General features: G+C 40.0%; 1 protein-coding gene and 1 long non-coding RNA gene across 2 annotated transcripts; one reads left to right on the forward strand and one right to left on the reverse strand.

Annotated features, from left to right (window-relative positions):
* Window positions 1-11494: 11494 nt before the first annotated feature.
* On the forward strand, window positions 11495-51269 carry LOC143026368 (pecanex-like protein 4). The gene is made up of 18 exons (XM_076186636.1): window positions 11495-11829; window positions 14310-14501; window positions 14721-14906; window positions 15520-15705; window positions 16404-16585; window positions 17748-17899; window positions 18542-18688; window positions 18870-19183; window positions 19400-19577; window positions 21440-21570; window positions 38327-38585; window positions 39714-39956; window positions 44559-44620; window positions 45511-46865; window positions 47610-47774; window positions 48567-48831; window positions 49824-49973; window positions 50112-51269. The coding sequence occupies exons 1-18, from the start codon at window positions 11827-11829 to the stop codon at window positions 50247-50249; spliced, it is 4308 nt and encodes a 1435-aa protein (XP_076042751.1). The 5' UTR covers window positions 11495-11826; the 3' UTR covers window positions 50250-51269.
* LOC143026369 (uncharacterized) lies at window positions 30389-37650 on the reverse strand. Its single transcript, XR_012966475.1, has 2 exons — window positions 37160-37650; window positions 30389-31521 (listed from the first exon to the last, which is right to left on the reverse strand). It is a non-coding gene; the product is annotated as an uncharacterized LOC143026369 (long non-coding RNA).
* Window positions 51270-66386: the final 15117 nt, after the last annotated feature.

Genomic DNA, 66386 nt, shown 5'->3' on the forward strand with positions numbered 1-66386 from the left:
CTATATAGGAGGAAGGAAAGAACAGCCTCTGAATTGCAGACTATTTTCTCTAACTAGAATAATAAATTATACGAAAGAATTGTGAGAGGCTGATGGACTGAATATCCAAAGGGGACTGACATTTTGACAGGCAGTCTGTTTGGACTCGGAAATGAAAGCTCATGGTTCTCATATCTGTATAGCTTTCGCTGAAGAGCTTCAGATATGCTCCAAGAGAGGAATGGATGAGTGGACTGCGTGTTTATAGAACTGAAGGAAGTTTTTTGTACAAAGTACCTCACAAACAACAGTTGTGGAAGTTGGAACATATTGGAGAACGCATAAAAGGAAGTTCCCTTTAATAAATGAGAGATTTCCTGAAAGATCAACAGATGAGAGCATTGGGACGGTATAGGTTATCGACATTATAGTTGTAGTTTAGACTTAATGGTCCACTGCAGGACCGACCTATCTCCTGAGGGACGATACGGCATCTGTATCTCACCATGGTGACTTAATCCAGCTTGGTAAGGTTGTATGTATAGTGAGAAGTGCTACATGTAAAGTTGTCGTTGGTGTGTTGGAATAGCTGTGGATGTGAATGAAGTCTGAGATCAGTGTAGTCAGCTCGATCATACTGGTTAGGTGCTAGCATATATGTATATATGCAACGGTGGTCTACGGCACCTCTGATGTTCACCGTTGTGGAGAGGGTTTGGGAGGCCATCTAAGTCCTTTGTACCTACCGGGGATCGAGCCCGTACCTTCCGAGTCATGAACGTTACCTACCGCTGCTCGCGAGTTATCAGTGCTGTAGACGGAAGTAACTATCACAGAGCCTCAAAAGTCGGTACTAGTACTCATCATGTTCTTGATTCATGTAAATAATGCGATAGAAGCAACAACAAACTATATTTGTTTACGATGCAAAGACCACAAGAATAAAAGATGAAGAGGATTACAAATTACTACATAAGAAATAGAACAAAATAGGTTGAGCCTAATGTGAAAAATCTATTTCAATTTTAATGAATTAAAGATTCAAACCGAAACTAATGTTGTGTGTGTTTACTAGTGATGTGCCAGAACCAAAATTTTTACCGATACCGATACCGATACCGATATTTTTTTTAGCATTTTACCGATACCGATACCGATACAGGAGTTTAATGGGTTACCGATACCGATACCGATACCGATATATACTTCTTAATTTTATATATCAAATTCAATTTAAAAAAAAAAATCTTTAAATTTATGATTTTAATTTGCAGGGAAGGACAGTAAAGTAGGAGCTAGGAGTAAAGTAGGGACTACTTGGATATTGGAATGGAAATTTTCCATTCCAATATCCAAGTAGTCCCTACTTTGCTAAAAAATAAAATGCTTAAAATGCTAAAAAAAAAGCTTTTCAGGAGTGCTTGTAATTTTCCTATGATGCTCCATTTATTTGCATCAATTGATGGAAGACCAGGTACATCCATGCAGTAATTGACAAGTGCTGCTTTTTGTTCATATATTCTTTTGAGCATGTGATACTTGCTGTTCCATCTTGTCACAACGTCTTGTTTTAGCTTATGTTGAGGGCAATTGTGTCTTTTTTGTAGCTCTAGTAGTTTCTGAGAAGCTTGAGGTGAATGATGGAAATGGGTTACAATAGACTTGCACATTCCAATAATATCTATTACAACACGTTGTTCAAAAACTGCATCATTGATAACAAGCTGCAATGTATGCAAGAAACAAGGTAGGCTCAGATACTGTGAATCATTGACAGCTTTTGTTACATTAGATGCATTATCATGAGATATGAAATGTATCTTATGACAGGGTATTTTGAAGTTTTCTATTACTTCATCAATCAAATCTGCAATGTTTTTGGCAGAGTGATTTTCAGGGAATGGTTTAATAGACAATGCAATGGTGTCCTTGACAAAGTCTTTGGTGAGAGTATGCCCAGTTACACTCATAAAGCAATCATTGGACAAACTGGTCCATATATCTGTCGTCAAACTGATATTTTGCGCATTGCTCACAATGCCTTGTACTTTATTGTGCACTTTTTCATAAAGCTCTGGGATAGTTGTGTTAGAGATGTATTTCCTGCTTGGGATCTTATAGTTTGGTTTTAAGTGATTAAGGAGCCTAGCAAATCCCAGATCTTCTACAATAGATATAGATTGACAATCTATTGTGATCATTTCAGCAATATATTTGTGTACCTCTTTTGCTGGAGCACTGTTGATGTCCCAAATCTTTTTGTACTGGAGAGTAGCTTCAAGAGTTGGCTGTTGAGATACCTGTTTTGCACTTGAACAGCCTGTTTGACTTTGACTAGAAGTTGAAGTTGAAATTTTTAGCTTTTTGGTAGGTGGAACATTTAAGAATGAGGCAAGTGTTGGGTTTGATTCAGCTGCTTTTTTCTGCTCCAATTCGGCATTTCCAAACTCATCAGGATGTTTATGTTGAAGATGCTTTCTAATATTTGTTGTTGTTTGGGTTTGCCTGTTTATTCCTCCTCTGCTTAATATTGTATTACAGAAATTACAGGATACTTTTGAAGAATCATCTTTGCATACTGTCACTAGATTCCATATAACACTTTGCTTTGACTTAGGCATTATTGCTAATTCTGGCAATTCTAATTGTAATTTAATAAATTTATCACAATATTGACTATCTGAAAAATGCAAGTTCAAATATTAAATATAAATAGATAATTACAATAAATAAATATTAAGAATGAGATCGAAAAGGGTAATAGGATAATAGCCATCAGCTAGCTCTCTTTTCTTCTTACATAAGACGCAAATGATTCCACAACCACATGGCGTGAAAGACACCCTTTACTTTATATATTTATATAATTATTTATTTGTTTCATGAATGAAAGTAATTTAACTTTAATTTTCTCTCAAGGTATCGGTATCGGTATCGGTATTTATTTTTCAATACCGATACCGATATACCGATACCTTCTATTTTACTGATACCGATAGCTTGAAAATAAACCGATATTTACCGATACCGATACCAATACCGAAGCTTCGGTACATCACTAGTGTTTACTTAATTGTATTTATCTAATCGTAACTTACAAGAAGAGTGTGTGTATGTAGTATAGAGAGGTAGTAAATACATACATATACCAAAAGCTTTTCCCCCTACACGGGGGGTAGCCAAAAAGAAAAAGGCATAGAAACCACCCCCACCCAGGTAGTAAATAGATACATAACTAAAGCAAACAGCTAGGTACATCTCTCTTGCACATTGTATTGATATTAACCACAATACACAGGAATCCATTTGCTGTGTTTAGCCTTCAAGTGTTGAGTTCCATCTAGTAACTTCGATATGAGGTTGGCCCAGTTCCTTGCTCCAGTTGTATTACATTTCAGATAACTGTCGGAAGAAATTGGAGAAATACACCAAAGAATACTGTCAGGGTTGCTCCATTAATTTACTGCCAATAGAAAATAGAATTGTGTTCCTGCATTTAAAGACATAATTGCGTTTTTTTTATAATCTTGTAATACTCGTATTTTTGCAGTCTACAAAAAGCAACCCACCCCACCCCTGGAACGCACAGTTGTCCAATATAAAATAGAAACAAATAAAGTAAAAATATAATACTAATGGTAATACATACATACATATACCAAGGCTTTTTTCCCCTTACAAGGGGGGTAGCCAAAAAGAAAAAGGCATAAAATCATTCCCACCCATTCCATCCCTGTATACACTCCACACCCCTCCACCCTCCCTCTTATCTTAGCACCTCCTGAAAGACGGGTCATCCCTGCACCTTGTCCACTGCCCTGGGTCAGAAGCAGTGTCGCAAGACACAGCACATCAAAGACACATCAAGACACAGCACTGCAAATTTTGACGCAGCCCGAAGGGATTTCTTCCCGTCCTCTCGTTCAATGCAATGGGGGGACGGAGAGGGGGGGTCGCCGATTTAATGAAGCGGCCTTGCTGTGGACTAATGGTAATGATAATAGTAATAAAAGTAGTACATACATATACCAAGGGTTTTTCCCATTCACAAGGGAGGTAATCAAAGTCAAAGGCATGATTCCACTCCCATCCATTTCATCCCCACATAGTCCACTTCCATTCGCCACTCCTCCCTCCATTCTCTTTTCTTGGCTCCTCCTGGATGACGGGTCACCTCTGCATCTCACCCACTGCCCTTGGTCAGAAGCAATATAGGCTATATAGCAAGACACAGCACATCCACAGCAAGGCCGCTTCATTTAATCGGCGACCCCCACCACCCTTCTGTCTCCTCATACAGAAAAAGAGAAGACGGGAGAAATCCTTTCAGGCTGCGTGAAAATATGATTCGCAATAAGTATGGGGACGACGGCACAGTTTAAAATCACTATTGGAAACAAGGCAATCTCGTCCTTGGAGCGAACTTACCAAAGGTTATATAAAAAAAAAAAAAAGAGCAATAAGATTGGCCAACTATTTTCCTGTTATATTCGTGTACTGTCGACCTGAAGGAAGCTTGAATATATATAAAAGATTATAGTAACAAATGAGTGGGTAAACAAAACAAGATAATGACAATGGAAAATGTATATTTATGATCCCTAACATCCTACCACGCTGCTTAAAGTTTATATTGGAAATCCGGCCTTGATCATCTCATCGATTTCACAATCGTTTACAATAATAAATTTATGTTTATTAATACCCGTCTGGGGTATTGGCTGCATGTTATTGTGGCAAAGTAGCATGCAGTTGATACTTTAGGGTCTATATGGGGCGCCCCTACGGACCAGAGTCACACATCATTTTGTCTATGATAGAGGAAAACTCTGTTCATAGAGAAATGATGACACTTTTATACTACGACTGTCCCTCCGTTATGCTGTCCCCCAAACCCCTTGTTGCTGTCCTGTACCATTTCTCTGAGTATTCATTTTCTGTTTTCGCCGACCCTGTGGTGGGGGAAGAGAATGCTACCACCAAGTTTTCCCACTTGAGTCGTAAAAGGCGACAAAAAAGGGACGAGGGGTGGGATTAGGAGTCCTACTACCTGTAGCCCCGAAAGGGGACATTCCTAAAAACAAAAGAAAAGGCATAAGAGGGTCTGGGAGTTTTCCAACCAGTACCCTAAGGTTTGGGTCTTTTAATGTGCGTGGATGTGGTACAGATGAGAGTAAAAGGGAAGAGATTGGCAGTATGATTGTGAGAAGAAAGATGGATGTGCTGGCTTTGAGTGAAAGTAAAATGAAAGGAAAGGGCAACTGTGAGTTTGGGAGTGTAGCTGGGAGGTACTCAGGAGTGAAGAGGGGACGAGGGAGAGAAGGGGTGGCTATACTAGTAAGTGAAGAGATAAGTAAGCGGGTAGTGGAGTGGAAGGAGGTTTCACCAAGGTTGATGTGGATGAAAGTGAAGCTGGGAAGGGAGATGTGGGTTTTTGTAAGTGCGTATGGACCTGGTAGTGAGAAGAGCGTAGAGGAAAGGGAGGCTTTTTTGGGTAGATATAAATGAGTGTATAGAGGGATTAGGGAGAAATGTCAATGTAGTGGTATTGGGAGACCTTAATACTAGGGTAGGAAATGAGCCAACAGACGGAGTGATTGGGAAGTATGGAGTTCCCGGTAACAATCGAAGTGGAGAAATAATAGTGGAGATGTGTCTTCAAAGAGAGTTGATGATAGCTAATACAGTATTTAAGAAGAAAGTCAAGCATAATTACACATGGGAGAGAGTGGTGGATGGAAGGGTGGCAGATAGAGCGTTAATGGACTATATAGTGGTGACCAGGAGTATGGTAGGAAGAGTTAAGGATGTACATGTTCTAAGGGGAGAGAGCGGGGGAATATCAGATCATTTTCTGGTGGAAGGTAAAATGAGAGTGGAGAATAGATGGAGAAAGAGGAAAAGGACAGACGGTAGGGAGGTACTTAGAGTGAACTGCTTAAATGAGGAAAAAAAGGAGAGTGAGTTTAAGAAGAAACTGAAAGAGGAGTGGGAGGGAGTAAAGGATAGAGTAGAACTAGGAGTGGAGGAGGAATGGGGATGGTTCAAAAAGGGAGTCATAAGGTGTACAAATATGGTGTGTGGAACAAGGAGGGCGGGAGGAAAAAGAAGGAAGGGTAGTGAGTGGTGGGATGAGGAAGCAAAGAAATGTGTAGAAGAAAAGAAGCAGGCATTCATAGATTGGCTGCAAATTAGGACGAGGGAATCGTATGAGAGGTACAAAGTAAAGAGAAAGGAAGCTAAGCATAAAATAAAGGAAGCAAAGAGGGGTGCAGATGTGAAATGGGGTAAGAGTATGACAGAAAATTTTAAAAGCAATAAAAAGATGTTTTGGAAGGAAATTAAAAAAGAAAGAGGAGGCGAATCAAGTAGGGAAGAAAAGGTAAAAGGTGCAGATGGAGAGATGATAATGGAAGAGAAGGCAGTGCGAGGAAGGTGGGCAGAGTATTTTAGGGTGTTGCTAGATGTGAAGGAGGATAGGGAGGGAAAGGTAGTTGCAGTGGGAAGCGCTAAGAATATGAGTGTGATGAGTGAGGAAAATGGAGGAGAAATAGGGAAGGATGAAGTGAAAGCAGCTGTTAAAATGATGAGAGCAGGTAAGGCACCTGGTCTGGATGGATGTCATGCAGAATGTCTGAAGAAAGGAGGTACAGTGATGGTGGACTGGCTGGTGAGGTTGTTTAATGTTTGCTGGAGAGAGGATAGAGTGCCGGAGGACTGGAGGAGTGCCTGTATAGTTCCGCTTTACAAGGGAAAGGGGGACAAGTGTGAGTGTAGTAGTTTCAGAGGGATCAGCTTGTTGAGTGTAGTTGGGAAGGCGTATGGGAGGGTCTTGATTGAGAGGATTAGGAGAGGAACAGAGGGAGTAATTGGTGAGGAACAGTGCGGATTTAGGACAGGTAGGGGCTGTGTAGATCAGATCTTTGTGGTAAGACAGATATGTGAGAAAGCTATAGGAAAAGGTAAGGATGTTTTTTTGTGCTTTTATAGATCTGGAAAAGGCTTATGACAGGGTAGATAGGAAGGCACTGTGGGAGGTACTGCAGATATATGGGATAGGAGGAAAGCTGTTAAGAGCAGTCAAGAGTTTTTACGAGAGTAGTAGAGCTTGTGTTAGGATTAGAAATGGAGAGAGTGAATGGTTTGAGGTAAAGGTGGGACTTTGTCAGGGATGTGTTATGTCACCCTGGCTGTTCAATCTTTACATGGATGGGGTGGTGCGAGAGGTGAATGCAAGGGTAGTGGGTCAGGGGTTGGAGATGATTAAAAAAATGGAGAAAAGTGGGAGGTGAGCCAGTTGTTGTTTGCTGACGACACTGCGCTTGTAGCAGGATCAGAGGAGGGATTGAGGAAGTTAGTGACAGAGTTTGAGAAGGTGTGTGAAAGAAGGAAGCTGAAGATAAATGTGGGTAAAAGTAAGGTGATTAGATGTACAAGGGAGAGAGTGACAGCAGGCTGGAGGTGAGCATTAAGGGTGAAAGACTGGAAGAATTAGATAGTTTTAGATATTTGGGTGCGAATGTGGCAGGAAAGGTAGGAGTGGGGGTGGAGGTAGAATGTAGATTGAGAGAAGCGAGTAAATGCCTTGGTGGATTGAAAAGTGTAATGAGAAATAGACATCTGGGAATGGATGCTAAGAGGAGGTTATATGAAGGAGTGATTGTGCCAACAGCATTGTACGGGGCAGAAACATGGAACATGAGAGAGGAAGAGGGAAGGAGTTTGAATGTGTTTGAGATGAAATGTCTGAGAAGTATGATAGGGGTTACTAGGCTAGATAGAGTAAGAAATGAGGAAGTGAGGAGGAGAACAGGGGTGGAAAGGGAGTTGGGAGATAGGGTTGATGAAAGGGTATTAGGATGGTTTGGACACATGGAAAGAATGAGTGAAGAAAGATTAGTAAAAGAAGTATGGAAGGCAGAGATGGAAGGAGTGAATATGAGGGGGCGTCCTAGGATGAGATGGATGGATGGGGTGAAAGGGGCATTACAAAAGAGAGGAATGCCTGTGGAGGAAGGACGGGAGAGGACAAAAGATATGGGTGAATGGAGAGGGGTTGTGTATAGATGATGCTATAATGCATGAGGGGGAGTGGGTGGGGGGGAGGTATGTGTGAGAAGAAAATTGACGCAGCCCATCTTCTCCTTTTCTGCATGAGGGGACGGAGAGGGGGGGTCGCCGAATTTATAAAGCGGCCTTGCTGTGGATGCGCTGTGTCTTGCGACACTGCTTCTGACCCAGGGCAGTGGACAGGATGCAGGAATGACCCGTCATCCAGGTACCAAATTAAGAGGGAGGGTGGAGGGGAGTGGAATATATCGGAAATGGAGGAAATGGAACGGGTGGGAGTGGTTTCTATGCCTTTTTCTTTGTGGCTACCCCCCATGTTGGGGGAAAAAGCCTTTGGTATATGTATGTATGTATTAATAACATTATTATTATTATTATCTTTACTATTGTTATTACATAGATTAATAAATAAATAGATTAGATATAAAGAAATATTTACCTAACTGTAGTACACAGGAAAGCAAAAAGTCCCGTCTCCTACTTGCCAATTTATCATACCCAAGGTCTATATATACCAGGTCTAACCATTTCCGACCGAATTTCGAGAGTGTTGGCGCAGCAGGCCCGTGACGTCACCTGGCTGCTCAAAGTGGGGTTCGCGCGTCCCATCGCTGTTAGTTGTAGCTGGTGCGTTGCACGGACATGTTGCTGCCTCCGCTCGCACCGCTCCACGCAATTAGTTATATTCTGACAATGAAGATCTATATATACCGGTATATATAGATCTTGACAATATGGCTTATTGTGCCATTAAGGGTTGTGGCTTAAACCAAAGAGGAATTAAGCCAAATGTTAATTTTCATCGTTTCCCTGCAAATACACACACGCACATGTGAACGTGTACACATATAAGCACACACGACGATATCTCCCCTTCCCGTGAAATACAAGTATATAAACACACACACTCACACACACATAAATGTGAACGTGTACACATACAAGCACACACGACGATATCTCCCCGTAAAATACAAGTATATAAATACACACACACCTCTACAGACATATACGACTCGGTGGCGTGATTGGTAGAGATTTAGAATTATATTGCCGAGGTATCGGCGGTACCTGGTTCGAATCCTGCCCAGGGTTGAGTTTTTTTCAGTATCGCTGCGCTTCGAGTCGTTACTCCAACTCTCGTGGGCGGGGAGTTGGAGATGTGTGTGTGTGTAAGTTCATAGATCGGATATACGAGCTCTGAGCACTCTTCCGGGAGGGAAATAGCTGTCGATCACGAGTCCAATACGTGATCCAAAAGACCAAGATGAATCACACACACACACACACACACACACACACACACATGTGAACATGTACACATATAAGCACACACGACGATATATCCCCTTCCCGTAAAATACAAGTATATAAACACACACACACACACACACACACACACACACACACACATACACACACATATATGAACGTGTACACATATAAGCACACACGACGATATCTCCCCTTCCCGTAAAATACAAGTATATAAATACACACACACACACACACACACGCACACACGCACACATGTGAACGTGTACACATATAAGCACACACGATGATATATCCCCTTCCCGTAAAATACAAGTATATAAATACACACACACACACACGCACACATGTGAACGTGTACACATATAAGCACACACGACGATATCTCCCCTTCCAGTAAAATACAAGTATATAAATACACACACACACACACACACACACATACACACACACATGTGAACGTGTACACATATAAGCACACACGACGATATTTCCCCTTCCCGTAAAATACAAGTATATAAACACACACACACACACACACACACACACACACACACACACACACGCACACACACACACACACACACACACACACACACACACTGATAATAGCAATGAGCTAGAGAGATAACGGGGGGAAAATATAATAATTCCAGTCTTCCTTAGCGTTTCACAGTTTTCTTCAGTGTTTCACAAAGAGAAAACGGAAGCAGCCAGATGACGTCAGAAGCTGCGCAGAACGGCTCAAACGGTTAGACCTGGTGTATATAGATCTTGATCATACCTAGCCTCAAATTAGCGTGTGTGTATGTGAATGTCTTGTGTAAATGCGCTTCGGGAAAGACGTTTATAGATATGGGAAATCTTTGTTGTCAACAAACAGAATAGTGGCTGGTATGGGCGTCCGGGGAGGCAAAGAAAGAGGGGCGTCTGTTGCCCCCCCCCCCACCACCCTATCCCAGGGTATGTTTGATAATTTTGACCGTTGTCCCGCATAATTTCGTTTAATCCTTACGATATAGAATGTCAGTGTACAACTGATGAAAATAGAAATGTAACTCATGTAATGTAAATAAATATATGCATATACGGCCAATATGAAGTGTGTATCTTTATATAACCCGATATCATAAATGTAAAACATGTCTGCCCCAACACACACACACACACACACACACACGACTCGACGTCGCAGTGGTAGCGTTTGCAACTGCTACTACAGCGGTCCAAGTTCGAATTCCGCCTAGGGCTGAAATAATTTCAGTATCGCTGCGCTGCGAGTCGTTACTCCAACTCTCGTGGGCGGGGAGTTGGTGTGTGTGCGTGTAAGGTCATAGCATTACCATTAGATCAGTCATATACGAGCTATGAGCTATCTTACGGAAGGGAAATAGCTGTCGATCATGACTCCAACACGTGATACAAGACCATGGTGAATCTCATACAATTTCCCTCTGACCCCCGTGGTGGCTGGCAGAAGAAATAGTAAGCACCCATGGCTTGATTTTTTCAGATATGAATAAGAAAAGCGTTGACATGCAACCAACAGATTTATAAGTCAAAATGACAACAATGTTGCAATTATACAAACGTATTTACGCAACACACGCGCGGTCGACAAAGACTGTAATGTAACCCGAACAATAACAGAAATCCTATTCGATGATATAGGATCGACCTCGAGATCGAAGAGGATAGAATCCTTCATTTATAGAAAATTCGTGGAGAGATGATGATAATGATAGACAGGCCGCCGACGACCGTTGGTAGAACTGTGTTTTTCCAGAACAAGGAACCTTGTCACGCGACACATCAACTATGGAGAACCTCTGAGTTCGAGGATATTCAGTCAGTTCGATTTTCTTTTATGATAAAGAGGAAGGTTTTGGGTTTCATTCGAAAGCCAGCTTGACCTGACCTGCGAGTCCCGTGCGAACGCACGCACGCGCACATTCGGTTCTAACAGTTGAAATGCTCTTAATATACATAAATTACATAATTACATAACTAAGTAAAATGCTTTTGATGAAATAACAAAAGACCCTTTGTCATAAGCTGGTGTAGCCGACTCAATTTTACCAAACCCATTGTTTTTCGTTTAGTATACCCGACAAAAAATCGTCAAATATTGCATTCGAACGAAGTGTTTTTGTTTTAGGAGTTTAAAATAGGATACAATAATAAACAATGGCCAGATTTCGAACATGAGAAATAAGTTATATGTCTGCGTAAACAACAAAAAAGAAAATTTGTCTTATTTATCTGCCCTGTGTGACTATAAAGGAATTATATGTGCCATTTGATAACGCGTACGGACAATCGGAATTGTCTGAAAGGCGGTCTCGTAAATCGAGCTGCAAGTGACAAAAATACAGTTTTTGCAAGAATTACACCGATATAGTAGTTGACATTCTATTGCTAATGCAAGGATTCATGAGAAAACTTCACCCATACTCAGAAATAATTAGTGATTAGGAGGATTTCCATAAATAATATTCAGATATGGTAAATTTACGTGCTAACTTCACTTAGCCTACAACTTCATGTCTCGCCAGACAATAATCTGGCCCACAACGATTTGGGATTTAATCATAAGCTGCTAATAAATGGCAAACCACGTTGGTGACTCCTACGTTCACAATCATTGTTATTTTGTGTTCTGCCTAAATTAATTAAACAGTTGTTTAGACCAATTCAGATCTTCACTGGAGTGTATGACATTTGTCACATTTACAAAGGATATGGGTATTACACTGTATGGATGAAAATTACTACTGTATTTTCCCAAATTTGTCTAAGAATAACTTCATTGCTCTACACATGTGTAATATAAAAGTCTCTTTCAAATATAAAGTTGTAGCTTGTGTATGTCATGCCCATGGTGTCAAGGTACTTTACAGCAGGTCTCACTAATTGCCGATCAAACTGACCAAAATCAAACAATGACGGTTTTAGCTCAAAAGCACAATTGTACATAAAAATAAGCATATGGTTGTATCATTTGACCTATTTTCTTTAAAATGTGTGATTTCCATGTAATTTGATCTAAGAGAAGTTACCTTTTTATCCTCTGCAAAATTACCGACCACAGCTACGAATACAGTCTGACTCACTAATAACTGACCAATGCCGACTAAACCCGAACAAGGACGGTTTTTGTTGAAATGCACAATTTTATATATTATTTTATATATTATTTCAACTATTTTCTTTAAAATGTGTGATTTTCATGTAATTTGATCAAAGAGAAGTTATGTTTTAGCCACAGCTACGAATACCGTAACAAATTAGCATATGGTTGCATTATTTGAACTATTGTGTTTCAAATGTGTGATTTTCATATAATTTGATCAAAGAGAAGTTACGTTTTTATCCTCTGCAAAATTACCGACCAAAGCTACGATTCGTCCTGTCCACCATCTATAATCACTGGTGGTATGGATCAAACTACACTCTATTAAGTTTCTTACTATTATGTTATTAGTGTAATAGATTGCATATAGTTGAATTATTCGAACCATTTTAATTAAAATGTGTGTTTTCATGTAATTTGATCAGAGAACTTATGTTTTAGCCTCTGCAAAATGAACCACAGCTACGAATACCGTAAAAAATTAGCATATGATTGCATTATTTGAACTATTTTCTTTAAAATGTGTGATTTTCAGGTGATTTGATCAAAGAGAAGTTACGTTTTTATCCTCTGCAAAATTACCGACCACAGCTACGAATACCGTCACATTACATGAAAATCACACATTTTAAAGAAAATAGTTGAAATAATTCAATTATATGCAATCTATTACACTAATAACACAATAGTAAGAAACTTAATAGAGTGTAGTTTGATCCATACCACCAGTGATCATGGATGGCAGAATGGACGAATCGTAGCTGTGGTCGGTAATTTTGCAGAGGATAAAAACGTAACTTCTCTTTGATCAAATTACATGAAAATCACACGTTTTAAGGAAAATAGGTCAAATAATTCAACTATATACAGTCTATTACACTAATAACACAATAGTAAGAAACTTAATAGAGTGAAGTTTGATCCATACCACCAGTGATCATAAATGGCAGGCCGGACAGTTTGGTCAGCAATTAGTGAGACCCCTTTGCAGCTGCCATAAAGATAAACTAAGTAAGTTTGAAATCCATGACATTAAATCTCTTTCAGTGCATGGTACTTGACACAAGCTGAACTAATGTGTGACCAGAGCCGTGCGTGAAAAATATATTTTGGTGCCAAAAAATACAAAGCGCTGGAAATTGGCAGTTATAAAAGAGTGGTTTATTGAGTAGTAATGATAATTATTACCACTCAAGTTTCACTGAATAATGAGAATTGAAACGGTTACAAAGGTGAATGAGGATCTAGGACATTGGACGGGTGTAGGAACAATGTTACAATTGTGATATTAAGAGTGGGGGAGCACAAAATAGGAGGGTGAGGTTCACTGTTAGCCCCAAAGAAAATTGCTGAAAAATGACTAGTATCAGAGACATTTTAAGCCTATATCCACTGGGTATTAGAACATATTCTATGTTCTCTGGTTAAGTATAGTACAGTATATTTCGATAAGATTTTTGCTTCAAAGAGTCTTGGATTTGAACTGAAATTTGATGATAATGGCAAGGACCAGAGAAAAACAGTATTACAAAACTTTCAAATGAAGAAATTTATTTATAGATATGTATCATACAAGTTACTGTCATCTAGGTCACAGTAAGAAATTAAGCACTGTGACATTGTAGTTTTTGTGCAAAAGTATTGAGTGGGCTCAAGCATACATTCCCCCACCCCCACAATATTATTCGGTGTCAGTTTGAGTTTGTAAGACAGCCTAAGAGAGGGAATAATCCAATATAAAACCATAAGTGCATTCAAGGGCAAGTTTATCAATGGTATTGTTTTATTTGCAGATGAACTTTTGTATTTCTCATTGAGTTTATTAACGAGACCATATTTTCATTATTTTCAGAGTGGCGATGAAGTACAAGCCTCCCTGAATGTTCAGCGGGCCTCTTTCTCCCGGTGGCAGGCCAGCATGGAATCTCCCCTTGTAAATGACTACAAGAAGCCCTTTATTTATCGCAGAATCCTTGAAACATTTCTTGGAGGTCTGCGTCTTATTCTCGGAGATGATGTTCCTTTTTATGTATTTCTTTTCCAGGTAAGTCAACATAAGTAAGATGCACATACTTTTAAATAATTTACATGTATGACCTTGTTGTTATGAGGTAGGATTATTAGAATAATTTATATCCTATGAGTCACAATTTTGCTAATGATTCATTTGCCTGTACAATACATGTTATTATACATTATGGTGTAAATGTGTGATATAGTATTGTTAGTCTTTTGTAAACTGTTCACATATAATTTTTTCCAGGTTTTGTTCTTTATTGTACCTCCTGTCATGATATCTACCTTCATCTCTCTCCACATACGAAATGCTCTGTCATTCTCAGCAAGTATATTTAGTTGTGGAGCAACAATATTCATTTATGCCATGATTCTACAACTACTATCACTATACTTACGATCACAGAAATCAAAAGTTGGAGAAATTGAGCAGGTATGATTCTATGTGTGTTATTCTTCCTCAGAAAGAATAAATCTTAGTATTGATTTATCTGAGATTGCTTCTTCACATTATAAATGAGGACAAGTAATCACTCATTTAGGTTTGCACTGGTTGATATTCTGTTAAGTAGTTATTACTAACTGGTTGTGTTGAAGATATGTACAGAAATTATGAAGATACATGATATAGTAAAATGATAATGATTATTGGTTGAGTTTTATTGACTGGAAACCTGTAGCACTACAGTGGCTGACAATAGTCTTCAAGTCTTCCTATAGATCTGTACAGGAAGGAATGTTGAACTGTTGTCTGTGTTGTATTAGTGTGGGATTTCCTTTGTAACCTGCTTATAGCAGTAGGAGGAAGTAGTTGTCAGCTTTCCTTGTGTGAAATGTCTGGGCCAAGTGTGGAGACTGTCAACTCCTTAAGGGTGTACTTCCATATAGAGATGAAGGTGTTGGCAGCTTTTGAAGATGGTCTGTAGGGAGATGATTATCTCTGATATCCATCTTGCAGGACCATCACTGCATGATATAGAAGTACATCTAAATATATTTTCCTTCTCTGTTGAAGTATAAAGTTGTTCTTTTTCTTTAATTTGCAGGTACATATTGCAATAGATGAAGAAGTTTTGCAGTTTGACTCGCTGTTTGGCCCAAAGACGTGGTCATTTATTATACCAAAAAAGAAGTTTAAGTTATTTTTTGTTATTCATCCCATATTGTGTGGAATTTTGTCAGCAGCTAGTGTTTTCTACCTCTCACCTTTGGAGACCCAATATTTAAAAGTGGTATGTATGCCATGCCATGTTTTTATCAATTTTCACCATAATTACACATTTCTTGCAGTACAAATATATTCCCTCCAAAACATATTTTTATTAGTCTCAAAATTCTCTGTCAAACTCCTACCCAACTTTACATATTTCCTCTTTGCTCCTCTCACATTGTATTTTGCATCTCCTATCTTCTTTCTGTCCCTCTCATATGCTTCCCTATCAACTTTACAACTAATTCTCAAAAGTTCACTTTTCTTTTCTTCTACAACCAATTACCACCACCTCTTCATCCCACCATTTGTTGCCTCTCTCATTCCATCCCATCCTCCTCATCCCACATACCATCTTCGCACACTTTATCATTTCCTCCTTGAAGGAGGCCTATTCTTCTTCTATTCCTGTTTCTCTCTGCCCCTCACCACCTCCCATATTTCTCTTGGCTTCTCCTGATAGAGAGGAACCTCTCTAATGTTTAATTTGCAAAACCACCACTTGCAGATATCACTCATCAATCCCACAAGGGTAGATAGAATTGTAAATCCTGTCAATTTCCTTTTAGATTCTTGATTGTAGTTATAAACAGGTAATTATTAAGAATAGGAAACACAAATTGTCAATCCTACAGTATTTCTCTTATGATATAAGAAATATAAAAAAATCTTGAAGTAATTATTGTACATACTGTTCTTATTGCCTATTTCTGCTTTCAGGAGTGGGGCTGGTGTATAGCCTTTACAGGTGTTGGTGTTGCTACTTACGCCGTTGCAATTTGGCCCATGATTGGTGGGCCACCAGCTGAACCAGCCACCTTCCATCCTCTTTCGTTGGACTTCCTAGCACTTTCAAGGTGCTCACACATTCTTACATGTGTATTAGTGCATTATTTAGCAAGGTAAGAACCCTGAAGTAGATCAAGAGTTTTTTCAGTATTTTTTCTTTGTGACATATACCATATAATTATTAAAGTTTAGTTAGTAATGTTTGTAGAGCCAGAAATGGATAAGGAGTAGGTCACCATATAATGAATCAGTGGGAGTAAATTAGTTCCAGTTGTTGGGTCCTGCTGTGGAGGTGCTGTGTCTTGCTAGATTGCTTCTGAACTGAAAAGTGTGGCAGGGGACAGGGGTGATTCTTCATTTATGAAGTGCTAATTTGTGAGGGACAACAAATAGGTTTTTGGATGAGTGTGTGATGGATATAGAATGAATGTATACTTGGACTTGGCCACCCACCATATAAGGGGGGAAATGGCCTTTAAATATACAAGTATATATATATATATATGTATATATATATATATATATATGTATATATATATATATGTATATATATGTATATATGTATATGTACATGCATATGTATATATATACATATATATGAATATATATATATATATATATGTATAATATATATATATATGTATAATATATATACATACACATATATATGAGGCCCCGCATGGAGAAGTGTCCCATGCGACACAATGGCCGGTTTTGAGTTATGCACATATAACACTATTTTGTGCTGGCCGAGTGAGCGTGAGGTTTTACCACTTTGTTTTAGGAGCGTTTCGACCATATTGCAGGTCACGTTTTGTCCTGTCCGACATGCTCGGATTGAAGTAGAAGGGCCAAAATAGTGTTATATGTGCATAACTCAAAACCAGCCATTGTGTCGCATGGGACACTTCTCCATGCGGGGCCTCATATATATGTATATGATTGATTCACCTAGAATAGTTGATTCATTTTAATATCATGAAATCATCCTCTCAGTGAGGGCTAGGACAGTGGCTCATTGTGGAGGAATTTTTTTTAAACAGTGAATTTAATGTAATATACACTGCTTCCAGGCAGAACTCAAACCCTTTCCACTCCTATCCTCCACCAAAGTAGCAATACTCTAAACATATAAGGGGGAAGAAGTTTATGGTATATAGATAGATATACATTGGGGAAGAACAGTGTGGGTTTAGAAAAGGAAGGTGATGCACAGAAGTAGGAAGTATTTGTGAGATATGTATGGTTGTTCCCACGAAACTACCTTCATTGCAGGACCTACTCCGCAGTGTATTGGTTGTATCTTCTTGACTGTACATGTCATGTACTGTTTACTGGATTTACTCTGCTGTGGGTCTTTGGTATTTTGCCACCGATTGATGCCTATTTATTTTGGATTCTTGAACAGTGGCAGGTAATTGCTCTAGGTAAGTAAATGATTGATTTTTTTTTTTTTCTGTAAAGAATGTGTAGTCTGCTGTTACTCACAGTAAATTTAAATACCATAGAAACTTTGGGAATTGGCTAAACCAGCTTACAACCCAAGGTGGAATTTTGACCAAAGACATATGGGCAAAATTTATGGACCCATACATCAACTAGAGGCAGTTCCCAAAACAAGTCACTAAAGTATTGGCTGCATGTTACCATACACTCTCCCACCACAGGGTTACAATGGATTATGAAAGAAGAGCATATCAGCAGGAGACCTTTTAGTTTTAGACTAAATATTTGTGTGCATATTCCCCATAGATCTAAAAGTATTTTATGCACCCATTTATTTTATGGAAAATCAAAATAGACTTAATATGCTGTACTTCACTAACCTGCTCTTTCTTATCTTTATACCAAAACTGTTCTTTCCCCTAATAAGGGACATAGCCAGCCAAGGCACCCACTCATGTCTCTTACTTCATGAACCATTGCAGATTGTTCATATCGTTGAATTTTCATGACAGTTTTTGTGCATTGTATGATGCTTATATGTTTGTTGTCTTAACATAAATGGAGATTATTATTAGTAGACGAGTCTCACCTTTTTTTATTACCATTCGTAATATCCCCAACAGGAGGGTCTCCGTGTGCCACTGACCGCAGGCTGGTGTTGCAATGTTTCTTTGGGACAATGACATTGTTCGCAGTTGCAGTAATGCCGACCTATTTGGCCATGGTAGTTGTGGGATCAATTAGAGGATATCTCTTGAGCATTGATATACGTATGTAGCATGATCATATGGTCATTCAGTTGTTTGATATTGCCTTATGTTAGTCAATATTGGTTGAGGATATTTGTTAGGGTCAGATGTGTATTGTATTGATGCAGTAGTTTAATATCTGGTTCCACTATTCATTATTACCAAATTCTTTTCTACATTTTTTTTTTCTTTTTTTTTTCAGCTTGGCTCATATCCTCCATTTTTTCACACAAAGTGAAAATTATAACTGGAATATCTGGTAAATATGAAGAGAATCGTCCCATTGATGGCAAAACTTCCCTTCGGAGGATGACCTGCAGTCGAGAATTGGTCCTTTATTTTTGCATGTTTATTTTGATGTTAATTTTAACTTTAGGAATCAACCTTCCCCATCAGCAGTGGTATGAGAATGTACAAAATTACACAAAACATAAACTAGAAAATAATGGAAACAAAGGAAGAGCTTGGGCCAATGTTGAGATCAATTATTTATTCGCCACGCCAAGTCTCTTTAAGGTACAGTACTTGATGATGTAAATGACACTTTTTTTTTTTTTTTCATAGCTGTTACATGATACTGTGTATTTCAGTGAAACAATTCAAATTAATTGAATGGATCAGACCCATTTAAGTGTGATTGGGTGACGTATGGCATTCTTCATATTGGATGTATTTTATTCATAAAATGGAAGTTGAACTTATTACAATAGATTTTCTGAATTTATTTTCCAGCATTCAACAATGAATATTGTTGGCGGAGGAGTGATACTTATTGCTGCTGTAATGCTTGCAGTCAATGAAATTCAGAAAGTCTACATCTTCGGTATTTTACGCAACCCCGTTTTTATATACCATAAGGAGATACAGCAAAGCACCATTGTATACATCTTCTCACAGTTTTTACTGATTGGTAAGATTTTATTTTTTCCATTTTTCTTCTTTTGTATGATTGTATTTACCTAATCTATCTACTGATACTTGCAATAGTTTTTCTTCTGAAGATGATTAATTGCCCTTTTATAATGGTGGAGGGGGGTTTGTCGATTAAATGCAGCAGCCTTGCTGTAGATGTGCTGTGTTTTGCAACACTGCTTCTGACCCAGGGCAGTGGGTGAGATGCAGGGATGACCTGTTATCCAGGAGGATCCAAGATAAGAGGGAGGGCCCCCCGGGGGGTGAATGGGAGTTGAGTATGTGGGAATGGATTTTATGCCATTGTTTTTTGGCTATCTCCTTTATAAGGGGGAAGAAGACTTTGATATATGCATGTGTAATGGTGGAGCTTGAGAAGTTAAGAAGTGGCTCTCTCTGAAGTGAGAGTCGAGGGAGTGATGAGACCAATAGAACAGATTACACCCATTACTGGTCAGGCCACAGCCATAGGGCCCACCTCAGGGGATGTAGCCATAAGCATATCTACCTGACTGCCGTTCATTAGATGAGTTACTCATGCTTATGAATGTATGATATTGGTGAGATTGAAGCACACTGTAGGATTCATTTCTCTTATTTAAGTTTAGGTTCCTTCAAAGACATATGACCTAGAAGAGGTGTTCTATGCCAAGCTTGACTATTGTCAAACTGTGCCCACCATAGGAATTAATTGTTATTTTGGATGATTTCAATGCAGTTAGTAGCATAGAGCTGATTATGAAGTATGTTTTGGTCTCCATGGAATCAGGAATGTAAATAGTTCTCTCATCCTGATTTTTGTAAAGTACAGAAAGTTGAGGATTGCTGGTCTCTGGTCTCAGAGATGAGAGCTACATGAATGAACTTGGTATAGCAGTGCCCAAAGTGTGACAAAGGAGATCAGTCACAGACATCATGGTACTTGTTGGAGGATCCTTCAGAGCTGTCGGGTTTTCTGGCGACCTGACTTCTCTGAGACTGATTGTAGAATTGGGGTTGCAGCTCTCTCTCATTTCTCTTTTCTTTTTCTCCTTTCTCTTCTCTTTTTCTCCTTTCTCTTCTCTTTTTCTCCTTTCTCCTCTCTTTTTCTCCTTTCTCTATTGTTTTTCTCCTTTCTCTATTGTTTTTCTCCTTTCTCTTCACTTTTTCTCCTTTCTCTTCACTTTTTCTCCTTTCTCTTCACTTTTTCTCCTTTCTCTTCACTTTTTCTCCTTTCTCTTCTATTTTTCTCCTTCCTCTTCTTTTTCTCCTTTCTCTTCTCTCTTTTCTCCTTTCTCTTTTCTCCTTTCTCTTTTCTCCTTTCTCTTCTCTCTTCTCTCCTTTCTCTTCTCTCTTCTCTCCTTTCTCTTCTCTCCTTTCTCTTCTCTTTTCTCTCTCTTCTCTCCTCTCACTCTTCCTCTCTTCTCTCTGCTCTCTCTCTTCTCTCTGCTCTCTCTCTTCTCTCCTCTCTCTCTTCCTCTCTTCTCTCTCTTCCTCTCTTCTCTCTCTTCCTCTCTGCTCTCTGCTCTCTCTCTCTGCTCTCTCTCTCTCTCTCTCTCTCTCTCTCTCTCTCTCTCTCTCTCTCTCTCTCTCTCAAATACTAGACTCTTCCCCTCCATCTCCCTCTCTTCTGTTTTCCTCCACCCATCCCTACCCTCACTCCATCACCCCCCTGTCCTTTTTTGTCCTCATCTTCCCCCTGACCAGCCAATGGCCCTTTTTATCCTCACCTCCTCCTCCTCCACTCCTGCTTTACTCATCCTTCCCTTCTACTTTATAAAGACAATTTTTTTCCTTCTTCTTCTTTAGTCTAATAATGCTCAATATTAATGCAATGTTCATGGTCTTTAATTATCATACCACACCTTCTTTTAAAATTAGGTGCACCGTACCTGTGTTTCTTGCTGGTGAACCTGTCCATCACTGCCAACATGAACACGTTGGTCGACGAAGAAAAAAACACATTGATGCTTCTCCTAAAAGTCATCCCCTTTGCCAGAGCTGTGAGATATGTAAGTGTTCTTATGAATGGAATTTCCACATTTCTACATATGTAAACATGCAAATATTTATGTATTTTAAATACATACTGTATATACATTATGTATGCACACACACACACTTTCAACGAACGGACGGCTTGACGAACGCTCTGAAGAAAAGTGCAGATTGTGGATACCAACGCAAAGAGAAGTGCCTTTTTGTATTTGCAGGGGGGGGGGAAATTGCTCGTGAGGTAGTGGGAAAGTAAGGAAAGAGGAGAGGGGGAGGGATTGCTGGGGAAATGGAAGGAAATGAGGCTGTGGAGGACTTGGCCCAGGCAGACGGGCGTAAGGTCAACATGAAACGACCACCGGACCAGCTCAGTGATGACGAAATGGCAAATAAAAATGTAAAGATTAGAAGTATAGAGAGGAGCAATACAGAAGAAAGTGACGAGAATATGTTCCAGGGATTTAAAGAGGGTGGGGGGGACACAAGCCCCCCCCCCCCCCCCCCCCCCCCCCGACTGATAAGACTAGAGGAGAGAGTTGATAAGGTGATCGAGGACTTGGAGCGTAAGTTAGGTAACGTAGACTCCATTTTCCAAAGAATTGAAAGGTTGGAACAACTAGAGAAGGCTAACAGAAACTTAACTGAAGAAATAGAGGACCTAAAAAGACAGTTAGGAAATGTAAAGGAGGAGAATGAGAAATTGAAGAAGAATAGTAATGAAAACAGAGAGAAAATAGCTACAGAAGCTAAAAATTGGAGAATAACTCAAGAAGGGAATAAGGTTTCATTCACTGACATAGTCAAACAGCAATTGAAAGAACATAATGAAGACTCAGTTATTAAAGTGATGAGACAGAAGGAGAATATAGTAAGAGAATTAGCTGACAAAAAGAAATGTATAATTATATTAGGAATGGAAGAGAAACATAACCCAGATAGAACCGCAAGAATCAAGGAGGAAAATGAAAGAGTAAGCAGTTTATTAAAATTAGTCCAGGAAGATGAACCAGAAATTATAAAGGAAATTGAGGAAAAATTCAGACTCGGAAAATATAGTACAGATAAGACCAGACCAATTAAGATTAAATTCAGGTCACAAACAACAGCAGAGAAAATTCTATCCAAGACAGGGAAACTAGCAACAAATGATCAATATAAAAAGGTATGGATAAAAAGAGAAATGAATAAGGAGGAAAGAGAGGCAGAAAAGCAGAAAAGAATTGAAGCTAAGGCAAAAAACGAGGAAAGAACGGAGTCAGAGAAAGAGAGATTCTATTGGAGAGTAGTGAACATGAAAATAAAGCAGTTCGACATACTAAAGAAAAACATAAGGGAAACAGAGAATACAATGGAAGTGGCAGAAAACTAAGAGTGTCTTACACAAATATAGATGGATTGATAACAGGATTGAATGAACTGAATGATTATTTGAAAGAAAAAGAACCGGACATAATGGGAATTGTAGAAACAAAATTAAAAGGCCCACTACCACCCAACAGTGTAGGACATGATACATACAATTATTGGATTAGAAACAGAGAGAAAAAACAAGGGGGTGGAGTTATGTTCCTGACTAAGAAGGATATAAACGTGAAAGGTGTCATATATGGAAAGAATACAGTAGAGATGATTATGATAGAAGTGGAAGACCGAGATAAGAAGAGCAGAAAATTTGTGATCAATTATGTGCCTCCGAAAACAGCCTCATGGGAGGAGAGTGAACATAAAAGTATGTTAGAGGACACAAAGATAGCATTAACTAAAATAATGGAAGACGGAGGAAGAATAGTTATGATGGGCGACTTTAATTGCAAAGAAATCTGCTGGGAAGAAATGACAGTAAAGAGTGGTGATGACTCATGGGGAAATGCTCTACTTGAGATGATTACTGACCATTCAATGACACAATGGATACAAGAGAACACTAGGTATAGAAATGAAGAAGAACCATCGAGGCTAGACTTAATAATTACATCTGAACCTAGAATAGTAGACAAGATTGAATATAAAACACCAATAGGTAAAAGTGACCACATATTGATTGAACTGGAACTTAATGAAGAAAAATATATGAAAAGAAATGAACAATATAGAAAAGGAAGAATGATGTATGAAAAAACAAACTTTGATAAAATAAGAGAATTCTTCCAACAAGAAAACTGGGAAGAAATATACAAAGAAGAAACAACAGTGGAAGAGAAATGGAATATTTTGACAAAAATTTACAAAAAAGGAGTGGAAAAGTATGTCCCAAGACAAAAACAAGAAAAAGAATATGTAAAATGCTGGTACAACAAAAGTTGTAGGGAGTTAAAGGACAAAAGAGACAAAGCCTGGAACAGATGGAAAAAAGACAGAAGACCTGAAAAATGGAAAATATATACTGGTTATAGAAATGAATATGTACAAAAGTGCAGAGAGGAAAAAAGAAAATATGAAAAAGATGTTATAGAAAAGTGTAAAGATCAACCAAAACTATTCTACAGATTTGTAAACAATAAACTGAAAAACAAACAAGACTTAGAGAAATTAAGACAAGGAGGAGTTGAATACACTGAGGAAATGGAAATGGCAGAAATTATGAACAAACATTTTAAATCAGTGTTTACAAGGGAAAATATACAACCTGAAGAGATTGAGTGGAAGGAAAAAGTCCCCCCTATGGAAGAAATAGAAGTAACAAAGAATGAAATATTGACACACTTGGGTAATTTTGATGTCAGAAAATCGCATGGGCCAGATGAAATAGCAAACTGGATTCTGAAAGAATGCAGGAATGAACTGGCAGACAAAATACATAGCATAATAAGCAGTTCCTTAAAAGAAGGAAAAGTTCCAGAAGATTGGAAAAAAGCAAATATAGTACCTATATATAAAGGAGGAAATAAAGAAGAACCTACCAACTATAGACCAGTCTCTCTAACAAGTACAATAGCAAAAATATGTGAAAGAATTATCAAAAGTAGATGGGTAAAATACTTGGAAAAAAACAACATACTAAATCCAAGGCAATTTGGATTCAGACAAGGACGATCATGCGTCACCAATTTAATATGTTTCTATTCAAGGCTAATAGATATAATACAAGAAAGAGATGGATGGGCTGATTGTGCATTTCTAGACCTAAAAAAAGCTTTTGACAAAGTACCACATAAGAAGTTGCTTAAGAAATTAGAATATGAAGGAGGAATACAAGGTAAATTGCTAAATTGGATGGAAGACTTTTTGCAAGAAAGAAAAATGAGAGTAGTGATAAGAGATCAGCACTCAAAATGGAATGAAGTAATAAGCGGTGTCCCGCAGGGAACAGTTCTGGCCCCAATAATGTTTGCTATATATATTAATGATATGGATGAAGGAATTGAAAGCTATATGAGCTTCTTTGCAGATGATGCAAAATTACTGAAAAGAGTGAAAACTGAAGAAGATTGTGAATCACTACAGAGAGATCTAAATAAAGTACAAGAATGGAGTAGGAAGTGGGAGATGGAGTTCAATACAAAAAAGTGTAGTATAATGGAATTTGGAAAAAGCAAAAAACAGAATAACAGGATCATATAATTTGGGAGAAGAAGGAATAAAAAAAGTAGAAAATGAGAAGGACCTGGGAGTCATTGTTATGAATAATATGTCACCTGAGAAACATATAAATAAGATTTTTGGAGAAACTTATAATTTAATAAGAACAATCAAAGTGGCATTTACATACCTGGATGAAGAAATGGTGAGGAAAATCCTAATCACCCTGATAAGACCAAGATTGGAATATGCAGCAACGATATGGTCACCAAGTACAAAAAAATGTATAAAAAAACTTGAAAGAATACAAAGAGCAATTACAAAACTGGCACCAACACTCTCAAAACTATCATATGAAGAGAGACTACAAAAACTTAAACTACAGACACTAGAGCAAAGAAGAGAGAGAGGAGATTTGATAGCTATTTACAGAATCATGAAAGGCATAGAAATTACTGATAGAGAGAATCTGATAAAATGGGATGACAGAAATACAAGAGGACACGGAAAGAAAATAAAAAAAGACAGCTATAGAAGAGATTTTAAAAAGAACAGCTTTCCTCACAGAGCAATAGACAGTTGGAACAAGTTAGATGAGAAAGTGGTGTGTGCAAAATCAATACATGAATTTAAAAATAGTTTAGATAAAATGAGATATGAAGACGGGACCCCACGAGCATAGCTCCCCTTCCCGTAAAATACAACTAGGTAAATACAACTAGGTAAATACACACTTCAACGAACGGACGGCTTAGAAGACGTTCTGAAGAAAATTGAAGTTTTGTGGATCCCAACGCAAAGAGAAGTGCCTATTGTATTAACAGGGTGGGGGGGAAATTGCTCGTGGGGTAGTAGGAAAGTAGGGAAAGAGGAGAAGGGGAGGGATTACTGAGGGAAATGGAAGGAAATGAGGAAGGAGTAGACTTGGCCCAGGCAGACAGGCGGAAGGTAAACAAACGACCCCCCGATCAGCTGAGCGACGATGAAATGTCTAATAAAAATGTAAAGATTAGAAGTATAGATAAGAGCAATACAGTAGAAAGTGATGAGAATATTTTCCAGGGATTTAAAGAGGGTGGGGGGGACACAAACCCCCCCCGACTGACAAGACTAGAAGAGAAGGTCGATAAGATGATCGAGGACTTGGAGCGTAGGTTCGGTCATGTTAACAACATTCTACAAAGAGTTGAAAAATTGGAAGAACTAGAGAAGGCGAACAAAAAATTAACTGATGAAATAGAAAACCTGAAAAGACAGTTAAAAGAAGTAAAGGTGGAGAATGAGGAATTGAAGAGGAATAGTAAAGAAAACAGAGAGGGATGGAAGTCGATAAAAGAAAACAGTAAAGTTGCATTTACTGATATAATTAAACAGCAAATGAGAGAACAAACTGAAGACTCAGTTATTAAAGTGATGAGACAGAAGGAGAATATAGTAAGAGACTTAGCTGACAAAAAGAAATGTATAATTATATTAGGAATGGAAGAGAAACATAACCCAGATAGAACCTCAAGAACCAATGAGGAAAATGAAAAAATAAGCAGTTTACTAAAATTAGTTCAGGAAGATGAACCAGAAATTATGAAGGAAATTGAGGAAAAATTCAGGCTCGGAAAGTATAGTACAGATAAGACCAGACCAATTAAGATTAAATTCAGGTCACAAACGACGGCAGAGAATATCTTATCCAAAACAGGGAAACTAGCAACAAGTGAACAATATAAAAAGGTATGGATAAAAAGGGAAATGAATAAAGAGGAAAGAGAGGAAGAAAAGCAGAAAAGACTTGAAGCTAAGAAAAAAAACGAGAGCAGAACGGAGTCAGAGAAAGAGAGATTCTATTGGAGAGTAGTGAAAATGAAACTAAGGCAGTTCGACATACAAGAGAAAAACAAAAGGGAAACAGAGAACACAATGGAAGTGACAGAAAACTAAGAGTGTCTTACACAAATATAGATGGATTAATAACAGGATTGAATGAGCTGAATGATTATTTGAAAGAAAAAGAACCGGACATAATGGGAATTGTAGAAACAAAATTAAAAGGCCCACTACCACCCAACAGTGTAGGACATGATGCATATAATTATTGGATTAAAAACAGAGAGAAAAAGCAAGGGGGTGGAGTTATGTTCCTGACTAAGAAGGATATAAACGTGAAGGGTGTCATATATGGAAAGAATACAGTAGAGATGATTATGATAGAAGTGGAAGACAGAGATAAGAAGAGCAGAAAATTTGTGATAAATTATGTGCCTCCGAAAACAGCCTCATGGGAGGAGAGTGAACATAAAAGTATGTTAGAGGACACAAAGATAACATTAAATAAAATAATGGAAGATGGAGGAAGAATAGTTATAATGGGCAACTTTAATTGCAAAGAAATCTGCTGGGAAGAAATGACAGTAAAAGGTGGAGACGGCTCATGGGGAAACGCTCTACTTGAGATGATTACTGACCATACAATGACACAATGGATACAGGAGAACACCAGGTATAGAAATGAAGAAGAACCATCGAGACTAGACTTAATAATTACATCTGAACCTAGAATAGTGGACAAGATTGAATATAAAACACCAATAAGTAAAAGTGACCACATATTGATTGAACTGGAACTTAATGAAGAAAAATATATGAAAAGAAATGAGCAATATAGAAAAGGAAGAATGATGTATGAAAAAACAAACTTTGATAAAATAAGAGAATTCTTTCAACAAGAAAACTGGGAAGAAATATACAAAGAAGAAACAACAGTGGAAGAGAAATGGAATATTTTGACAAAAATTTACAAAAAAGGAGTGGAAAAGTATGTCCCAAGACAAAAACAAGAAAAAGAATATGTAAAATGCTGGTACAACAAAAGTTGTAAGGAGTTAAAAGACAAAAGAGACAAAGCCTGGACCAGATGGAAAAAAGACAGAAGACCTGAAAAATGGAAAATATATACCGGTTATAGAAATGAATATGTACAAACGTGCAGAGAGGAAAAGGGAAAATATGAAAAAGATGTCATAGAAAAGTGTAAAGATCAACCAAAACTATTCTACAGATTTGTAAACAATAAACTGAAAAACAAACAAGACTTGGAGAAATTAAGACAAGAGGGAGTTGAATACACTGTGGAAATGGAAATGGCGGAAATTATGAACAAACATTTTAAATCAGTGTTTACAAGGGAGAACATACAACCTGAAGAGATTGAATGGAAAGAGAAAGTCCCCCCTATGGAAGAAATAGAAGTAACAAAGAATGAAATATTGACACACTTGAGTAATCTTGATGTCAGAAAATCGCATGGACCAGACGATATAGCAAACTGGATTCTGAAAGAATGCAGGAATGAACTGGCAGACAAAATACATAGCATACTAAACAGTTCCTTGAAAGAAGGAAAAGTTCCAGAAGATTGGAAAAAAGCAAATATAGTACCTATATATAAAGGAGGAAATAAAGAAGAACCTACAAACTATAGACCAGTCTCTCTAACAAGTACAATAGCAAAAATTTGTGAAAGAATTATCAAAAGTAGATGGGTAAAATATTAAGAAAAAAACAAAGTGTTAAATCCAAGGCAATTTGGATTCAGACAAGGACGATCATGCGTCACCAATTTAATATGTTTCTATTCAAGGCTAATAGATATAATACAAGAAAGAGATGGATGGGCGGACTGTGCATTTCTAGACCTAAAGAAAGCTTTTGACAAAGTACCACATAAGAAATTGCTTAAGAAATTAGAAACTGAAGGAGAATACAGGGAAAACTACTAAATTGGATGGAAGACTTTTTGCAAGAAAGAAAAAAGAGAGTAGTGATAAGAAACCAGCACTCAAAATGGGATGAAGTAATAAGCGGTGTTCCGCAGGGAACAGTTCTGGCCCCAATAATGTTTGCTATATATATTAATGATATGGATGAAGGAATTGAAAGCTATATGAGCTTCTTTGCAGATGATGCAAAACTACTGAAAAGAGTGAAAACTGAAGAAGATTGTGAATCACTACAGAGAGATCTAAATATAGTACAGGAATGGAGTAGGAAGTGGGAGATGGAGTTCAATACAAAAAAGTGTAGTATAATGGAATTTGGAAAAAGCAAAAACTGAATAACAGGAACATATAAATTGGGAGAAGAAGGAATAAAAAAAGTAGAAAATGAGAAGGACCTGGTAGTCATTGTTATGAATATGTCACCTGAGAAACATATAAATAAGATTTTTGGAGAAACTTATAATTTAATAAGAACAATCAAAGTGGCATTTACATACCTGGATGAAGAAATGGTGAAGAAAATCCTAATCACCCTGATAAGACCAAGATTGGAATATGCAGCAACGATATGGTCACCAAGTACAAAAAAATGTATAAAAAAACTTGAAAGAATACAAAGAGCAATTACAAAATTGGCACCAACACTCTCAAAACTATCATATGAAGAGAGACTAGAAAAACTTGAACTACAGACACTAGAGCAAAGAAGAGAGAGAGGAGATTTGATAGCTATTTACAGAATCAGGAAAGGAATAGAAATTACTGATAGAGAGAATCTGATAAAATGGGATGACAGAAATACAAGAGGACACGGAAAGAAAATAAAAAAAGACAGCTATAGAAGAGACTTAAAAAAGAACAGCTTTCCTCACAGAGTAATAAACAGTTGGAACAAGTTAGATGAGAAAGTGGTGTGTGCAAAAACAATACATGAATTTAAAAATAGTTTAGATAAAATGAGATATGAAGACGGGACCCCACGAGCATAGCTCCCCTTCCTGTAAAATACAACTAGGTAAATACAACTCGATGGCGCAGTTGGTAGAGGTCCCGGCCATCACTATGGCAGTCCGGGTTTGAATCCCACCCAGAGCTGAAATAATTTCATTATTGCTGCGCTGCAAGTCGTTACTCCAACTCTTGTGGGTGGGAGTTGGGGGTATGTGTGCATGTAACGCCACAGCATTACCCATAGATCAGTCATATATGAGCTCTGAGCTCTCTTCTGGGAGGGAAATAGATGTCGATCACAAGTCCAACACATGATCCAAGACCATGGTGAACACACACATATACATACATACATCCACATACACACCACACACAAGGGAAAACAAGTGATAATTGGATGATTGTATGTAAATATGTATTTATATACATATTTAGTTTAGCAAAAATTAAATCAGGGCCTGTAACTTTAGAAAAATCAGGATTTTAGACATCTCCACAGATTATTCATAAATATATATATGTATATGTGGTAATGCTTCAACATCACCCACTTGGACAGGACTGGCACAGAGCTGGGCAATATAAACACAGGTGGGTTGGCTCTCTTTATTGTCAAGTCTAGTGTTCGGAGTCTAACTAAGGGGCACCGGACTGTGGCAAGTACTTACTTTTGCGCGTGACCTACACGTGGCGAGTGGACTGCTTTGTCGTCGTCAGCTGGCACTGCGTCGTGTCTTCTCGCAAGGACATCGGCGTATAACCGCCTTGAGTGCTTGGGGTGCTTCTTATAAAGATGCCCAGCGTCCAGATGCTATGCGTGGTCCAATTGACTTCCAGGCTGCCCAAAGGTGCCATGCGTCGTCCAATCAACTTCTAGGCCTACCCCACGCGGTCTACGGTGGGCGGAGCCAACTCGGACAAGGGTGCTTTCATTGTCCGCGTGGGTACTCCGCGTGGCACTGACCAGCACTCCACGCGGGTGCTGACTGCGTGGGCGATGACCGCGTGGGCGCTGACCAAACCACGCTTCTCTTGGCGCCAAACTAAGTCCAAAGGCACGCTACCCTTTGGCGCCAAAACAGGCCCAAAGGCACGCTACCCTTTGGCGCCAAAACAGGCCGCCCACGTCACTATACGCGCCAAAACCAACTTGCCACATTCCTCCCCCCGCCAAAAAGTCAACGACTACCGAAACAACAAAAAACAATCTACACTGGCGTGAGGGAAAAATCGATGCGTACGTGTCAGGAGGTAATACACCAAAGTGCGTTCCCTAAAGACAGCAATCACATCGATGAAAAAACCCTTCGCGACAACCGTGCCAACTAAAAAATATAATGGGAATCCAGAAAGGGATGAAAAATATATATATAGGAAGAAGAAACGGAGCAGATGTGTTGGTCGTGCGTGGGCGTGAGGTCCTTCTAACAACGTGTTGGGAACTCTGCGCTGATGTTCATAATTGCTGCCGGCTGCAATTTGTGCTTCGCATATCTGTAAAAAATATCAGCGGCAGAAACTTTTGCACAGGATGGGTATATGCGTGGATCATAACCACAATGGATATGTACAGAATACAGTATTATCAAGAGTCATTATTATCAAGAAAATTGCTAACAGTGGGAGAATAATGTACTACGCCTTGCCTGTGATCTCAGAAAGCTGATGCACGTTCCTCGTTCTCGCCTGTGATGCTGCGACGTGCTGGTCTCTGGTGGTCCTCCGCTGGCAGAAAAATTGCTGTTCCAACTCGTGGTGATTGGGAAATATGTGGGGAGGTACAAAAAGAGACGGCAGGAACATTGTTTCCAGGGATGGCGTGTGCGCCGACATATACAGAAAAAATAATCAAAAATTGTGTCAATTATTATTATTATTAATAATATTATTATTATTATTATTATTATTATTATTATTATTATAATTTTTTTTTTTTTTTTTTTTTTTTTTTTTTTTTTTTTTTTTTTTTTTTTTTTTTTTTTTTTGGGTTGTAAACCAAATATGGACAAAAGAAGAAGAAGACCTGAGAATAAGAAAAACATAGTTCTGATGATCATCTCACGTGCTATGTGACACACGGAGCAGTTATAAGATCTTTGAATCGGCGTGCTAATGTGAGCCGCCATTGTCCTCCTGGAGGTCCAGGGGTTCCTTCTCGTGTGTGGGGAACGCTCTCCTTACGTTTTTGTTCTCACACACAGAGAGATTTCCTTCCTGCCTGATTCTGTCCGTGTGGACAGAGAACTCACGTCCGGATTTTATATTTTTAATTGTGTATATTACATCACTCACCCTTTTGGTGATCCTATATGGGCCCTGGAACAGCGGTTGGAGCTTCTTACTTACCCCCTGTTTAGGTCTTGTTGTGACATAAACTCTGTCACCAAGGGCAAGCTGTTTTATGCGTGTCCTCGGCCGTTTGGTATGTCTCTCAACAGTGGCCGCTTCGATGAACTGTTGACACCTGTCAAAACATGAGTTTGCTACGGCCATTGTTTCGGCCGATAACTTGTCCACATTGTACCATGGGGCATTTGGCCTTGTGAACTCCGATATAGGGAGGACAGGATCTCTGTGAAACAGGAGGAAATACGGGGAATCCCGTAGGACTCTATGATATGCAGAATTATAAGCTAAGACCGCTAAAGGGAGCATTTGATCCCAGCCTGTTTGATTTTCCTGCACAAGGGACCGTAGGATTTTTATAATGGTCCCATTCACCCTCTCAACGATCCCGTTGCTCGAGGGATGGCAAGGAGTGATCTTGTGATGCTTGATGTTCGCCATCGCCATCACCTCTTTGAACGTGTCGTTTATGAATTCTCCTCCCCCATCAGAGATCACCTGTCTCGGAGCACCATGTATTGCCAGGACGTGGTCCAGGAAGGCTTTGGCTACAATCCGCGCTTCTTTAGAGTTAATTGGTACAGCAACCAAGAAGCGGGTCAGAACATCGACAACTGTCAAGATGTATTTCGCACCATGTAAGGTGGTGGTTAATGGGCCAATAAGGTCAACATGGACCCTTTCAAATGGAGTGTTTACGTCAGGGAACTGTCTAAGTGGAGCTGGGAGGTCATAGGAAGGTTTACACATGATGCAGATTTTGCATTTCTTTAAGAATTCCTTCACATCCTCTGACATTCTCGGCCAAAATGCAAATTTTTGTAGCCGTTCCAGAGTAACTTGGACTCCACCATGGCCCGCCATAGGAAGGGAATGGGCAATACGCAAGGCTGCTGCCTTTGCTCCGTCCGGGCATACCAGTCGAAGCTCCTCTAACTGGTACGCATTTCTACGCGCATGATATAGGAGTCCGTCGGGTAGGAGTCGAAACTCCCCGATCGGAACTCGTAAGCGCGGAATCTTAGGAACTCCCGACGTGGCCCCTCGGAGGTACTCTTTAATCCGACCCCAATCAGGGTGGGCATCTTGCTCCTTGCAGATGCTTACCTGGTCCCACGTGATGGTATCCTCCACAGAAGTTGGCTCGGAGTTACCCCGTCCACTCGTGGATATGTGGGAAACTATGAAATCATCTATAGGATGGTCAGCCCCCCGTATCCGAGAGAGGGCGTCCGCGACAACATTCAGTCTCCCTGGGATATATGTGACTTCAATATCGAAGTCAGCGATCGCCATTTGCCACCGGAGGATCCGAGTGTTCGTGCCCTTAGCAGTGAAGAGCCAGACCAACGGTCTGTGATCGCTCAAAAGTCTTACCGGGTATCCCATAATCAGCGGGCGATTGATCCTGAGACCGTACACTGCCGCTAACGCCTCCCTCTCGACTACGCTGTACCGACGCTCGTGTTCGTTCAGAGTGCGACTGAAATAGGAGAGTGGTCGTCTCCTACCTTCGTCATCCTCTTGCTGAAGCACGCCTCCAATCGCCGAATCACTGGCGTCAGTGGTAAGCAAGAATTTCCTATCAAATTTTGGATAAGGAAGGACCACTGTGGATGACAAATGGGACTTGAGGGACTCAAATGCATCTAACTGAGGAGGTGTCCAAGGACCAAGCTCAGGATTCTTGTGCTTTCCTGCTACGACACCCTTCGTCATATCTACCAAAGGCAACGAAATCTCAGCAAAATTAGGAATAAATTTCCTATAATACCCCGCCAAACCGAGGAATGAAAGTAGCTCTTTCATACGCACCGGCCGGGGAAAAGTCTTGATGGCTTGGACTTTATCATTCTGAGGCTTTATCCCCTCCTGGGATATAACATGACCTAGGTAAGCGACCTCCTTCTGGAAGAAATGACATTTCTCCAACCTCAAAGAGAGGCCTGCCTCTTGCAATCTTCGAAGGACATCCTCAAGATTCTTGAGGTGGTCGACCCAAGACGTTCCCAGAACAATAATATCGTCCATGTACACCATCGCACTAACCCCTAACAGGCCCGAGAGCACCTGGTTCATCACTCTCTGAAAGCACGATGGAGCGTCTTTAAGCCCAAAAGGGAGAGACGTAAACTCGTAATGCCCTTCAGGCGTCGAGAACGCCGTTTTCTCACAACTACCTTCCGCCAATGGGATTTGAAGGTACCCTTGCTTCAGGTCAAGGAGTGAGAAAATAACGCTGGAGCCGAGATTGCGTAACATGGAGTCAATGTGCGGCAGAGGGAACCTATCATCAAGGACGTGTCTGTTAAGAGCACGGAAATCAAGACAGAGACGAAGGCTTTTATCCTTCTTAACAACAGGAACAACAGGAGCATTGTAAGGAGAACGAGATGGGCGAATGATTCCCTTAGTGAGCATATCACTAATCTGTTCCCTTATCTCCGCTCTATACTTCTCAGGAATGGGATAAGATTTGCGGTAGACTGGCGGTCCAATGGTCCGGATCTCGTGTAGGAAGTGAGGTGTCACAGTAAGTGGATCCCCTGGCAAGGCGAAAACATCGCCATATTTGACCACTAACTCGGTCAAAGCAACGTATTCCTTGGTATGCCTATTGGGAAAAAATTTCCCAACTTCAGCCCGTAACGTATCACCACGCGAGCTATCCACTACGTTCGATGCCTGCACCGTTCCCACTGAGACGTTAGATCGACCGTCTACTAGCGCAGTCTCTCCTAAGAGGGTTAGGTGGCCAACCACGTGGTCTTTGTGAAACTCACGGGTATCTGGGCTTAAATTCAGGAATGGAACTCTGCACCACGCCTTTCCATTTTCCATCCTTAGCAGCTCTACTACTCCCTGACCGAGCAAGCTGGCCCCCTCGACATATGGGCATGCTGTAAACAGCGCCGAGACGGCCTGACCTGCGGGAGCAAGCTTGTCTGCTTTCTCAAAAACCAAAGTTATGGTGCCTCCTGAAAAACCCGAAACCCAGTGAGCCTCACCGGTCTTGACCGGGAATGTGGCTTCCTCACTTAACCCCTGAAAACTATCTCGCTCTTCGCACACGGCGATGAACGGTGTTGAGGACTGGACCGTTCTCGTGAGGATAACAGGGACATCCCTGTCGTTCACTTTGAACGTGAGAGGACTAAAGGTCAACGACACCTTATGAGCCGCGAGGAAATCGAACCCAAGGATGAGTTTTGACGGAAGACCTTCAGCAGGGATGATAAAGAAGGAATGGCAGAATGGAAACCCAGCGAGATGAAAATGAACGTCGACCTTGCCAAGATTTGGCATCTCTGAGCCGTCGGCTACCACTATCCTAGTGGTACCGACCTGGGAGCCTTCTACGGTGGCAGGCAAAATGCTCTTATGAATAAGAGATACTGCCGCTCCCGTATCCAAGAGAGCAGAAACCGACTTCGGAGCATGGGGCACCAACAATGTGACATCGACCATGGCTAAGCCGCCACCAGTGGTGTGGGAGCTGGCCAAATCGACGTGAATAACTTCCACGTGCGGCCGTCGCTCGACCATTACCTCTGGGTATATTTCCCTTTGCGCTGGCCGTTTTTTGACGAGCCACTCTCTGCGAGACTTCTCTGAGCCTCGTGGTCAACACTCGTATGAGCGGTTTCGCTCTTCCAAATCCGCCCCGCACCCTTGCATGATTGGCAATCTGAGCACTCGCGACCGCGTTGCTTATAGTAACAAGCATCGGTCTCGTGGCCCACCTTTTTACAGTGGGTGCAAAATGGACGCTTCTGACCACCACGGCCTCGGTTACGCTTCCACGTGTATTTGTTTCCCCCCCCTCTGCGAGGAGAGCACGTGAGGTCCCTACGAGGCCGTGCCTCGGCGTCACGTCCAGGACGAGGACGCGCCTCCAATCCTCTCAAATTTTGAGGATAAGTATGATATGCCTCCTTGTCCCGCGAAGTGCGAGGTGAGGAGAAGTCTTTGATTGTGTGTACTGTGGAAACTGAATGTGATTGTGAAGGTGGAGTGGAACTAGCGCCCGGGGCCGGGTACTGGTGGGAAACAGCGGCCGTTGCAGGATATAAAGCCATCGGGGAATCAGCCCCGCCCGCGTAGACGGTCTTCACATCGCAGCTATGCCTCTGGGCATAGTCGATGGCTGCATGGAGGACAGCAACAATGGAAGACTGTTGTTCACTAGTAAGAGAAGTCGCAAACTGCTGCGGCATGACCTTTTTTATACGCGTCACTGCCGTAAATGTTGCCCAAGGTACCCGTTCCGGATGGAACACGGTATACGAGGAAACCATATCCGCCAATCGGAGGGCAAAGGAAGTGAGTGTCTCTGAAGGCAGCATGACTGCCTCATCGAGACTATTTGCCAATGCATCTGCTGATGCAGGTGCATAAAAGAAATTCTTGAAGGCGAGTTTGAAAGCTTCCCAATCATTGGGATGCTGACCCTTTGCTAGGCGAGCAGCGATTGCAGCGTCGCCAGCTGATTTTTGCTGAGTGACCGCGATTTTATCGCCGTCGGAGACCTCTGGAGACCACCTTTCCTCTAATAAGGAAAGCCACGAGGTCGCGTCAATACAAGCCGGGAGACCACTCAAAGGATGGTGGTTTATGCCGGAAGACAGAAAAAATGGAACGTCGGCCGTGGCCTGAAAAGCCTTAGCCTGTTGGCTCACAGCACCGACCACGTGGGTCACGTTGGCCCGACGAGACATGATAACGTTAAAAACAACAAGAAGCCCTAGCTCAAATAAGTACTCCTTTTGTGTTCACTGAGTAGTCCTATCAATGTGAAATGGTACGTGGAGAATGCGTTCACTGAGTAGAAGGTGTGAGTATGTGGAAATATCACCAAGCACCGCTGCCACCACTGTGGTAATGCTTCAACATCACCCACTTGGACAGGACTGGCACAGAGCTGGGCAATATAAACACAGGTGGGTTGGCTCTCTTTATTGTCAAGTCTAGTGTTCGGAGTCTAACTAAGGGGCACCGGACTGTGGCAAGTACTTACTTTTGCGCGTGACCTACACGTGGCGAGTGGACTGCTTTGTCGTCGTCAGCTGGCACTGCGTCGTGTCTTCTCGCAAGGACATCGGCGTATAACCGCCTTGAGTGCTTGGGGTGCTTCTTATAAAGATGCCCAGCGTCCAGATGCTATGCGTGGTCCAATTGACTTCCAGGCTGCCCAAAGGTGCCATGCGTCGTCCAATCAACTTCTAGGCCTACCCCACGCGGTCTACGGTGGGCGGAGCCAACTCGGACAAGGGTGCTTTCATTGTCCGCGTGGGTACTCCGCGTGGCACTGACCAGCACTCCACGCGGGTGCTGACTGCGTGGGCGATGACCGCGTGGGCGCTGACCAAACCACGCTTCTCTTGGCGCCAAACTAAGTCCAAAGGCACGCTACCCTTTGGCGCCAAAACAGGCCCAAAGGCACGCTACCCTTTGGCGCCAAAACAGGCCGCCCACGTCACTATACGCGCCAAAACCAACTTGCCACATATATACATATAGATATATATATATATATATATATATATTTCAGTTCATATGGTTATTCACTTTTTCATGCGCAGTTTGATTGTAAGGTCAATCTGTTGCCCCTGATCTCTCTTGCAAAAGACCAGTGGCCTTCAGGTAACTGGCAACAGCCTCCAGCTGGGACCCTAAATCACCCGGGGAAATTTATTTTAAGAACAATCACTCCATTACCCTTGGTCTCTTTTGCAGATGACCTGAGTTTAAGGAAATAGAAAAAGATGAATCAATCAGTTTATCTGTATTGAAATACTAATCATGAAGAACCCACAGTCGGAATAAAAGGAAACTTTAGAAGAAAGTGTAACTTCTATATTTCGGCTAATAGCTATAGCCCTCTTCAGGAAAGTGCAGATTACAAGAATTTGCAGAGACATAAGTACAGTAATCTGTACTTTCCTGAAGAGGGCTATAGCTATTAGCCAAAATATAGAAGTTACACATTCTTCTAAAGTTTCCTTTTATTCTGACTGTGGGTTCTTCATGATTATTATTTACAAATGTGCTACAACATTTTGTCTAAGTGAAGTATTGAAATAATTTTATCTCATAATTGGATGGATATATTTGAACACATCATGTTGAGGCTGTTTATTTGTTTACTTATTTATGTATTTCATCTTTTGTGTCTCCTCTTTAGGTATGGCAGTTTCCTCATGGATCCCTAATTCAGCTCTCAATTTTCTACATAATTGAAATCATCATACGTCAGAAGCCCATAAATAACATCCCAGTATTATCAGCATTAGCTTATGTGCCAGCTACTCGGATATTTCTGGTCAGCATTGCCTACCTTTGGATGACCAGGTTCTTACAGAGGATTTGGTCAGTGATGCTCTTTATGATCACAGCCATGACGGATCCTAAACAAAGAAAAATCATAAGTTTGTTTCTTGTTGGTAAGTTTATGTTCTATCATTTGGTGTTTTTTGAAAAGGGAACTTAAATTTTATCTGTATTAAGCACTAGAATATGATGAAACCTCTAGGCATCATGAGGTATGGGTGGGTATACAAGGATGCCGGCATTACCATCGGCATCCTGATTATATTTATTTTGTAGTAGCTTAGAGACCACCATATTCTGTGAACAGGCTTCATTGCATTTTCTGTGGTTATAAACATTCTAGGTGAAAGAGAACAGCTGTAACTTTATATTTTATAACATGCATGTCGTGAAGCATCATTGTACATCAGGCAGCCTTGTCCACACAAGTATTTGACTCATATTGAAGAGGTTAAAATCTAGACATTATGGTTCATATATTCCTTTAATTGCTTCCACCAACATTCTTTTATTCTGCCATACTACTCAGGGCACCTCCTACCTTTTCCTCCTCCCACATTCTTGTAGTCACTTTTCCTCCAGTCTCCCAGTTTTATGTAGCTATGTTAGAATCCAAATATCTATTTCACTTATATTAGTTTCCAGATATATATAACTTGCTACCTGTTCCTTTTTCTCCCCTATGCAGCTATCAAGCCTATACCCCCCATTGTTGGACACAACCATTACCTAACACTTTGATACATTAACTTTCATTAGCATAATATTTTTAATTTTTCATCCAGGAGGAGCCAAGATAAGAGGGAGGAAGGGGGGTGAATGGGAGTGGAATAGGTGGGAGTGGATTTTATGTTACTGTTTTTTGGCTGTGTCTTGTGACACTGCTTCTGACCCAGGGCAGTGGGCAAGTTGCAGGGATGACCCATCATCCAGTAGGTGCCAAGATAAAATGGAGGGAAGAGGGTAGAGGGGAGTGGAGTGGAGTGTGATAGGGATGGAATGGGTGGGAGTGGTTTTTATGCCTTTGTTTTTTGGCTACCTCACTTATAAGGGGAAAAATGCCTTTGGTATATGTATGCATGTTTTTTGGCTACCTCCCTTGTAAGGGGGGAAAAGCCTTTGGTATATGCATGCATGTGTAAATTCTAATTCAGTAAACCTGTAAGATACTTTAAACAATTAGCGATATGTTTTTATTTCAGTATGCTGTACTGTATATTGATACATGCTTTCTTTTCCAGGTTTCAACATTGGAATTTTACCTTTCCTCATTGTCTTCCTTGCATTTTCTGCTGCTGTAGCTGCACCCCTCCTGCCTCTCTTTACATTACCACTCTTCCTACTTGGATATCCACGCCCACTTCGATCATGGTCATATCCCATTGGACGATCAGCAAACTCGTGTGAAGATTCTGTTTACTATGAGCAGCTTACACCTCATATTGCTTTTGCTGTTCATAGTGTGGTCCAGTCTGGTAGTCTAGGTATGTACACTGACATTTTATGTTTGATCAATCAATCAGTCTGTTGCCACTGGTGTCTCTCGCAGAAGACCCATTTGATGTGAGCATACATGAAAAAGACAAGACTTACAAGAGTATGTAAAAAAGAGTCAGATGTTGAAAGTGTAAGTGTGACAGAAATGAGGATGTGGGATAACCTCATAGGTGTTCAACATATACAATGAGGGAATTATGAAGGAAAGGAAAGGCCAACATAGTACATACATACATACACCAAGGCTTTTTCCCCCTTACAAGGGAGATAGCCAAAAAGGAAAAGGCATGAAATCATTTCCACCCATTCCATCCCTGAATACACTCCACATCCCTCCACCCTCCCTCTCATCTTAGCACCTCCCGAATGACGGGTCATCCCTGCACCTTGTCCACTGCCCTGGGTCAGAAGCAGTGTCGCAAGACACAGCACATCCACAGCAAGGCCGCATCATTAAATCGGCGACCCCCCCCCCTCTCCGTCCCCCCATGCATAAAAGGAGAAGACGGGGAGAAATCCCTTCGGGCTGCGTCAAATTTTGCTCACACATACTACCTCACCCCCCATCCGCCCATTCCACCTCATGCATCACAACATCATCCATATACAACCATTCTCCATTCACCCCAGTCTTCTGTCCTCTCCCATCCTTCCTCAACCGACATTCCCCTCTTCCCCAAAGCCCCCTTCACCCCATCCATCCACCTCATCCTAGGACGTCCCCTCATGTTCACTCCCTCCACATCTGCCTTCCATACCTCTTTTACTAGTCTTTCTTCACTCATTCTTTCCATGTGTCCAAACCATCCTAATACTCTTTCATCAACCCTATCTCCCAACTCCCTTTCCACCCCTGTTCTCCTCCTCACCTCCTCATTTCTCACTCTATATAGCCTAGTAACCCCCAACATACTTCTCAGACACCTCATCTCAAACACATTCAAACTCTTTCTCTCTTCCTCTCTTATGTTCCATGTTTCTGCCCCATACAGTGCTGTTGGCACAATCAGTCCTTCATACAGTCTCCTCTTAGCATCCATTCCCAAATGTCTATTCCTCATTACACTTTTTAATCCATCAAGGCATTTACTCGCTTCTCTCAATCTACATTCTACCTCCACCTCCACTCTGCCTTTTCCTGCCACATTCACACCCAAGTATCTAAAACTATCCACTTCCTCCAGTTGCTCTACCTTAATGCTCACTTCCAGTCTGCTGCCACTTTCACCCCTTGTACATCTCATCACCTTACTTTTAAATATATACATATACCAAGGCTTTTTCCCCTTTACAAGGGAGGTAGCCAAAAAGGAAAAGGCATAAAATCATTCCCACCCATTCCTTCCGTGAATACACTCCACACCCCTCCACCCTCCCCCTTATCTTAGCACCCCCTGGATGACGGGTCATCCCTGCACCTTGTCCACTGCCCTGGGTCAGAAGCAGTTTTGCAAGACACAGTGCATCCACAGCAAGGCTGCTTCATTAAATCGGCGACCCCCCCTCTCCGTCCCCCCACTGCATAAAAGGAGAAGACGGGGAGAAATCCCTTTGGGCTGCGTCAAATTTTGCTCACACATACTACCTCATCCCCCATCCCCCCTCCCATTCCACCTCATGCATCACAGCATCATCCATATACAACCATTCTCCATTCACCCCTGTCTTCTGTCCTCTCCCGTCCTTCCTCAACAGACATTCCCCTCTTCCCCAAAGCCCCCTTCACCCCATCCATCCTCCTCATCCTAGGACATCCCTTCATGTTTACTCCCTCCACATCTGCTCTCCATACCTCCTTTACTAGTCTTTCTTCACTCATTCTTTCCATGTGTCCAGACCATCCTAATACTCTTTCATCAACCCTATCTGCCAACTCCCTTTCCCCCCCTGTTCTCCTCCTCACCTCCTCATTTCTCACTCTATCTAGCCTAGTAACCCCCATCATACTTCTCAAACACATTCAAACTCCTTCTCTCTTCCTCTCTTATGTTCCATGTTTCTGCCCCATACAGTGCTGTTGGCACAATCAGTCCTTCATACAGTCTCCTCTTAGCATCCATTCCCAAATGTCTATTCCTCATTACACTTTTTAATCCACCAAGGCATTTACTCGCTTCTCTCAATCTACATTCTACCTGCACCTTCACTCCACCTTTTCCTGCCACATTCACACCCAAGTATCTAAAACTATCCACTTTCTCCAGTCGCTCTCCCTTAATGCTCACTTCCAGTCTACTGCCACTTTCACCCCTTGTACATCTCATCACCTTACTTTTACTCACATTTATCTTCAGCTTTCTTCTATCACACACTCTCCCAAACTCTGTCACCAACTTCCTCAATCCCTCCTCCGATCCTGCCACAAGCGCAGTGTCGTCCGCAAACAACAGCTGGCTCACCTCCCACTTTTCTCCATTTTCTTTAACCATCTCCAATCCCTGACCCACCACCCTTGCATTTACCTCTCGCACTACTCCATCCATGTACAAGTTGAACAGCCAGGGCGACATAATGCATCCCTGACGAAGTCCCACCTTTACCTCGAACCACTCACTCTCTCCATTTCTAATCCTGCCACAAGCTCTACTACATACATACATATACCAAGGCATTTTCCCCCTTACAAGGGGGGTAGCCAAAAAGGAAAAGGCATAAAATCACTCCCACCCATTCCATCCCTGAATACACTCCACACCCCTATACCCTCCCTCTCATCTTTGCACCTCCCGGATGATGGGTCACTCCCTGCACCTTGTCCACTGCCCTGGGTCAGAAGCAGTGTCGCAAGACACAGTACATCCACAGCAAGGCCGCTTCATTAAATCGGCGACCCCCCCTCTCCGTCCCCGCATACATAAAGGAGAAGACGGGGAGAAATCCCTTCGGGCTGCACCAAAATTTGCTCACACATACTACTTCACCCCCCATTCCCCTGCCTATTCCACCTCATGCATCACAACATCATCCATATACAACCATTCTCCATTCACACCTGTCTTCTGTCCTCTCCCGTCCTTCCTGAACAGACATTCCCCTCTTCCCCAAAGCCCCCTTCACCCCATCCATCCACCTCATAAAAACTCTTGACAGCTCCTAGGAGCTTTCCTCCTATCCCGTATATCTGCAAAACCTCCCACAGTGCCTTTTCCAGATCAATAAATGCCCAAAAACATCCTTCCCCTTTCCTTTAGTTTTCTCACATATCTGTCTTACCGCAAAAATCTGATCTACACAACCTCTACCCGTCCTAAATCCACACTGTTCCTCACCAATTACTCCCTCTGTTTCTCTCCTAATCCTCTCAATCAAGATCCTCCCATAAGCCTTCCCAACTACACTTAACAAGCTAATCCCTCTGAAACTACTACATTCACACTTGTCCCCTTTTCCCTATACAGGCACTCCTCCAGTCCTCCGGCACTCTACCGTCCCTCCAGCAAACATTAAATAACCTCACCAACCAGTCCACCATCACTGTACCTCCTTTTTTAGACACTCTGCATGGCATCCATCCAGACCAGGTGCCTTACCTGCTTTCATCATCTTAACAACTGCCTTCACTTCATCCTTCCTTATTTCTCCTCCATTAGTAATGGATTTAAATTGGACAGACTTAAGTTTAAGAAATAGGCAAGAACTAGTTTTCCAACAGAGTGGTTAACAAATGGAATAGACTCAGTAACCTTGTAGTGAGTGCTGAAACTATTGGTTGTTTTAAGAGAAGATTTGATAACTTTATGGGTAGGGATGAAAAGTGGTAAGGGACATGGAACTGCCTAGTGTAGGCCTGATGGTCTCTTGTAGTCTCCTCCATTCTTATGTTCTTATGAAAATAGGAATATTGCACAGGTTCAGCCCTGACACCCAAGATCTGTATGAGTCAACTTCAGCTATATTTTTTTCACCATTCTGCATATGGAAATGTAAGAACTGGCAACTGCTCTCCATGTCTTACTACTTTTAGCCACCATTTTAGTTGGTAGCTTGATATTTAGCATGGGCCTTCAGTGTAAGTTTTTCTACTTCAGGATCTCAATGTGAGATAAAAAAAATTCTTCATATTTATTGGAGAAGGGTGGAGGTACTTTCTGTTTTATTTATTTATTTTTTCCCCTTTTCTGGAGCTGTGGGTTTTAAGTTTGTTTTGGTGAAGGATCATCCATCCAGCATCCAGGAGCAGCCAAAAAAAGAGGGAGGGAGGGGTGGTGAATGGGAGTGGAGTATGTGGAGATGAAATGGGTGGAAGTGGATTGCATTTTACTTTGGCTACCTCCCTTGTAAGGGGGAAAAAGCCCTTAGTATATGTAAGTATGTAGTGCACTGTTGCTTTAGTGATAGTATTCTTTTCTGTGTGGAGGCAAATCTTCATGTTTACAAACCAACAAGTGAGTACCTGAATAGCAATCTGTATCAGAGGAGTTAATGTGAGAGTGGGGATGCGTTTTGTATGGAGCCTTATCTCGATTTTTAAATTTAGGGGAGAACTGAGTGTGTCTCCCAACCTATGCTATGAAATATGACAAAAATTAGAATTAAAATGTTACATGCATTTTGTAATTGCTTAGATTTGTTCCCTTTTTTCCCCATAGGTCATGTAGAGCCTGGTGAGCACTTCTTGTTGAGATGGGAGGACAGACTACTTTGGATTCAGGTATGAAGAAACTCAAAGATTAAGAAAACTTCTTTGTTTGGTATTAATCTTTTAAGCATTTATGATAATTATTGTGAAAGGGGTATTGAGCAAGGAAGGGAGAAGGCAGTAGATAAGGTTGAGTGGAGGGAGGGGATTGAGGATTAGGGAGTAGTTATGTGTGAATGGTATTTTGACACTGCCTGAAGGGATTTCTCCCCATCTTCTGAGTCACTGATTAAGTGAAGCAGCCTTGCTGTGGATGTGTTGTGTCTTGCTGCATTGCTTCTGACCCAGGGCAGTGGGCAGGATACAGGGATGACCTGTCATCCATGAAGAGCTAAGATGAGAGAGGAAGAAATGGTGGTGGAAGTTGAATAGGTGGGAGTGGTTATGTGCCTCTGACTTTGGCTACCTCCCCAGTAAGGGGGAAAAGCCCTTGGTATATAGATAGATAGATAGATTTTACACTGTACCTCTGTATTAAGATCAATCAACCAATCTCTGTCCAAAATTAGTCAACCAGTCTGTTGCCCCAGTTCTCTCTTGCAAGAATTATGCAGCCCCTTGGGATCCAGGCATGGCCACCAGTTCAGACTAAAAGTCACTCAGTGAGAAGTATTTGTGTTACTCACTGGAAGGAGTGAGTGTAAGATAGTGAGTATGAGAGTATGAGGTGCTCTGTTTCTGTTGTGACTGCATCTGGGACAATTGGAATCTGTAGAGAGGCTAGCTCTCCATTGGTACTTCTTTAACATGGGATGGCATCCTGAATGCAGATGTGCCGGTGTAATTCTTACTTTGGAGTGATTTCTCTATTGGGTTGATTAATCTAGATATAGATATATGAATTGATTAGGTAACTGTTTAGATTTACTGTCTGAATCAATCAACCTATTTGTTGTTCACAGATAGTTGAGTGTGGTCTGACTCACTGCTACTATAGCATCAAAGGCCTGGAATTACAAGAGACAAGTTGCCATACTGCCGAGGCTTCCCGAGTAGACAATATATTTAGTCATGCCTTTGATGTACCTCATAGTACACACATTTCTGGAGGCCCAAGCAGAACCTTCAACCAAGATTACCTCCACACTCTGACTCCGTTGACGAAGATTTCTGTAATAGGTTACTCGGATATCAGAAATGTGCTTACAGGTGTTATTGATTCTCTAGATACACTCAAGAAAGTGGAGGATTACTTTTATAAAAGTTTGTTATGGTTACTTCTTGACGATGCTGTGCAGAGGTCATACACGACAGTTAACGAACATTCTTCAGAAAATCTCCATCGTAAACTCGTTTATAGTGCACATTCTCGAAACCAGGATGGCATCAAGAGTTTACCAGAAGTAGACAAAAAAGCAGAAGTTCATTTTGAAGTTGCCATACCCAAAGTAACACAGGGATCAGCTATTAATCAAGATAAAATATCATCAGATGGTAGTCGTGTTTCCAGGACTTCCCAAAGTGGACGGAGCAGTAGGATGGCATGGGTTGATGGTCATAGCATTGCACAAAGAAATATCATCCCAGAAGAACATGTCAGTCATAAGGGAACATCCTTGACTGAAGTGTCTCCTCCAGCCACCATAGCAAGTTGGGATGACGATGAAGATCCGCTTTATGTTGAGAAAAGGGGAAAAGAAAATGGAAATATGTTCATTGGCTTAGTTGATGAGGCAAAGAATTATCCAGGGTCAGAGAAAAAGGAGAATTCAGTGTTTCCACCAATTTTATCCAAAGCACATAGTGAGGAAGGTATAGAGGATGCAAATGACAATAAGAATCAGACATCATTTCTTCCTGGAATTCTTAACGACTCCTCAGATGATGAGGAAAACCTCAGTGTACACAGTATAAACACAAAAAAAAGTAGTCTAAGGAAACACCACAAGAACAAGGATTCCAGGTCAGCCCAGGTCAACTTAAGGGTCATTTCACGTGCAGATGTTTATAGTCCCGTGTACAATTCTCCGCTTAGTGCGGGCATGGCTCCTTTGACTGCATGGTATATTGACATACCGTACGACAGTGAAACACTTGAGAGTGCACAGGACAGGTTTCCTCAGTCATGGTACCAATTTATTTTACGATTCTTCTCGTCTAAATATGTGAAAGCATATACTAGAGCTAAAAGTGCTAGGAATAAAAAAAGTGATAACACTGATGCTGATTCTCAAGCATCTACCTCTAGACAAGGACAAGATGAAAAGGATCAGGTGGAAAAAGTTTTGCAGGATGAAGCATTGGAAGATACATTCAGGTAGGATGATTTATCTTTTTTATGTATTTGTGAAATATATAAAGGCTCCCTTCCTTATAAAGGGGGAGAAACTTTTGGTATATAGAATGATGATGAAATATAGAGGTATTTCTAGTAGTCTTAAATCATGATTTTGTGTATGTGTATATTATTAAACACCTAGTTTAATAATATACACATACACAAAATTATGATTTAAGACTACTAGAGGGGGGGTTGCCAATTTAATGAAGCGGCCTTGCTGTAGATGTGCTGTGTCTTGTGACACTGCTTCTGACCCAGGGCAGTGGACAAGATACAGGGATGACCTGTCATCCAGGAGGTGCCAAGATAAGAAGGAGGGTAGAGGGTGGAGGGAAGTGGAGTGTATTGGGGATGGAAAGGGTGGGAATGGTTTTTATGCCTTTGTTTTTTGGCTACCTCCCTTGTAAGGGGGAAAAAGCCTTTGGTATATGTATGTACTGTATATTATTCTTTACAAAATGTCATAAGATATATGTACGAAGTTTCTCATAAAGGAATTAACACATGCTCTTTGACTGTCATATGTAGTTTATGTTGTATGTGGTATGTTGGGATTTGCTCTTGCTAAGTGAATGCGAAGGCTGGATTGATTCTTTGTGGCTGGTTATAACTCCGTTACCCCTCTAAAAGGGGAAAGAGGAATTTGGCGTATACATACAATTAGGGTTGTTGGTAGTGAAGTGGTATTGCATGACTGAATCATCTCTCTGACTTACACAGATTAGTTGTTGCAACATGCAACTTGATTATCCATGGCTCCGATGGTCTAGCACCAACTCCGCCTCAAGTGTACAAAACATACAACGGGGAAATTCCTTGGTCGATGGCACTGGACTGGCTTACAAACAGGACAGCTCTGTACCAATTAGTAATGAAAGCATACAGGTATTTATTATTATTTATCTTATTATTATTATTATTTTTATTTATTTATTTATATACATATATATTTTTTTTTCATCCAACCTAGTTATGGACCAAGAGGTCTCCTAGTGGCATTCTCCTCCTTTGTAATCCTTTGCAACTTAAATTGTTAATTTTATGTGTATACAGTGTATATGTATATATGTACATGAAGGGGGGGAAGTGAGGAATGGTTGTATGTGGATGATATTTTGATGCAGCCAAAAGGGATTTTTCCCCATCTTTTCTATCTTCTTCATGATGGGACAGATAGGTGGGGTCATTGAATAAGTGAAGTGGCTTTGCTGTGGCGGTACTGTTTTGCTACATTGTTTCTGACCTAGGCAGTGGGCAGGATACAGGGATGACCCTTCATCCGTGAGGGGCTAAGATGAGAGGGAAACAAGGTTGATGGATGGAAAAGAAATGGATGGGAGTGGGTGCATGCCTTTGATTTGGCTACCTCCCTTATAAGGAGGAAGAAGCCCTTGGTATATAGATAGATAGAATAGACTATAAAGAATTTTATTAATATTTAGAAATTGGATATCAAAAATATAAATTGGAAAGCCTCAAACAGATTTTGATCTGTAGTTAAGTTTCAGTTTTTAATTCATATGAATTCTAATAAATAATTAGCGAGCAGTAATATGCATTAAATAATATTGCTTCATAAAAAAATGTCAGACATTTTAATTTGATAATTTTCAAGCATTAAAGTGGGAAGTAGGTTGGGAATAAATTTTGTGAGTGAACAAAATTTTAATTTTACAGGTTTAGTGTGAAACTTGCGTTGGACCACTTCCTCGTTGGACCACCTGGAAGTTGGCTGGAGCTGCACGAGGCAATGAATGACTATGCCTGTCACTGGTTCATGGGTCCAGATTCCAAAACAGCAGATACAGCATCTCCTCGGCATCAGTTGGCATATGCAAATTCTGCCGTTTCTCTACGTCATATAGCATCGCCAGTCACGTGGTCAGAAGCTGTTATTGAAGAAGTTCCCAACCTCTTTTCAATTGGCTACAATCCAATCAAGGTAAAAGAGAATAATGATTGTTACTATATTTGTCCCTTTAGTGAGGTATTGTCTGCATACATACATAGACCAAAAGGCCCTTTCCTCCATGTAAGTGGGGTGAGATGGCCCAGCTAAGGCATATTTCTACTCTTCACCCATTCCACAGCTATCCATCATCCATTTGTTGCCCCTTTTATTTTGGTTCCAATTAAAGTCCACACTAAAAAGTCCTCTGTGAGGGTCACCATCCTAGCCTTCTGATAGGGGGTAGTTTGTGACATTAAACCATATCATCATCCTCACCATGTGGATGAAAAATCATACCTATTCCCCACCCACTGTTCAGGTCAGAAGCAGTGCAGCAAGACACAGCACCTCCACAGCAGAGCCCAAGGGCCAAAGTTGGTTTACCCCCACTGCTTCATTACAAGGGAACCCTCCCCCCTCATTTGCTTGAGAGTTTACAGAGCAGTCAAGAAGAAACCCCTTTGGGCCGTATCAATTTATCATCCCTTTACAGTCATTCACACCTGTCTTTTGTCCTGTCATTTCCCTGCTTAGCAGATATACTAATTGAAGATTCAACCTCCTGGGTTGGCTCTGAGTACACAAAATAGGCCTAGGATCTTGATTTAAGAAATCTGTAAGTCCAACTGGTGACTATGGATAGCCTTCTAGGTACTGCAGGATTTCTTTAAAAGGGACCCAAGACTAAAAAGTAATTATAATGATAATGAAACGGCTGTGCTGTGTCCTGCTACATTGCTTCTGACCCAGGGCAGTGAGCAAGATGCAGGGATAACCCATCATCCAGGAGGAGCCAAGGAAAGAGGGAGGGAGGGGTGTGGTGTATGGGAGTGGAGTATGTGGGGATGAAATGGGTGGGAGTGGATTTATGCCTTTGACTTTGACTACCTCCCTTGCAAAGGGGGAAAAAGCTGTTGATATATTTATTTATGATGATAATTGTTATTGAATATGTATTACTATGTGGAATTCTTACATTTCAGGGTGTTTACACATCTCACATGTTGACCCTGGGGGAAGCAGAGGTCAATATTGGCAGACTTAGTGGCGAAACAGTCCGAGCACTTTGGGCTTCATTGTCTGCAGAATTACTTTATCTTACTAATGATGATGATGAAAGGTACTCTATTCAGGTATGGTTAAACTAACTTACCATTAAGTTTAAGCTAACATGAAAGACACCTTTTTCAGTTATATTTTGTAACTTTTATGAAGCGTAAATATATATATATATGTATATATATATATATATTTTTTTATTTTTTCTCCAGGCTCATCCAGTTTTACTGAGGAACTTGACTATTCAGGCAGCTGACCCTCCCCTCGGGTATCCTATCTACTCAAGTCCTCCTCTGCGCTTCGCTGTACCTTGGCTCAACGCCACTTTTCAAACGATGAAGAAACAGTGACTGTAAATTTTTCATCCTGTGTATGGTAACCAATTTTGAAGGCATTTTAGATGTCACCTCTATAAAGTTTATACCAAAAGATATTACTTATAGAATGACATGATAATGTAAATATTATGAGTCGTATGTTGTACATTTGCAATGAAAATGGAGTCCATGAAAATTATTTGTTATATCACAATCAAGAAATGGAATTGTGTAGTGAAATATGTTGTTGTTACAGCTCACCATATAATTCTATATGTATCATCTGAGGATATATAGTGCTTATTTTTGTATCCATTTTTAAAATTGAACATATATCTTATATGTGGAATTAAATTCTCAACATTTATGTCATATTCTAGAATAATTTTTAACAATTTCTTCATCATTTACCACACATTTTTTAAACATTTGTAAAATACTCTTAATTAATTCATGCCATGATATCTTAGATGTTGAATTAAGTTCATCATTACTGGCATATTTTATAATTATTTCTTAGTGGTGAATAATTTCTTAAGGTTCATCATTTACCTCACATTCTCATAAGCATTTGTAAAATAACCTTGTTTAAGTCATGTCATAAGTTAATCACTTGCAATATGTCTTAGAATTATTTCTTCACAGTTTCTTCATTGTTATCTCACATATTCATAAACATTTGTAAATTATTCATATTTAATTCATGCCATGTCACCACCATTACACTTGATAGTGTAGAGTGATTGATCAGTGGGGGAGGGAGAGAGGGAGGGGTGGTGAATGGGAGTGGAGTATGTGGTGATGAAATGGGTGGGAGTAGATTTATGCCTTTGACTTTTGGCTACCTCCCTTGTAAGAGGCCCTGAAAAGCCCTTGGTATATGTATGTATGTTTTTATTTTATTTATTTATTTATTTTGTTTTATTTATTTATTTATCTTTATTTTTCTCCATGCAGTGTCAGTTGTGGTTTCTGAAATTTTAACCATGTAACCCCTTGGCTTAAATCTTTCATGGTTTGAGTTACTCATGGAATATCACATTCGAAATAAATTACCTTATCTACAGCAGAAACTGCATTAACCTCTTTACTGCTGGAATGATTTCTCGATTTTAGTTCCTAGTAACTTTTTCTTTTTACATCCAATCAGCTGTTACCCACAGAGTAAGCTGGATAAGCATAAGAAAGGAAGACCCTTGGCCCTTTGTGCTTACCTCATGTTTACAAGATTACATATCATTACCCCCATTCCTCAGTTGAACTGACAAAAGGGAACGAATGAGAATATCCAGTGAATATGATAAAATTATTATTTGATATCAGACTTACCAAGGATTATTATGTATATATACACACACTCATACATGCATATATACCAAAAGGCTGTACCCTTTATAAAGGGGGGAGAGGAACTGAGTCAAAGCATACTCCTACCCTTCATCCATCTAAAAACCCATTCACCATTCCTCATGGACGAAAGTAAGAATGGCAAAGTGTTCAGCAGTGAAGGAAAACCAACAACTATTGACTACTCCTTAGCACTTACTATAGTATAAGCCAATGACATAAAAACTGACCCACATAAATACAAGACAGACATCACTCCAACATTTCTTCCCAGGAAGATCTATGGAGCTTGAGGACTTCATCCAGCCAATTGTGTGCTGTCAGTCATCAGACAGTAAAACTTGAAGCATCCATTATTATTTTTATTTTGTAAATCTATCTATGTAACAAGGGCTTATTCCTCCATATACGGGAGGTAGCCAAGTCAAAGACACGCACCCATTTTGTAAATATTTGTATATATTCATTACATCATCACTTGAAACCATTTATTCCATCTCCCAACTTCATCACTTGTAAGTAAACTAGCACAACCTTATAGAATTGGTGTAATATATTGTGTAATTATCATATAGCAATCTGAAATTGTTTTTGAAGCTACTGTTGAACAGTACAATATTACTTTTTGTGTAGATTAACATAACTGTGTTGATATACAACTCTTTCCTGCTTTATTATTTAGATAAAAACTATGGTACAAAAATTAGAATTACTCTTTGTGATATCAACTCATATTGTAACAAGCACAGTTACTCTGAGATGACTTGATGCTTTTCAGTTCAGATGAAATGTTGAATTACTTTTGAATCTTGGCATGAAGAGTTTTGAATATACACTTCACTACACTGTGTAAATACTTACACAAAATTAAATTAGAAAATAAGTCATAATGATTAATGGCAATACATTCATACAGTTAAATATGGTTGTAAAATTATTATCTGTCCACCTTTGTGGACAGAAATTCTTTGTGACAGAAATTCTTAGACCCCTTGGGCATGTTGAGTTAAAATTAATAATGTTTTATGTTAAAAGTCTCAGTAGAATAGGGTATGAACTGAATTACTAAACACCAAAGTAATGATTAATGATAGTCAAAGATATGGCTTTAAGTCTAGTAATAATATGTATTATATTGTATTTATAATTTTTACCATGTTTTTTACCTTGTTTCATGAACATATGTGCATTGGTTATCACATTGTAGATAGCTAGACTGGAGCTATGCCCCAGGTAAGACTATATTCACTCTCAGTTAATGAATGTGTAGCCTTGGTTGTCTTAAAGGATACCTGTGGCCTTGAAATCTCCAGCCATAGCCACCAGGGTAACCCATGAATCACTCAGAAACAAAACAGATTTTGTGTTGCCTTCATTGTATTACTTTGGGTGTAAGATGATGTTCTTTATTTATGTTATTGTAATATGCAGGAAGGGAGCTACATTAATTGAGTCTTGTGTCATGTTCTTAATCAAACTTAGCTTTAAATTTGTTTATGCTTTGTGTTCTCAGTGTAGTGACAGTATCTGGGATGTTGGTGTATGTTACTCAATACTGGGATGATGGTTGCATGTTTACATGCAGGAATTGTTTTGGAACACCCCTACAGACCAGAGTCACACATTGTTTGTCTTTGTTAGGGAAAAATCTCAATTCATAAAGGAGTGATGAGATGCCTTTTTACTATTGCTGCCCTCTTTCTGCTTCCTCTTGAATTTTATCTTTTTACCATTTGTAAGTCTCCACCTCTTTCTTGTCCAGTCCTCCCATAGTGAAGGGGGAGAAGAATGTTGCCACTGTGTTCTTATATGTGTCATAGAAGGTAACTAAATGGGATAGAGTTAGGAGACTGGGATCTTCTTTCTTTTGTTTTTCTTTTTTGAAGAGTCCAGGCATAAGAGGGTCTGAGGGGCATACTCCAACCATAACCCTAGTAATTTGGTCATTGAATGTGCATAGTTGTGGAACAGATGAGAGCAACAGGAAAGAGATTGGTAGTATTTGAAGAGAAAGGTGGGTGTATTAGTACTGAGTGAAATGAATCTTTATGGGAAAGATATGATGGAGTTTGGGAGCATAGAGGAGTGGCAAGAGATTGAGAGAGCACTGGTATATGTACCTAGTTGTTGTATATGGGATTGGAGTATTGTTTGTCGTATCCTTTATCTTTGTCTTCACTCGTCATACATTCATGTATGTTGTCTAAAATTATATTTTCATCCAATATGTCTTTACATCCGAGTGGAAGCTATTCTTCCAGACATATTTCAGAGAAGATTACTTTTTCAACTATTTACACCAACCTCTCATTGATCTTTATTCTTGTTGTTCTGTGGGTTTTAGTTTACTTTAAGGCTATAGTAAAAGAGGAGATACAAGTTGTATTAAAGCAGATGAAAGCTGGAGAGGCACCTGGGTTGGATGGATGGCATGTGGAATACCTGACAAAGGTTAGAGTAATTTAAAGTGGAATGTTGGCAAGATCATTTAATGTATGTCCAAGGAAAGAAAGTGTACCACTAGATTGGAGGAGTGAATGTATAGTTCTACTACCATTACATATGTAGCTTCCCTGTTAGTTCACAGAAAAGACAAATTCATACCATTTAAAAGACACTACAGGATATTTGATCTCTGGATGATTTTATGTATAAAATTATCCAGTTATAAATACCCAGTACTAGTTAAGTGTTTGGACTTTATATATGGCATTGTAGGAAGTAAAAAATAATGACATACCTGTTTGATATGATAAATATCCATTTCACATAAGATGGGGTAAAAGGGCATTGAGAAAGGGGAATGTTTGTTTAGGAATGAAGGGAGAAGACAAGATAGGGGTGAGTAGAGAATGGTTGTGTATGAATGATGCTATGACACATGGAAGGAAGTGGGTGGGGGATGTGGGGGAGTATGTGTAAATGATATTTTGAAGCAGCCCGAAGGGAGTTCTCCCTGTCTTCTCTTTTTCTGCATGAGGAGATGGAGAGGGGAGGTTGCCGATTAAATGAAGCAGCCTTGCTGTGGATATGCTGTGTCTTGCTGCATTACTTCTGACCCAGGGCAGTGGGCAAGATGCAGGGATGACCTGTCATCCAGGAGGAGCCAAGAAAAGGAGGAGGGAGGGGAGTGGGGTATGTGGGGATGAAATGGGTGGGAGTGGATTTATGCCTTTGACTTTGGCTACTTCCCTTGTAAGGGAGAAAAAGCCCTTGATATATATACATACATACATATACCAAAGGCTTTATCCCCCCTTACACAGGGGGTAGCCAAAAAGAAAAAGGCATAGAAACCACTCCCACCCATTCCATTTTCTACATATTCCACTCCCCTCCACCCTCCTCCCTCCCTCTTATCGTGGCACCTCCTGGATGATGGGTCATCCCTGCATCCTGTCCACTGCCCTGGGTCAGAAGCAGTGTCGCAAGATACAGCACATCCACAGCAAGGCTGCTTCATAAATTCGGCGACCCCCCCTCTCTGTCCCCTCATGCAGAAAAGGAGAAGACGGGGAGAAATCAATTCGGGCCACGTCAAATTTTTTCTCATACATACTTCCTCATCCCCCACCCACTCCCCCTCATGCATCACAGCATCATCCATACACAACCCTTCTCCATTCACCCCTATCTTCTGTCCTCTCCTGTCCTTCCTCCACAGACATTCCTCTCTTTTGTAATGCCCCTTTCACCCCATCCATCCATCTCATCCTAGGACGCCCCCTCATATTCACTTCTTCCACTTCTGCCTTCCACACCTCTTTTACTAGTCTTTCTTCACTCATTCTTTCCATGTGTCCAAACCATCCCAATACTCTTTCATCAACCCTATCTCCCATTCCACCCCTGTTCTCCTCCTTACTTCATCATATATATATATATGTATACATATTTAGCTTAGTTTTGCACACATCTGTCAATGAGTATATACCAAGGGCTTTTTTTCCCCTTACAAGAGAGGTAGCCAAGTCAAAAGGCAAATACCCATTCCCATCCATTCCACTCCCATCCACCACCCTTTCTTCACCCTCATTTTAGCTCCTCATGGATGATGGGTCGTCCCTGTCCACTGCCCTGGGTCAGAAGCAACACAGCATGACCACAGCAAAGCTACTTCATTTAATCGGTGATCCCTGCTCTCCGGCCCCTCATGCAGAAAAAGGGAAGACGGGGAGAAAATGGTTAAAAAAATACATAGGTTTTGTAAATATTATATGAACTGATTTCCCATCAAAACATTTAGCATGAGTTATTACTGTATAAACATACTGTAGGTGACATAGAACCATTTTGGAATAGAAATTACACATGCAAGTCTTCATAGACGAGTAATCCTGTTTATATAGTTATCTGAATGTAGACACAATACCTGACATTATAGGAATAGAATGTTGTGTACTTCAGGTACTATCAAAACAGAATATTATTCTTTTAGCTCTGCTCAATGTTTTATTGTATATTGATCTCTTGATGGAACTGCTGTGTCCATGGAAGTCCGTGACATCCGCTGCACTAGCTGTGATATTTTTTAATGAGAAACCTAGTTGCAAGAAAGTACTCTTATATGTATGTATCTGTTGTCACAATGAATCCTCATTGTTTGCCAAAAATGTGTACTAGGATTTCAAATGTCAATAAATAACAAGATGTACAGTAACTGAATAGTTTTTCTTGTCATGCAGTAGTTCAAAGTACAAGTCAAATTTTGATAAAAGGAAACAAATTCAAACACACTATCTATTCTATATACCAAGAGATTTTTCGCTCTTATAAGGGAGGTAGCCAAGTCAAAGGCATGTATCTACTCCCACCCATTCCACTTCCTTCCACCACACTTGCTCCCGACTTATCTTAGCTCCTCATGGATGATGGGCCATCCCTGTATCCTGCCCACTGCCCTGGGTTAGAAACAATGTAGCAAGACATAGTACATCCACAGCAAGACCATTTCTCTTAATCGGCGACCCCTCCCCCGTGATTTCTGTCCCCTCATGCAGAAAAAGAGAAGACAGGGACAAATCCCCCCCATGCTGCGTCAAAATATCATTCACACATAAGCACCCCCTTCCCCTGCCCTTCCTTTGCATAACTGTATTATCTATACACACTCACCACTCATCCCCATCTCCTGCCTTCTCCCTTCCTTGCTCAACAGACATTCCCCTCTTTCTCAACATCCCCTTTACCCCATTCATCTCATCCTCAGTCGTCCCCTCAAGTTCCCTCCCCCACCTTTATATTTCCACACCTCTTTTACTAATCTTTCATCACTCATTTTTCCCATGTGTCCAAACTATCCCAATAACCTTACATCAGCCCACAACAAACACACTATTGATATTAAATATAAGCACAAAAGAAAATCCCATGTATATGGATATCTAATAGAATAAAATAACAAGAAATATGCAAAATTAATGGTCTCAAAGAAATGAAATTAAAAGCAAAGTATATACAAAGTAGTTAAAGAAATAAAAAAAAAGGAAAATGAGTTTCCAAGGAGCAATGCATATTCACACACAACCTTCCCACCCAAAAGCACTCACATATGTGCAAAGACAACAGTGTAAGGCGTATCCTGGCCCCATCCCACAACCCTTCATCCCCAATTCCCCCAAGGGAATCGCTCATGGGGCCAGCCATGTGACCCTCACAAAACCTCTTTGAAGAAACACACGTGCAGTTCACCAGCCTAGGAGTTCGGACTTCAATGATTGACCTAACACTTTGGCCAGCCACGTGGAGACACAAAAGGGACTCTTTGAGGAACTCTGGTGGAATGCCAGCATCGGTCCCAATGATGACTCAACTAGTGCCTCACCTGGCCATGTGAGGCACAAAGTTTCTTTGAGGAATCCACGTGCAGTACCAGACCCCCATACCCTCTGTCTTTGTGAATCATCGATATGGGAACATTTTGCGTCTTACTTCCCAGGCCCTGACTTTGACCTAGTGCCATTAAAAACATGGGTCATGACCTAATCTGTGTATATAAGACAGATGAAACAGACAAAGAACCAGATTGCCTTGGGACACAACCTGAAACTCACAAGTCATCACCTCCTTTGCTGTTTTGTCCATTCCCCTTTTTCTCGCCCTTAGAACAGGCCATATTACATTGGTGCCCAAATTCATTGCTTAATAAAAACAACACTCCATCAGAGTTTGCCTTCAGCCAGCCTAACAAACAGTAATACATAAGATGTCATCTATGGTAGCACCTGTATTATTCATTATGTACATTAATTACATGATGGAATGTACACCAAGTTTCATTAATATGTTTGCAGATGATGCTGGGAGAAGATCCAGGGTGATCACCCCTCTGGGCATATGACAAAAGGTAAGGCATAAGCATGTCTGCAAAGGCTGAGCCACATGTGCTTGAGCAGTTAAAAAAAAAATAATAATAAATAAATAAAAAAAATAACCTGGGCCAATTGATTCCAAAATTTCTTTTCTAAATCTTTTGGACAAAATTCTGTCCCCAGCATAGAGAACAAATGCCAGACTATAGTGCCACACCCAAAGATCGGGTGTCAGGTGATGGTGGGGTGGTTGAGTATTCTGCTTCACTGTGCCTCAGTCATAGTAGCACACTACAGGATGCCCTAAGCCTAATGCTTGCTGTGGTGATTTTTGCAAATGTTCTTCTGGATTGCACCAACAGATTTCATTCCTTTGGTCAGGATGCATTGCCATCTTGGGTAAGTCCTTTGGTATGGGATGCTGTCATTCATAGGCTTTGTTGTAGGTAATATAAGATGATTTTATTCAGTTGAATGGGCATCAACACTGTGAAAAGGTACAAACACTTAGTCTAACTCAGTGGTCCTCAACCTGGGGGCCATAGGGAGCCATGAGAAAATTTTATGGGGCCATGGCTTGCTGTTACAAATAATATATTTCTGTATAATGTGAGGAGTATGAACATAAAAATGTATCCAATAAAAGATACTTATGATTGTCATCTTTGTAATAAATCAAATGTTTTCTCTTCATCAAAATTTTATTATTATTATTATTATTATTATTATTATTATTATTATTATTATTATATATATATATATATATATATATATATATATATATATATATATATATATATATATATATATTTTTTTTTCTTCTTTTTTTTTTTTTTTTTTTTTTTCTTTCTTTTTGGTGGGATGGGATGTGGGGGGAAAATAAAGGCCACACGAACGATGAGAATCCATAAAGGGGGCAATGGAGTGAAAAAAGAAAAGCTTGAGAAGCATTTCCCTAACCTAATGTAATTATATGAAGAATTCCCCCCTCTGAGCGTGAATATTCTTTGCTTGGCAACACCGGGAGGAGGGGGGTCATTTTTCATATAATCCGGGATCAGTCGATTACGAGTTCAACACGTGATCTGAGACCTTGGCGAATCTCTCTATTTATCTATGTTACACACACATGAATTCAAAACTAAATAGGAAAATTGGATATCAAGTATACAGAAAGTTGAAGCTGTACGTACAAGAATTGGCTAGGTATGACAAATTGAGAGTAGGAGACGAGACGAGTGTTGCTTGTTTACTGCGCATTATAATTATGCAAATGCAATTAAGTAAATACAGGAGAAATATTGAGGTACAGATAGCATACTTCAAATCTGAAGTAGATATTATCAAGTAACAAATGTCTGGGGGATACTTCCTTTGAATAATATTGCGGATCTAATTCAATATCACTCATATTGTTAACATTATTATTATTATTATTATTATTATTATTATTATTATTATTATTATTATTATTATTATTATTATTATTATTATTATTATTATTATTATTATTGTTGTTATTATTATTATTATTATTATTATTATTATTATTATTATTATTGTTATTATTATTATTATTGTTATTATTATTGTTGTTATTATTATTATTATTATTGTTATTATTATTATTGTTGTTATTATTATTATTATTATTATTATTATTATTATTATTATTATTATTATTATTATTATTATTATCATTATTATTATTATTATTATTATTATTACTATTATTATTATTATCATTATTATTATTACTATCATCATTATTATTATTATCATTAATATCTTCATTTGAAAGTCTTTATATTAAATGGTTACGTTAGGTTAAGCAGGCCCGTAGCCAGTACTTATAACTTTGGGGTGGGGGCTTCCTGCATACTTGGGGGGGGGGGGGACTGAACGTAATAAAAATAATTAATATTGTGTAGCACTTCGGACACAGTAACACAGCAGTATTGTGACACTTGGTGAGCCATCGGACACTAACTGACGATGATCATCAGTCAGTGCCAACAGTGCATTAGACATCATTTATGGGTCATGCACTGGTACAAACACGTGCAGGTGGTGCTAAGCTGTAAGATGATAAATTAAGGACATGTTTGCAGCAAAGAATTTCTCGAAACCCATTAGCTTGCACCGAACTGCAAACTAACTTCCAGTTTTGTTCTGACAATGTCTATGAAAAATTATTTTGAAAAATGCAAATATATGAGCTTGAGTGTTTAGGCAGGGCTACTATTTTTTCTTTTAGGGGGGGGGTTAAGCCCCTCCATAGCCCCGTCGTGGTTACGAGCCTAAGGTTAGGAGTTATTGGACAATATAAAGTTTAATGTTAAATATCCATGTTTGCATGATTCTGGAAATTTACAAAAAAATAAAAAAATAAAAAATCGACTGGCGGGAACCATAAGCTTATATAAAAACTATTCCTGCCGTTAACGGCTAAAAAGATAAGATGAACAAGGAGAGAGGGTAGGGAGGTCGAGGAAGGAGGAAAGAGTGCGAAGATGAGCCGGTAGCTGAAGCAGTCAGGTGGGTTGGGTTAGGTTGGATAGTTATCTACAAGCAATGAATTCTTCATCCTCCTTGTGCATACCTGGCCAGTCCTACCCTTCAACAACACCCACTGCCTTCCCCAAACTACCTACTGCTTATTTGTCTCTCCCTTTTTCCTTGTTTTCTATATTATCTGGTACTTGTTTTATCTTTCGGTTCTATTCTAGTATCACATATACACATTTAATTTTTTTTTATCTAAAAGATCTATTGTTTTTCTGTGGAATTGTTACGTTAGGGTAGGTTAAATTAGGCTATGCAAGGCTAGGCTATGTTAAATTAGGTTAAGATCTATTGGACAACGTAAGCTTCATGTTAACCACCCGTCTTGCGTGATTCCGGAATTTTACCATCCCTTTTTTCCACTTCATTATCCGTGTTTTTCCTTATATCACTTTCCCCTTTTCCACCACCCATTTTGTACCTAATAACTCTTTTTTACACTATCACTCCACTTCCTTCTTAATGTCTCTTTCCCTCTCTTCTTCTTTTTATTTCGTGAATGTCTTGTCTCCCCATCCTCGGTGTAACGACAGTAGAGAGACGTCGCCACATTTCGGCGCATGGCGGTTCCAACCAAGGTCCATAATATATGGACCTTGGTTCCAACCTAGTTACAGGCCAGTGTTGAGGTGCAATTAAGTTATGGTGAGGCTAGATTGGGTTGAATTAGGTTAGGTTTGGTTAATTTAGGTTAGGTTGAGTTAGGTTAAGTTGGGCTAGGATAGGTTTGGTAAGGTTATTTTACGTTAGGGCAGGTGAAGCTAATTTTGGTTGAGTTAGACTGGGTTAGGCTAGTTTAGGTTAACGTTATGTTTGGTTAGATTAGATCAAGCTAGATTTGGTTAATCCAAGTTAGTTCAGGTTGGATTAAGCATTTTACATCTATTTGTTTTGTCGTGTCGCCTTTAGCCCTTCCGCCATATTATCGTACTTCCACTAATCTTTTCCTGTTCTTGGATTTTACACTTTTGATTTTGTTTGGTTTATTCCACTGTTATATAATTCTACAAGCAATTGAAGCCACTACTAATACAAATTAAGTAACCAACAGATGTAAATAAAATAGGCTTAATCATAAGTAAGAATATCATAATCATATATCCCTGATTCCAATTTCAACCCACAACTCTCCTCTCTTCCTTACTTTCTTCTCGTTTCCCCGTTACCATTCCTTGTTCAAATTTCTACACAAATTACTGGAGGTCCAAAATTCGAAAATTTCCGATATTTAGAACGAAAGTTGGGAAATGTAGATAATCACGTATACTAGAATTACTTTTTCTATATTCAGATACATTTTTAGAAAGTGATCTCTGTTCTGAATGCTAGAGATATTTATCGTTCTCGAAATTAAGAGAATTCTAATTTAAATAACTATCTGCACATACTGAAGGCAGCTACTGTTAAGGTGACGGCACACTAGGCTAGCATGCTACTTGCTTTTGCTACTTCGTCTGAATAGAAACGACTTCGGTTACAATATTCTTGACATCCGTGAGACCATCTCAACAATGTGTCTAACATTCCTATAGATTTAACTTATATTAGTTCGTCATTCTGCTTCTCACTATATTATGGGGAAAGAGTAATTTGACGTTTCGAAATTTAAAAAAAATATATCGTAACCGAAGTCGTTTCTATTCAAACGAAGTAGCAAAAGCAAGTAGCATGCTAGCGAGAAATGCCTATGTTATAGTGTGCCACCACATTAACTATCATTACTACCCTTACTATTGTTTATTACTTCTAACAATGGAAATATTAATGAAATATTAACAATGGAATAATAATGGAAATATTAATGGAAATATGCATCCAATACATACTCCGATCCAGTCCTTTATCATGTCATCGCGCTACAAGGGAATCTTACAAAGGACACGAAAGGAAGATGACACCAAGGGCAGACCATGTGGTGGTCCACATCGAGGTCAGCCGCTTCCTCAGCACATGAGGGTATGTTGCTTTCCACTGTCCTTCGTAGTTGAATTGTTTTTGGGGCCTCTCGTTGGCTCGGTATGCTAATATGCTCTCTCTCTCTCTCTCTCTCTCTCTCTCTCTCTCTCTCTCTCTCTCTCTCTCTCTCTCTCTCTCTCTCTCTCTCTCTCTCTCTCTCTCTCTCTCTCTCTCTCTCTCTCTCTCTCTCTCTCTCTCTCTCTCTCTCTCTCTCTCCCCCTCTCTCTCTCTCTCTCTCTCTCTCTCTCTCTCTCTCTCTCTCTCTCTCTCTCTCTCTCTCTCTCTCTCTCTCTCTCTCTCTCTCTCTCTCTCTCTCTCTCTCTCTCTCTCTCTCTCTCTCTCCCCTTTCTCTCCCTCTCTTTCTACCTTTCTCCCCCCCGCTCTCTCTCTCTCTCTCTCTCTCTCTCTCTCTCTCTCTCTCTCTCTCTCTCTCTCTCTCTCTCTCTCTCTCTCTCTCTCTCTCTCTCTCTCCCCCTGTCTCTCTTTAACTTTGTTGGCCTGCTATACCCCTGCATAACGTCCTATACAATCAGGCCCTCACTATTTTCTACCTAGTTTATTCTCTTAAATCTTAGATATTCATTTACTTCTTACTTACCTCTTACTTCAGCTCCCAGTAGTAGGCGTTATGCCTGTCAATGGTCCCAGCATGTTCCTCCATCTGGCTCTATCATGGAAGGCCCCTTCCTCCCTCAGAGTTTCGATGTTGGGCAAGTCATGTCTGCTGAGGGCTTCTTCAACATTTTCTTTCCATCTCTTTCTCGGTCTTCCTCTTGGCCTTCTTCCATCCGGCTTCCACTCCCAGCATCCCCTTGCAATTCTTTCTTCATCCATTCTTTCTAAATGTCCTAACCATCTTAACTGGGCAGCATCTATTTTGCTTAGCATGGAACAGACGCCAATGCTTTTCCTTATGTCTTCATTTTTTAATTTATCTCTCCTCGTCTTTCCAACTATGGCTCTTAATGGTCTCATTTCTGCTGCCTGAATCCTGCTTATGTCTACTTTTGTCATTACCCAACTTTCTGAGCCGTATGTTAGGGTAGGAGACAAGACAGTATTGAAAATAATTCTTTTCACTTCTAAAGGTACATGTTTTTCTTTTATTATTGGCCAGAGAGCTCTAACATTTGCACTAAATTTATTTATTCTTTCTGAAATATCGCTCTTATTTCCACCCTCCTTAGTGACTACACTTCCAAGATATTTGAAGATGTTTGTATTTTTTACCATCTTATTTCCTATGGTGATGCTAAACTCGTGTTCCTCTCTTCTGCTAACGGTCAGTATCTTTGTCTTTTCTACATTCATTTTCATGCCTTTCCTTATAAAGCACTCATTCCACCTTTTTATGTCTTCTTCGATCTCTTCCCTATCTGTGCTCCATTCAGCTATATCATCTGCATAAGCCATTATTCTGTTCTTATAATTTTCTTCTTTACCTTCTTTAAAATCCTCTATTACAGTTTCCATATATGCTATAAAAAGCAGAGGGGATAACACACTTCCTTGTTTAACCCCTGTTTCTACAGGGAACCACTTTTCTGTCCCCTTTGATGTTCTAACACTGCATACACAGGGGTAATACAAACTTTTTATAGCTTTCTTTAGATGTCCCTTGATACCATACCTCTCCTCTATACATCTCCATACCTTTTCGCGAGGTATTGAATCAAAAGCTTTCTGTAAATCAATGAAAGCGATGTATAGGCTTTGGTTATATTCCCATGCCTTCTCTATTACCATCCTTAGTCCAAAAGTTAAGTCCGTTACTGATCTATTACTTCTATAACCATGCTGCTCTTCTAATGAAGGTTCTACTAGGTCTCTTACTCTTCTCTCAATTATTCTCTCGTATAGCTTTGTGATGTGGGGTATTAGGGAAATCCCTCTATAGTTGTTACAATTTCCAGCATCACCCTTACCTTTGAAAATTGGGACTATTAGGGTTTTACCCCACTCCTCTGGTATTCTTCCTTCTCTATAGATCTTATTTATGAGCTTCAATATATTTTGCTGTACTACATTTCCTCCTTCCTTTATTAGCTCTATTGATATTTCATCTACTCCTGGTGTTTTGGAATTCTTCATTTCTCTCAATGCCCATTCAATTTCTTTTTGTGTGATTTCACCATGTTCTCCATCTAAATCTTCCTCCGCCTCTTGCCATTGTTCCTCATTTCCTGCATTTAGGAGCTCCTGGAAGTATTCTGTCCATCTGTTGTCTATCTCATCCTGATCTGTAAGAACATTCCCCTCTAGGTCTTTAATGTTATATTGTTTTGCCTTGCTTTTTCTATATGACTTTGCTATACCATATAGTAACTTTTTCCCTTTCTGCAAATCCTCTGTCAATCTCTCTCCCAGTTCTTTCCATGTCTCTGTCTTTGCTCGATATTTTGCAAGATTTGTTTCTTTCCTTGCCAGTACATATTCTGCTCGGCTTTCCGGTGTTCGTCTTCTTAGCCACTTTCTTAGCTTTAAAGTTTTGTTTTTTACTGCCTGTTTGACCTCCTCATTCCACCAAGGTGTGTGTCTTCTCCTATTTCCTCCGATCCATTCTATTCATTTAACTTTGCCGAAATCCTTTTGCGTTTAAACATTACTTAGTTGTAGAAGAACGAGAGTTAGTTAAGATGACTTAGTTCAGTGTCTCGTTGGTATGCGTGTAATAGGTTTCCAGTGAGGAGGTGGGACACAAAAGAACATAAAAATGAAGGAGTCTACAAGAGACCATAAGGCCTACACAAAGCAGCTCCATATCCATCACCACCTGTCATCCCCATCCATAAAGTTGTCTACCCGTTTCTTAAAACAACTGATAGTTTCAGCACTCACTAAATGGTTACTAAGTTTATTCCATTCGTTGACCACCTTTTTAGTAAACCAATTCTTGCCTATTTCCTTCTTAAATCTAAATTTGTCCCGTTTAAATCCATTACTGCGAGTCCTGCCCTGTTGTTTTAACATAATGACCTTGCTTGCATCACCCTTGTTAAAGCCATTGATCCACTTGAACACCTCTATTGGATCAGTCCGCACTCTGCGTCTTCCCAGAGAGTGTAAGTTAAGGTGCCTAAGCCTCTCCTCGTAAGGCAAATTTCTGAGTCCATGTATCGTTTTGATCATTCTTCTCTGTACTGATTCTAGTGAATTGATATCCATTCTATAGGACGGAGACCAAAACTGTACCGCATAGTCAAGGATGGGTCTAACTATCGCTAGATAGAGTTTGATAATTATCTCTGCACTTCTATTCGTTACCGTCCTAGCAATGAAACCTAATGCTCTGTTAGCTTTATTTCTGGCGCTAATACACTGTTTCCTGGTTTTAAGGTCCGGACTCACTAGAACTCCCAAGTCTCTCTCGCACTCAGTTTTCTCTAAAAACGTGTTACCTAAGCTGTATTCATTTTCGGCTTTGTGTAGCCCTACGTTTAACACGCTACACTTAGAGATATTGAAGTTCATTTGCCATTTCACCGACCATGTGAACAATTTGTTAAGATCATCCTGCAGAATCTCTGCGTCGTCTCCTGACCTAATTAGGCGTCCTATTTTAGTGTCATCCGCGAACTTACTAACATCACTATTTATCCCATCGTCTAAGTCGTTTATGTACATAATGAACAACAAGGGACCCAAAACCGAGCCCTGGGGAACCCCACTAGTAACATTGCCCCACCTGGGTTTTACTCCATTTATGGTGACCCGCTGTTTTCTGTTACTAATCCAAGCTCTAATCCATTCTAACAATTTTTCTCCGATGCCATGGGCTTTGATTTTATTTAGTAGTCTCTGGTGTGGCACCTTGTCGAACGCTTTGCTAAAGTCAGGGTAAATAACATCGTAATTATCATTGTTATCTGACGCCTTATATACTTTAGTGTAAAGGATAGAAGATTAGTCACACATGATTTACCCTTGGAGAAACCATGCCGTGTGTCACGAATTAAATTATGTCTTTCGATATGTTCTCTGAGTCTATTTA

This window comes from Oratosquilla oratoria, chromosome 6 (genome assembly GCF_046742065.1).
Source record: "Oratosquilla oratoria isolate Oo_2021 chromosome 6, ASM4674206v1, whole genome shotgun sequence".
NCBI lineage: Eukaryota > Metazoa > Arthropoda > Malacostraca > Stomatopoda > Squillidae > Oratosquilla > Oratosquilla oratoria.

Bases quoted from the DNA above. Each gene is read 5' to 3' on its own strand.
- LOC143026368 (XM_076186636.1), top strand. The intron at 14,502-14,720 runs GTAAGTCAACAT...AATTTTTTCCAG, and splicing joins TTTATGTATTTCTTTTCCAG to GTTTTGTTCTTTATTGTACC. The intron at 19,578-21,439 runs GTAAGATTTTAT...TTTTAAAATTAG, and splicing joins CTCACAGTTTTTACTGATTG to GTGCACCGTACCTGTGTTTC.